General features: G+C 34.1%; 1 protein-coding gene across 6 annotated transcripts; it reads left to right on the top strand.

Moving 5' to 3' along the window:
- Window positions 1-17,069: 17,069 nt before the first annotated feature.
- On the top strand, window positions 17,070-69,007 carry LOC147826694 (serum response factor-binding protein 1-like). 6 transcript variants are annotated; one of them, XM_087180428.1, is made up of 8 exons: window positions 17,070-17,242; window positions 28,072-28,160; window positions 29,090-29,162; window positions 52,967-53,038; window positions 59,670-59,751; window positions 60,554-61,259; window positions 62,658-62,695; window positions 63,151-69,007. In XM_087180428.1, the coding sequence occupies exons 2-8, from the start codon at window positions 28,081-28,083 to the stop codon at window positions 63,333-63,335; spliced, it is 1,236 nt and encodes a 411-aa protein (XP_087036554.1). In that variant the 5' UTR covers window positions 17,070-17,242; window positions 28,072-28,080; the 3' UTR covers window positions 63,336-69,007. The 6 variants fall into 6 exon arrangements, with proteins under 6 accessions (XP_087036554.1, XP_087036557.1, XP_087036556.1 ...); XM_087180427.1 differs by having other exon boundaries at window positions 17,103-17,308; XM_087180429.1 differs by lacking the exon at window positions 17,070-17,242 and adding an exon at window positions 17,400-17,631.
- The last annotated feature ends 3,082 nt before the right edge of the window (window positions 69,008-72,089 follow it).

The raw sequence follows: 72,089 nt of genomic DNA, 5'->3' as shown, positions 1-72,089 counted from the left end.
AGCAGAGAAAAACCCAATTGAAAAAGAGAACTATAGGCCAATCTCACTAATGAACATAGATGCAAAAATCCTTACTAAGATATTGGCAAATAGAATGCAGAAGATCATACACCCTGACCAAATAGTATTCATCCCAGGGATGCCGGGATGGTTCAACACACACAAATCAATCAGTGTAATACACTATATCAATAGAGCCAAGGACAAAAACCAGATGATCATCTCAATAGATGCAGAATAAGCATTTGACAAAATCCAACATACATTTATGACAAAAACTCTACAAACCTGAAATAGACGGTCTCTACCTCAATCTGATAAAAGCCATCTACGAAAATGTAACAGCCAATATCATACTAAATGGTCTAAAACTGAAATCCTTCACACTAAAATCAGGAACAAGACAAGTATGTCCATTATCACCACTCCTGTTCAATATAGTTTTGGAAACATTAGCCATGGCAATTAGAAAAGAGAGAGAAAAGGACTAAAAATAGGAAATGAAAAAGTCCAATTGTCATTATTTGCAGATGACATGATATTCTATATAGAAGACCCCAAGAACTCCACGAAAAGTCTCCTAGACTTAAAAACCAAATTCAGTAAAGTATCTGGACACAAGGTCAACACACAAAAATCAATAGCTTTCCTTTGCACTAACGACAGACTCACTGAGAGAGAAATAGGGCAAACAATTCCTTTCACAATAGCATCCAAAAAATTGAAATACCCAGGAATCAACCTAACAAAAAAAAAAAACAAACAAAAAAATGAAGACCTCTTCTCTGAAAGCAATGGCACTCTGAAAAGAGAGATCGAAGATGATATAAGAAAATGGAAAGACATCCCTTGCTCCTGGGTAGGAAGGATCAACATAGTGAAAATGGCCATACTTCCAAAACTGATATATAGATTCAACGCAATCCCGATTGAAATCCCAGCAGCATACTTCATGGACCTTGAGAAAACAATCCAAAAATTCATTTGGAACAAGAAGAGACCCAAAAAAGCAAAAGCAATTCTAGGTAACAAAGACATGGCAGGGGGTATCACTACCCCCAGCTTGAAATTATACTACAAATCTACTGTGATAAAAACAGCATGGTACTGGCAAAGAAACAGACCTGATGACCAGTGGAACAGAAGATGCAGAAACAACACCAGACACACTCAGCCACCTCGTCTTCAACAATAGAGCCAAACACCCTCATTGGAGGAAAGATAGCTTCTTTAATAAATGGTTCTGGAAAAATTGGGTTTCAACTTGCCAAAGACTAAAACTAGACCTATACCTCTCACCATGCATCAAACTAAAATCTAAATGGATTAAAGATCCAAATATTAAGACAGAAACACTAAACCAGCTGGAAGAGAGTTTAGGAAGAACTCCTGAAGACATTGGTGTAGGGAAAGATTTTATGAACAAAACCTCAGTTGCCCGTGAACTAGCACAAACAATCAACAAGTGGGATCTCTTCTTATTAAAAAGCTTCTGCACAGCAAGAGAAACCACCAGCAGAGTGTAGAGACAACCCACAATGTGGGAAAAAATTTTCACCTGCTGTCCTTCAGACAAAGGTCTATTATCTCGAATCTATGAAGAACTTAAAAAAATCAGACCTCCCAAATTTAAAGACCCAATCCGAAAACGGGCATCTGAAATGAACAGACATTTCTCAGACAAAGAAGTAGAAATAGCAAATAAACATATGAAAAAATGTTCAACATCACTGGTCATTCGAGAGATGCAAATGAAAACAAGGCTGAGATTGCACCTCACCCCAGAAAGAATGGCTGCTATCAAGAAATCAGCCAATTACAAATGCTGGCAGGCTGTGGGGAAAGAGGAACCCTGCTCCACTGCTGGTGGGAATGTAGACTGGTGTAACCACTGTGGAAATCAGCATGGAGTTACCTTAAAGAACTAGGACTGGAAGTCCCATTTAACCTAGCTATTCCCCTGCTGGGTATCTTCCCCAAAGAATTAAAAGAATCATACCCAGTGATATATGCACACCCATATTCATAGCAGCACAGTTTGTAATATCTAAAACTTGGAAACAACCCAAATGCCCATCAACTGGAGACTGAATAAAGAAAATGTCGGGTTTTTTTTTTTAATAAAATGGAGTACTACTCAGCCATAAAATATGAGAAATTAGAGACATTTATTGGTAAATGAATGCACATTGAGGCCATGCTCTCAAGTGAAATAAATAGGACACACGTGTAAATACCAAATAGTTTCTCTAGTGTGAGAAACTGAAAGTGTAAATAAGGACTAAAAGATATAATAGATAATGTGAAATAGGAAGAAAAGGTGCAAAGGGGAAGGGGAAGTGGGAGGGGTAGGGGAAAGGAAAGAAGGGAATGGAATTAATATGAGAAAATGAAAAAATGGAAACAAAGTCTTTGTAAATAGGAGGGATGGAGGGGTTGAAGGCAGGGCAGGGGAAGGGGTAAAAAATAAGACCCAAGAGAGATTATGTAAAGGTGCAAATTTCCAATGATGAATATCATTATATTGTATACCTATAATGTACCAATAAAATAAAATTTTAAAAAAAGAATGTCAGTATTAAAGAAATCCTTAAGAGAAAACAGATTCAGACTGTAACAAAGTATAGAGGAAATTGTAAGGTCAGATCAAGGCGTGACTGAGACCACCGAGGCAGCAGGCAAAGTCTAAGCAACATGCAATGAGTTTATTGCCATCTCGTTGTAGATGCCAAGAGCGAGAAGGATGTTGGCACTGAGAGGAGGGTGCTTGTGGTTATATGGTTCATTTTATGTAGGAAGGAGCCACTGGTCAAGAAGGTGGGAAATTTTAGAGTCCCCTGGGTGATGATCCTGGAGCTGGCTGATAAACAGGGCAGTGGTGAAATCAACAGGACAGCTGCCGACTTCTTGTAATCTCTGTGTTCCTGTAGATGCAGGTAGCAGTCTGCTTTGGCAGGGGTCTGGCTTGGGGGACCTGTCAGAAATGAAGGCCAAGGTCCAAAGTTCTAAAAGTGTAACAAGTTCCATTAGCAATAACAGTGACACTTAAGCCAGTGACTTCACCAGACAGTGAAATCTATTTTATCTTCAGAAGACAGTGACATGTGTGGAAGCTCCTTCAGTTTATCATTTTTGATTTCTCACACAAGTTTCTCCATGTTTAACTCAGGCTCAGACTCCAGCTCTTCAAGTAGCAGCAACAACAGCATAAATAGCAGCTCTAAGGGTAAGTCACCGAAGAAGAAATAGAATTGATTCATCCACACTGGATCAATGGACTGAAAGTATCAATATAATTCTCAAAAAAAAGAATTGAGAAAACGTTAAAGCCAAAAAGGTTCTGTAGTCAAAATTTCCCGAGTTCAAAAGTTACTAAATGTTTTATATTGTGAGAGCATACAGAGTAATATTAATAATACATTATATATGAACACTTTATTTCAAGGTTAAATTTTGTTTTATATTTTTTATCAGTAGTAACACTGTATCTGTAGAACTTGATGAAACCCAATAAATCTGTTTTGTCATGAAAATTATCTTTTTTCCCTGCAGAAAAATGCCATATTTTTGTGTAAAGAGTATCAGACATGCTTTCAGGATAATTTATCAGCATATCTAGCAATGATTGTCTAATTCTTTTGCTATGTATTATGTGCAACTTAATACATTGTACTATAAATTGAAGTTTTGTTAATAAGTATACTCTCCTTTTATGCTTAAGATCAGGAAATTATTAACATCTTGTTCTAAATAAAACATTCACAGAAACTATAAATATGTGTATCTGTTTAATCTCACAGGCTTTATGTTGCTGTATTATGTCATTCCTTTTCTTCTGGTTCCTTAAATTTGTAGTTACCCTTTAATTAAGGAAGAAATTATAATGGGAGCTAAAAGACAGAAATTGCCAAGGAGTGTAACCTTGATATCTTTTGATAAATTCGGTATATCATAAAAGAAAGCAGGCATGCAGAAGGCATAAATAAAAGTGATATAAATGTCTGTTTACATGTATGTTATAAAAGGTACAATTCAAAGGAAAAAATAAAGTAAGGCAAAGACAGCTAGTTTTTACAGAAAATTAAAGCAATGAGAGTTACTATTTTAAAAGATTTTTAAAAATTTTTATAAAGATTGTATTGTGTCATTTTTGCAATCTCATCATGACGGATTATAAGATAACTCTTTGTATTGCAAAAATAGAATGATTTGGATTGATTTGGTATGTTTACATAGTATATACATGGTTGAAATCTAACATGAAATGTTAAAAAAGAAATACAGTGGACGCTCAAGTTATGATGGCCTGACCTTTGAACAACTTGGGTTAATTAGGTTAATGGAAGATTCACCTGCTTCTTGTTATCTATAGCATGTACCCAGGTAAACTCCAGATTTCAGCTTACAACCAATTTGAGTTACAACCAGCCTTCTGGAGGTGATTGCGTTCATAAAACAAGGATCCACTGAATTGCACATTATTTCCTAAAAGCAAACTATTCTGGTTTGTATTAGGTCATTTGGTGTAAGATCACATTATTTGATGATGTCTTTAAACATTTTGGAAAGAGGTGTCATTTGTGGAAAAATCTTTTTTTTTTTTTTTTTTTTTTGTACCAGGGATCAAACTCAGGACCTTGCACTTGCGAGGCAGGTGGTGGAACCACTAAGCTAAATCCCTGGCTGAAAAAAATCGTGATATGTGTAGAACATGGTGCTACATGCCTATAATCCTAGCAATCTGGAGGATGAGGCAGGAGGGTCCTTGTGAGTTCGATACCAGCATGGACTACAAAGCAAGACCTTATCTCAAAAACCTAAAACAAAAATCTTGACATGTGTTAGATAAGTTTCTAAAAATATGAATATGTATTTTTTATATTTTATTAGAATGTACAGTAAAATACTTTGAAAAAATGAGCTTCTATTTAAATGTCAAACATATTTATGCTGTGAGTTTTAGGAGCCTGTGATTATCTGTAAGTTTTTCAAAGTGGTCTGTTTTCATAAATGTAAGTAAAACCTCAAAACATAAGGTTCTATATGGAATGTATCAACTGAGAAATAATAAATTATTAATTCAACACCAAAACAGGTCAAGAGTTATTGAGATTTCACAGCACTCAATAATAACATTATCATCTTTGTTTTCTGCTCCAAATTTCTGGAATTTCATCAAAAAGTAATCTTCATTTATGAATGTTTACAAGAGGACATAACTAGATCGTTCAATTCCTCTTCACTAATAGTGAATAAAGAAGTTTATTAATTTTAATGTTGCTGTTTCAGTCACATGAAGTAATACACAGTTGCTAAGAAAAATCAAACAAGAATAAAATTTGGCAGTGATTATAAATTCATTCAAAAAATTTCCAAAAATTGTGATTCTTTCTATTTCTTTGGTTTTTTCAGGATGTATACTAGAGGGTTTGAATGATTCAGTAGTCAAATATATTCCCTCTAAAACATTTCCATCAGAAAGTACATCATGAATTTCCAAAATATTGGTTAAACTAAAGATAATTTGCTTCATTGGCAAGAACAGAAGGAAAATGGCTGAATGAGGGTATGCTTGGACATTATTAGATCCATTGCTTTAGAATATGTCCATTCTTGGTGAAAACAACTGAGCCATTCAAATATTTCTCTCTTTATTAAAGTTTTATTTTTATTGATACATGTGGGTAGTCCATAAGAGATTACGTTACTTGTGGGGAATTAGTACATGTACATAACACATCTTAATTCTTTTTATATCCCCTTCCTCCCCACGTCCTCCATCTCTTGGTTCCCTTCCCTTTTGCAAAAGACCTCTTTAATATCTATTTTTATTTTATTCTTTATTCATATTTTTGAATTTTTCAGAGAAGAGAAACCATCAAACTTATGCTTGAGTGTCTGATTTATTTCACTTTTGATCTCACGGTACATCCATTTTCCTACAAATAACTTGTTTATCTTTATGGCAGAGCAGTACTCCATTATGTGTAAATACCACATTTTATTCATGCATTTATCTGTTGATGGACATATAAACCACTTCTAAGATTTAGCTATTATGAATTGTACTGCTATAAATGTGGGTATTCATGTATTACTGTAATATAATTGTCTTTAATTCCATCAGGAAGATACAGAGAAGAATAGCTGTGTTGAATGGAAATTGTACATTAAGATTTTTGTGAAATTTTCAGATTGATTTCCATAGTGGTTGTACTAGCTTACATCTCCATGAATAATAAAGAACCAAATTAATAATTTGGTTATTAATTCTAGGAAACTTTTGGTGAACAATGTGGGCCCTTTATCTCATTTCTCTGAAGACTCATCAGCATTTGTTATTATTTGATTTTTTTTTATGATAGCCATTCTTTCTGGAGAAAATGGAATTTTAGTTTGCATTTCTGTAATGGCCAGTGATGTTGAACATTTCTTCATGTGTTTATTGGCCATTTGTACTTCTGAGAAGTGTATATTCATTTCAGTTGCCAACTTTTTGATTGGGTTTTTTGGGGGGTGAGCAAAATTTTTGGAGTGCTGTATATATTTCCAGGTATTAGTTCTTTGAGGAATTGCTGGCAAGAATGTATTTCTCATTCTATAGGTTGTCTCTTCACTCTCTTGGCTGTTTCCTTTGTTGTGCAGAAGCTTTTTAATTTGAAAGGATCTGATTTGTCAATTCTTGATGCTATTTCTTGTGCAATTCAGCTTTTGTTTGGAAATTCCTTGCCTAGGCATATTACTTCAAGAATTCTATCTATCTTATCTTTCAGTAAGTTAAGTGTTTCTGTTGTAGTATTTACATCTTTGCATCATTTTGATTTTAGTTTAGTATATGGTGAGGGATATGGATCTGTAGTCAATCTTCTGCATGTGTATAGTCAGTTTTCCCAGCACCATTTGTTAAAGCAGCTATCTTCCATCCATTGTATGTGTGGCCCATTTGTCAAAGATCAGATATGTGAATGCACCAGGGATTGTTTATGTACCCTGTATTATGTTCCATTTATCTACATGTCTATTTTTGTACCATTAAAATGTTATTTTTATCACTAGAACTTTGTAATATAACTGAAGTCTGAGATTGTGCTGCATCCTGTTTTATTTTTGTTGCCCAGGATTGCATTTGCGATTCTGGGCCTCTTCTGGGTCTCTTCTGGTTCCACATGAATTTTAAGATTGTTTTCTATAGTTCTATGAAAATACTAGTGGTATATTGATTGGGATTATGTTAAATCTGTATATCAGATTGTAAGTTAGTCTTCTCATTGCTGAGACAAAATACCCAACACTCAAAGTTAAGGGAAGAAAGGTTTATCTGGCTCACAGTTTGTAGAACTTTCAGCCCATAGTTGGCTGGCTCCAAGAAAAGGTGGCATGGCAGACAAAGATCGCAGAGGAGAAATAGTTCATGGTGGGCAGAAGGTAGCAAAGCAAGTAAGAGGGGAAACAAGTCTCTTTCTGTCCCTTATATTGTATCCAGGCTACCAGGATTAGGGCAAAACCAATTCATGGGTTGATTTCATAATCACCCACCCTTAATACTAGCATCTTTAATCCTAGCATTGCACTATGAATCAATCATACACTCTACATTCAGCCACCTCTAAAAAAGCCCCACCTATGACTGCATGAGGCTTTGGGGAACATCTAGACACAAGTCATAACAACCATTTTGACAATATTGATTCTGTCTATCCAAGAACAGCAGATATCTGTCCATTTTCTCCTGTCTTCTTCAATCTCTTTTTTTCAGAATACAGTAGTTTTTGATATAGAGGTCTTTTACTCCCTTGATTGTTGGTTTCTAAATATTTTTTTCTTGATGCTATTACAAATGATATTATTTTCATTTCTTTTATGTTGAGTTTATTATTGATATATGGAAACACTATTGATTTTTAAGTGTTGATTTTGCATTCTGCTACATTACTAAATTTGGTTATTAATTCTAGGATAGTTTTGGTGAAATTTGTGGGGTCCTCTAAGTAGAAGCTCCTGTCATCTGCAAGTAATGATAATTTGAATTCTTCCTTTCCTTTATACATGCCTTTTATTTCTTTCTCTTGCTTGATGGCTCTGGCTAATGTTTCAAGTACTATAACGAATAGGAGTGGTATTGGTGGGCAGTCTTATCTTGTTCATAATTTCAGAGGGAAAACTTTCAACTTTTCCCCATTTAATATTCCCATTTAATTGGCAGTAGATTTCTCAAAAATGACTCATTAATCTGAGATAAAGTCATTTTATATGTTTTCTTGAGGTGTGTTGTTGTTCATGAAAGGATATTAGAGTTTGTTAAAAGCCTTCTGCATCTATTAAAACGATGAGATTTTTGTTCTTGCTTCTGTTTATATGATATATTACCTTTATTGATTTGCATATGTTGAACTACCTTTCATCCCTGAGAGGAAGCCTACTTGTTCATATTTTATGCTCATTTTGTTAATTTGTTTCATTCCATTTGTTACCTTGTTGAGGATTTTTGTTTTAGTAATTTTTTCTCTGATCTTAATAATTTCCTTCTTTGTACTTGCTTTAGATTTGGTTTGTTCTTGTTTTTATAGGACCTTGAGGTAGACTATTAGGTTATTTCGGCTTGCTCTGCTTTTGTGATATGGGCATTCATAGCTATAAACTTACTTCTTAGGACTGATTTCATTGGGTCCCATGAGTTCTGGTATATGGTACTGGCATTATCATTTGATTTTAGGAACTAATTTATTCTTGATTTCTTTCTGTAAATCACTGATTATTGAAGAATGTAATTTTCTTGTATTTGCATATTTTCTGTATTTTTCTGCCATTGACTTTGACATTTGACTTTCATTGTGCTATTATCTGATAATATGCCATGGATAATTGTGATTCTTTTGCATTTACTTAAGCATGCTTTATGGGCTTGTATGTGGTCTATTTTGGAGAAGTTATATGTGCTTCTGAGAAGAATGTGTAATCTGCCTTTTTTTTTAGAACACTGTGGATATTTATTACATCCATTTGTTCAAAGGTTTTGTTCAATTCTGACATTTCTTTGTTGATTTTGTCTACTTGATGTATTTGTGACAGTAGAATATTGCACTCCCCCATAATTCTGTTGATATTTATCTTATTTTTTATGTCCAGTAGTGTTTGTTTTAAGAACTTGGGTGCACCACAGTTTGGTGTGTATCTATTTTTAGTTGTTATCTCTTCCTGTTGAATTGTTCCCTGAACCAATATGTAGTAATATTTTTTGCCTCTTTTGATCAGTTTAGGCTTGAAGTTTACTTCATCCATAAACAGGATAGCTCCTTCTGCTTGTTTTTGGATTCCTGTTGAATGGAATATTGTTTTCCATCTTTTGATTTTTAGTGTATGAATTTCTTTTCACATGAAAAATATATCTTGCATATAGCACTTGTTATGTATTATTTCTTGATGCATTCTCCCAATGTGTGTCCTTTGATTATGGATTTGAGACAGTGCACATTGGAAGTTATTACTTAAAGGTTCTGACTTATTCCTGCTATTGCATTATTTTCCTATTGTTGAGTAACCCCCCCCCCCGCCCACGCCCTTCTGCTTAACTGTTCACCCTTTCTCGTGTATCCTTTCTATTAGACTTTTTGGCATTGTTGGCATCACCTTGAAAATTCTTTGAAGAGCTAATATGGTGGTCATGAATTTCTTAAGCTGCTGTTTGTCATGGAAACACCTTATTTCTCCATCAATTTTGAAAAATAGTTTTGCAGGACACATCAGTGTGTGTTGGAAACCGTTCTCATTTAAGGGTTGAAACACTTCAACCCAAGGTCTCCTGGCCTTTAAGCTTCCTATTGAGAAGTTTGTTGTAATTCTAATGGGTTTACTGTTATAAGTAATTCATTGCTTTTCTTGAATAGCTTTTAAAATTCTGTCCTCATGTTGGACTTCTGGTATTTTGACAACGATGTGTCAAGGAGAAGTATTTTTTCTGATTGTGTATATTTGAGGTTGTACATGCCTCATTTACCTGTATGTTAGAGTCCCCATATTTGGAAAGTTTTTGCTATTACTTCTTAAAACAGCATTTTAAAGCCATCTGTGCTGTCTTGTGATACTTCATAATTTCAATTAACCTTATTCTTCTTTGTGTCATCTAGCAGTTGTTCGGTTCTTTTTCATGTTCTTTTGTTGTTTTTAAAGTATCTCTGAGTATTTAGTTACTGACATCAGCCGTGTTTCAGTTCTGACACTCTCTTCACACAGGTCACTTTTGCTGCTCATAATTTCAATAGAATTTTTAATATCCTGGATTTCTGTTTGGTACCTTTTCATAGACTCTGATTTTTGCTACACTGCTCACTCATGTTTTGTATCATTGGGTTTAGCTCAGCTAGCTTTTTATCAGTGTCTTCTATAAACTGACTGATCTTATTGTATTATTAAGACCATTATCTGTTTAGTTATATCTTCTTTGACCTCACCAAGCACCTTTTTGATCTGCTTTTTTATCTCCTTTTATCATCTCAAATAATTCAGCTATGTGGCTTTTGATTTCCTCCCCCATGGTGCCCCAAGGCTCAGTTTTAGGGAAGTCGGGAGTTTTTGGAGGCATTCTTTTGTCTTATCTTCTTATGTTTCTATTTTTAGGGGGGCAGGCTGAGGTTTGTAGGTCAATTATAGTGGAAAGATTCTGTTACTTATGTGGAGATCTCTTTATTTCGTGTCTATTTTTCCGTGATTTACTCTGGGAATGTCCAACTATATGCCATTGCCTCTCTCCCAAGATCCCACAACCTCTCTTAATTTGGGAGATGAGAATGCAATGTGCTACTTAAAAGCTTATACAGTGGTATGTTGGTTCACTAACACTTTCATTTGCAAACAATTTGGTTCACAACATGAAGTATTTGGCAAAATTTTGTCTGCAAACTCTGCATTGGGTGACAAACATGACTGTGTCCATCTTTCCCACACAAACACAAATGTAGCTATCTTTTCCAAAATCATAGAACAAATTAAGCGTGTAAACTGAGGTACCACTGTATCTATGTTATTAAAACTTATTGGTGAAATTGAGTAAATGCTTAGAACATAAATTGAAAAATATCTCTAGGGAAGAATTTTATCAATGGCTTTTTTAGAATTTGTAATACATTTGTGAAAATAAAAGCGAAAGTCAGGACTATATTGATTTTAAATTCTTTACAGAGGTCTTTTCCCTCTCTTATTCCCCACATCTGGAGCTGGCCTCTCCTTCCGCCCAGTCTTCAGTATTTCACTGCAGTATGTAGCTGGTTGTTGTAAAGATGTTCATTAATAATGAGTTTTTAACTTCAGTACTACACTGATCGTTGGGCTAGATAATTCATTGTTAAATGACTAATATCTGTAGCAGACATCCTTGCACAGTATTAGCGGGCTGTAAGTGGCACAAGCTTTTTGTCTCTCCATAATTGGCTATTTTATATTAGGGGTCTGACCAAAGGTTTATGTGACTCAAATGGGCATGTTAGGTAGCAGAGTCCGGCAAGCATAGCTCCTTTGAAAAATGCCTGTCACCAAGACTTAAGTCCTAGTCTATGAAGTGGCTGGGACTCACCTAGTCAATTTCCAGCCAAGGTCAGCTCCACTCCAACTAAATTCTCTCCCTCTGAATTAACTATTTGTTCTATTTAGCAACATATGTGAGTGCCTCCCCTTTTATACTTCTGCTAGCGATACTTGTTATCACCAGGTGTTCTGCTCCCTCCTTTCCACGCTTGCTATGAATAAACACTGGATGTCCTTGGTACCTTTTGTCATTGCTGCCCAGAGAAGCTTAGATCAGCCCCAAGACCCATCTCTTTAAGTTTCTGTGTCTGTGTCTTCTGACCTTGTCAGCTTGTGTCATATTGTCTCACAGGAAATGAAGACCCGCTGCAGGGTCTTCAATAATGTTCCCTATAAATATCTACCTGCCTAAAGTTGGGTGTGAAAAGCCTGGTATGAAGTATTCACTAACTAGCAAAGTTCTAGACTAGACAATGATATATGCAAGCAAACATTAGGAAAGGGTCACTGGCTCAGTCAAAATTTTCATGTGACTCAATCTTGGCAAAGAAGTCAGGATAATCTTGTACCTACAGCACTCTAAAATCCAGTTCAGTACCTAGAAGGTCACTGGTGCCCTTGAAAATCAGAGTTTCAGTGAGGTTAACAAAGAAAGTCATCAAAGTCCAGTGCATTAGTGGCTAAAAAGTGATGAAGCAGAGACCGTGTTTGACTATTATAACCTGGACAGAGAAACAGAATGTCTTTCTCTATCTCTATTCACTACCAGAAAATCAGCATTGAATTTCTTCAAAGAGAGATGAAGAGACCTGCCTCTCTCTTGGTTTTGATGAATAAGTAAACTTGCTATAAATTCCTTGTTTTTTGATGGTCTTGTTCAATTAAAAATGTTTTCTCAGTACAGGCATTTTCACCACTCACTTTAACTTCTCTCAAATTTCCATCTTTATGATTAAATGTGGCAAAATATCCACTAAAAATCACTTCATCATTATCTCAGGGTAGTCACACAAGCCTATAGTCAAAGCTACTCAAGAAAGTGAGGATGGAGGATCACTGGCATCCAGGACAGACATCAAGGACAAACAGCAACATAGATCTATCTCAAGAAAAACAAACAAAACAAAGCAAAAACGCTACTCCACTTTTTAAAAATCCAATAACTTAAAAGAATTATTAGTTTTAGGAGAGTGTTTGAGAAATGTTTAAAAAATTTAAAATTTTAAATAATGATCTTGAAAACTTCAAGAGTTTATGAAAAATACTTTACAGTTTTTATTCTATTTATGAAATAGAGTGAATTTTACTATTTGCTCTTATTTCATTTCCTGTGCTAGGAATTTTCTCCTTTTTCTACAGCTTCCTATTGGAGACTTATCCTTCCTTCAAAAGTGAACTCAAATCAAACCTCTTCTAGAAATCCTCTAGTCAAATTGCTCTCTCACTCACTTGTAATACTCCATTGTAACTTTATAGTATTCTAGCACTTAACACAATCATTTTGATACAGTTATTAAACAATGTCTTTATCATTTTTGTATTTCTTACTGAACTGAGCCAGAGTAACAGAAAAATTCATTGCATTATTCTTGATTGTGGATCAAATGGTTGTAAGTTAAATTACAAATACAGTTCAAGTGCCAAGGGCTACAAAGGACATGTTTTTAAAAAACGACAGGATTCTCAATAACTTCTCTGTCACATTCATTCAAGAAAAAGGTGTAGTGGGCTGGGGATTTAGCTCAGTGGTGCTGCTGCCTGTCTCACAAGCACAAGGTCCTGAGTTCGATTCCCTGTACCAAAATAAAAAAGATGTACATCTTCTTAGCAAAAGGTCCATAATTTTCCAATAGCTATAACAGGAATAGAATATAAGTAGAGAAAATATCTTCAAATGAAAAACAATATGATCAAAGAAATTTAAAAGGTAAATAAGAAACTTCAGCAACCATTTCTAGCTCCTCCGAAAAACCCTCTGGGAAAATAAAACTATCTAAATTTGACTAAACTATTCATTATAACAATACCATGTATTTCAAATGGTCAAATGTTAAATCTATTCACATTAAAGAACAAGCTAGGCATAGACAATAACATTACTTAACACTGTTTTTGGAAGTTCTATTGAAAATAAGAATAAAATAGATTAAAATGTTATAAAGCCAGAAAGAGATAATCATCTTTCTGGTAATATGACTGCATACTTAGAAAAATCTTTCCTCTCAAAAAAATACTTGGAAAAGTGATTGGATAAAGTCAGTTTGTGACTATACTGACAATAAACCAGATAAAATAAAAAGAAATGAGAGACTATATACCATTCACAATTGTTACAAAACCATGGCAGTATATTAAAATTTTATTTGATACAAAAGTTAATATGAACACATGGCAAAAAAAAAAAAAAGTAGATAGGAAACCATGGTAGAAATTCTTTACACTGACGCTTTCACAGAAATGTTTACCCTCTTTTGGAGAAAAAAGATTCTTAGGACACCAAGCCCAGTCTACAAGGAAATATAATAAAATCAACACTAAGGAAAACCTAGAAGGGCTCAGACTCCTCTGAGCCCGCTGGGGCTTGCCGGTGTAATAAAAGACTTCTCTCCATCTCTTCAACTGACCATCGGATTCTCGAGTCTTCAAAGAATGAGAGCTGAGACCCAGAGCTGCCACACTGAGCTGTAAGGCTCAGCTGTGCCTTCCGAGCTGTGGCACTTGGCTGCAACACTGAGTTGTAACACCTGGCTATAGCACAGAGCTGCTCCACTCTGCCACAACATTTAGGGGCTCGTCCAAGATTTGAACCTGGGACCTCGCGCATGGCATGCCCGCCCCCCCATTTCCCAGAAACTGTTTTCTGCACAGTTCTACTCAACTGTCAGTGAAACCACTGAGACTGCTGTGCAGGGGCGCAGACAGCCAGGATCTGGGCACCTGACAGAAGTGCGTGGCTCTATCCGGGCAGCACTCGCTGCGCTGAGCTATAATTCATCTTTTTCCAAAAAGTAAATAGGGAAATAGCCTGCTTATTGATTCACGTAGTCTTGATCAAATATTCAGTATATGCTGTGTGTGTGTGTGTTTTTGTAATAGTTATCTCATTACACAACAAAAGAAATTGAAGCTATCCAGAGAAAGATAAAATTGGAGAATAAAAGATTGAAACACCTTTGCAGTGAATTAGAAGAGAAATATGAAGCCTCAGAGCTGCAACTGAAACAGCTATGGACCAGCTACAGAAATCAGCTGCAGCAGAAAGAGGTGGAAATCAGCCTTCTTAAAGCAAGACAGAGCACGCTCCAGGATGAGCTACTGAAACTGCAGGCAGCTGCTCAGTCGGTGCCCGCGGGGGCTGGCGGTGCACCCACAACCACTGTGTCGTCTTCTGCCAGTTATGGGCTCCCTCATCGTGCTGCAGCTGTCTACAATGACAGCATGGACATTGGCAACCTAGTTTCATCACAACAGCAAATAAACAGATTGTCAAACGAAGTCTCAAGGCTTGAATCTGAGGTTGGTCATTGGAGGCCTATTGCCCAGGCCCTGGGAACGCACAGCCCTGATCAAGCCGAGATCTGCTTGAGATCAGCCCGAGATCAAGCTGGTGTGTCATCAAGAAACTCGTAGAGGTCCGGAAACCAAGAGCTTGACAACCATCAAAACGAGATCGCAGTACTGCAGGATTTGCATGAAAACAAACTGGCGGAAATAAGACGTCAGCATTGAGAGGAAATCGCCAAGCTAGAAGACCAGCAGCTGCACTTCGGAGAAAACACGTTAACTGATCTTAACAAAAAGGCCAGGAAAAATCGCCTTCTAAAAAGAAAGTATAATAAAGTATTAGAAATCATTGCCACTAAAAAAGCAGCCCTCACTAAGCTGCAGGAAAAAAAGATGAAACTGTCCACTAGATGTGAAAGTAGTGGTCAGGATATGTTTAGACAAACTGTTCAGAATTTATCACGCATCATTCAGAAAAAGACATTGAAATGGATGCCCTGTGGCAGAAGTCAGACTTTATTGCCAATTTTACAGATGTCCGGCACTGGGTACGGAGTTGGAGGTGTTAACAGTGCCCAGGTGCAGGAGCTTCTGGAGGAACGCGGCAAGTTACAGCAGCAAGTAAAGAAAATGGAAGAGAGGAAACAGCAGGTGATGACCACAGTGGGGAACCTGCAACGCGAGTCTGCCCAGCAGCAGGAGGAACTGCATCAGCTTCAGGCACAAGTTTTGGTGGACAGCGATGCTCACGCGAAGTTAGAAGTGGACTACGCTGCCCTGATTGAAAGTCACAAGGAGCGTGAAAGCCAAGTCAAAACTTTGCTGCAGGAATTAATCCAAGTGCAGCACAGCCTCGTCAGCTCTGAGATACAAAGAGTCTTCTCTCAGGAAAGCTCGAAAGTCTTGCTCCCTCTCTCTCACCTGCCTTCCTGAGAGCAAGGGCATCTGCTGTAAGCAGTGAGTCTTCCCAGTTGCTTCAACTGGAGACAAAAAAGCAGAGAAAACTATTTCGGGAAAAAGATGCAACGTGGGAACTCCCCAGGAAAACAAATTGTCTGATTGGATTGCTGCCACCTCAGAGCAAGAAAGGAGAGAATGAGAACAAATCAATGCACAAGTTAAGCAGGTAAAAGAGAAACGGAAAAAGTTCTACAGAACTTACTTGAGGACAAATACCTCTTAATCCAAGCCAAAAGGCATGAATTACTCTCTTCAAATGAAAATCTCATTAACACAGTGAATGAAAATGAGCTTTTGAGGCAGGAAGTAACAAAGCTGAAGGAGAGAATGTTAACTTTAGAAATGGACGTTGCCAAAGTAAAAATGGAAAAGGAAGGACTAGTGGAAACATCCAGAGTAAAGGAAACCAAGCATTACAAGAGACCAACATGAAGTTTTCTATGATACTTCAAGAAAAAGAATCAGAATGCAGTTCCCTGAAGGGGAAGGCTCTTGGCTTTGAAAGAAAAAGAGTAGCTGCGTAATGAAGACCTCGGAGGAGCTGCACGGTGGACGACCGGGTGGCTCAGGGGAAGGAGAAGGGAGAAAACACCATGCATACTGAATCGGCACGCTGTGCCTGACAGCGTGCGGCAGAAGCGAAGGAAGGTACGAGACATAAATCCATTCCGGTTTCCCGCTCTGCAGCCGTGCCTGTTAGTAACCCACCTGGACTGGCTTCCGGTGGGCCTGGCCACCTTTTGAAACATATCACATGTCCTACCACGTGTACACCTTTGCCAGTGTCACCTAGAGCAGTGCTGGAGTTGTACCAAACACCTTAAAACAATAGTTCTCCAGGCAGATGTTAAGCACTTTAAAGAAACCATCAACACCGTGAGCACATACTTTATCACAAAGTGGCCTTTCAGAAAAAGTTCTGTATTTGTTTGCAGTTGTAATTTGCCTTAGTTTAATAAATATATTCTTAGTCGTTTTAGAAAGAAAAAAAAAACCCTAAACGTTTCAACTGACGCATCAGCGAACGCAACATCCTCAAGGTTACGCACCCAAGCCTAGTTTCCATAGAAACGCACAATTCTGTTACGTCCACTTCTGCGCCGGAAGTTTCTCTACCTCAGTTCCGACTTCCCCTCCATTTAAACACCATACTTTTTAATTTAGGCTACAGCGCTAGCAGAAGGCGGGTGAGTTTTGGCCTGAAGAAGCCGCCGTCGAGGGGCGTGGCGATGCAGCCGCAATAGAAACGCATCGCGTGCAGGTAGCTGCGGATCGGCTTCCTTGATGTACAATGGCTCCGCCGGTAATTCTCAATCTCAATAACGAGGTGAGCGCCCAGGCGCGGACCCTATCTAGCTCCTCTTGGAAAGTCTCAAAACCAGCTCCTTTCAGTCTTTCCGACAGGCACGTGACCGGGGCGGGGTCGAGGGTAGAGGACCCGGGAAGGGGCTGGAGAATCTTCTTGATGGGCCCTTGCGGGTTTCCGGCAACTCACTACCATTAACTCCCCTTCGCCATGTCTGGGAAACTGACGCAGGAGACCTGTCTCTGGCCCTTAGGCTCCCAAACGTTTGTCTTGTGAGACTGAACAACAGTTACTCCATTTTGTAATAGAGCCCCAACTTGTCTGCTTCTGTTACGGATCACCAGGTAGACATCGAGTTCCAGGGATGTGCTTGTTGTTTTGCCAGGAAGGTCTGTTGTGTGCCTAGTGTTCCGTCACGCTTGCCCAACTGCGTATCTGAATATGTTATCTTAAGGACAATCTGTAAAAGGTCTGTTTTATCTCTCCTCCGCTTTTGTATTTCTGCTTGCCAACTTCTCCTACAACCCCCTATAAAAACAGCCTTGGACTCTGAGCCAGTTGCCTCTCTAAGCTACTTCGCTTTGGGAGTGCCGTCTGGCCAGACTAATAAAGGTCTGTTTTACTTTCCAACTTGTCCAGTGTGTTCCTTCCTGGGTGTTCTTCGCTACAGTCAGCTCCTCGGAGCGTTTGGTAAGGCCCTTGGTCTTACAGTCTGAGAGACTTGAAAATGTCAGTTTATCTCTGTATCCAAAGTCCTTTAACATGAAGCTCAGGATACTACCTTCCTCATAAGGTTGTGAGAAATTAGCTAAGTGTATAGTGCCTGACCCTTAATAAACTCAGTACAAGTTACCTGCCTTTTATTCGTTGTCAAAATTAAAGGACGGGATTAAGAATTGTAACTTGTCCTAAGAATTGCTGATGTTGAATGAGTCCCTGTGCGGTTAATGCTTCGTTTCTTTTTCCACTTAAACTGCCTCATTTCTCTGCTTCCTTTTGTAACAAAACTTCAACAAAGAACTGTTTATATTCGCTATTTGTAGTTTTTCTTCTCTAAATCGTTTTAAAAATCCAGCCTTATATAACATTTGCTCTCACCACCACCTCTACTAAATAAATGTCACCAGGCTACTGTCTGCCACTTAGCCTTTCCAGCATGTGCTTCTCTTCAGTAAAGCAGTAGGATATCTGAAGTCTTAAAGTAAGGATCAAATGAGGACCTCACTGCTGCATACGGCAAAAGAATTTCTTCTTCTTTACCTTCTTTAGCCTTTGAATATGTGTTATGTTCAAGTCACTGTTCAGAATAAACAGTTGGGTAAGGTATACCTTATATTTTTTAGTAACTTATTGTCAGGAAGGAAAGTTTAAGCAGTACCCTCCTATGATAAGAAATAACTTATAAAGAGTGCCCCCCGCAATAGCTATTAGTGCAGAAAAGTTTCCAAAGAAGGCAAGGTCAAATAAATGATATTTGTCCTTGATCTTTGAAAAATCTCTTACAGGAATTGCAGGCAGGGACTCAATAAAAATAGGATAGCATTCCAAGTAGAGTGACCAGTATAAGCAAGGAAGAGATGGTGGTAGGAAACTCTTTGGATGGTATAGCATAGCACTTGTAGTATGAGGTGGAAAATAAATATAGTAGTGCCTTACTGTTATGTTGAGTCTGGATTTCAGTAGTCAGTGCAGTACAGAATATATTGGAGAGGGGAACTGAAAATTTTAGAATTTATTCCTAAACATACATTATTTCTAACCATACATTGTGCCAGAAAACAATCAGTGGGTTATTTTCCATTATGTTACCTATGATACATAAAAGATCATAAATCAGAGAGATGTCCTTGGGAATTAACGGGAAACACTTGTTAGCTTCATGTTGAATTTTGACTTTGATTGGAGTGATGACAGGAAGTCACTTATAAAATACGTTTTTCCAGTTAGCTAACATCCAGGATTCTTCAAAACAGCTAAAGTTTGACCTTTATAGGAAATTTGTTAACTTACCTTATTCTGTTGTCTGTTCCTTGAATAATCAGATGCTTTCTATTCTGGGAACATGTATTTCTGTTTTCCTTTGTTTATATACCTATCCCCACAACATATATGCTTTATAAATGTTTGCCAGATGACTGAATTAATTTATCAAAACAGTATATACATTTCACACTAAAATCTATTGTCTTAATATGAAATGGGTTTAAAAAAACAAAAGAATGGAGTTGACATTATGTAAAATTAATGAGAAAAACTACAAAGAAAAATATAGTCATTTGTAAATATCTATATAAAAATTGAAAAAAATGCCAAAAAAAGAAAAAGGACGACTAAATAGAAGATAAAACAAATATGACAGATAAATGGCTAACATGTGTTGTTACAATAAAATACCTCCTGGAAATTGAGAGAAACTGTCAGAAAAAAAATAAGTGAAAGATAAGTATCAACTACTTCTCCAAAAAGGAAATATATCCTAAAAAGAATTTAAATTCAGTATTTCAGATCTTTTTGCCACTGTTACCCTAGTTCAAATTATATTGCCAAACAGAGCTCCTGTACTACTGTCTCCCAGCTACTTAAATTGACTCTTCTCAGACTTTAATTTGCTCTCCATACTGCTGCTGGAGTACAGTACTCTTCAAAACATCTAATCATATCACTGCATTTTTAGAACCCTCTAAGCTACTTTTGGTAAAGACTAATTTAAACAAGGGCAGTCCCTTCCAACTAGCTTTAAATTTTTTGCTCATCATATCCCTAATACCTATTTGTTTAATTGGTCCTTAATATCTTAGACTATTTCTCACCTGGGTTTCAGTGGCCTTATAACTGCCTGAACTTACGTATAATTTGTGCTTGTTGGCTCTATGGAAAATAGACTGTGTTTCACCAAAATTTCCCAGTTTGTAAATCTCTGTGGGATTGACCTTGAGGTATTTGTAATCATAGCTGTGGTTTATTGTCTAGGAATTCTTGTTTCATAACTTTTATAGTTTTAATTTTATTTTAGGGCCGGAGATTTAGCTCAGTGATTCTGCCGCCTGCCTCACAAGTGCAAGGTTCCAAGTTCAGTCCCTCGTACCAAAAAAATTTACATTTTAAATGTTTTTTTTAAAAAAGTTAGATGGTAGTCTAATTTTATATTAAATTTCCCAGAATGTTTTTTGTGATTTTTCTGTGTCTTCTATTCTTAATAATTATGAAAGACCATTCCATGTCTTCTACTCTTAATAATTCTATTCTTATAGGAAAAAATTTTCCAAGGATAGGGACTAATTTATAAAATACTTCCTAACTCTGGGTTGTGAAAATATATTTATTCTTATGAAGTAAAATTTTTCCTTTACTGTTTTAAAAAATAAACCATCACTTTTTACTTCATCTTATGATTATTGAATGCTTTATCTTCCTCAGAATTTTCTGTGAATTTTAAGTAAAAAATTTAACTGTTTTGTTATAGTAACTTCCCAAACTTCTAGCATAGTCCTTGACTGCAGGTAATAAGTAAGTAAATACTGGAAAATGAAAATATGGTTAGCACAACATTTGTCAGTAATATTCAGATGAAAGAGGAAAATCTCCTAAATATTGATTTTTTCCCCCCTCCTTTTGCATTAAAGCTAAAGAAAGAAGAATGTACAATTGAAACAACAGTGCTCTAACATTTAGTGAGTTAAGAATTTGCAAAACACCTGGATTTATTGTAGTCATGTTTCTTTGCCAGCAGTGATGGTTAAAATTTGAATTACAGGATAGTGATTTGATGGAGTACTTTGATTCCATAGAAGGGCTGTAAGTCTTTGTAGAAAACTAGAATATTATTCTGTGATAGAAAATTACCAGTAAGCCCATTAGAAAATTGCCTATCATTTCTTATAAGAGAGTACATTAGTCCTCCCTTATCCTTGGTTTTACTTTCTGTCATTTCAGATACCTGAGGTCAAGTGCAATTCTGAATATATTAAATGGAAAATTTCAGAAATAAACAATTTATGAAATTTTAAATTGCTCACCATTCTGAGCATAGCGATGTGCAGCCCAGGTTGGGAATTATCCCTTAGGCCTGGATATCTCTACATCTTACGTTCTGTCACCCATTAGTCCTGCAGCCCTTTGTGTTGACTGTTACCAATATCACAGTGCTTGTGTTCAAATAACCCCTATTTACTAATGGCCATAAGTGCAAACTTTTATTATAGTATGTGGTTATAATTATTCTATTTTAAATAGTTGATTTTGTCAATCTTTGTGTCTAATTTTTTAATCAGTATAAATAAAAATTTATCATAGGCAGATGTGTAAAAAACCGCAATACATACAGAGTTTGGTGCCATCTATAGTTTCACCACCATCTATAGTTTCATCCAGTGCTAGTCTTGGAATATATATTACTTGAATAAGGGAGTACTGTGGTAAAGGTAGAAACAAGAATACGAGAAAACAAAATGATTTTCCTCCATGTACTGTAAAAGGTAAAGATGTCAAGAAACATGTTGTATGTGTTTATGAAGTTACAAAACTCATTCATAATTGGATGCATAGTACTTTTTGATAGTTTATTCTGAAATAGTAAATTAGAAAAACCAGCTTGTCATCGGTTGTTAACTGTTCTGGTAAGTTGGCTAGGTGGCACCATACGCTCAATAATAGTTGTTAGGTAATTACTAAGCATTCTAGATGTTTTAAATTGTAGCTCAGGAGAAATAAGATTTGTAATTCAACCGTAAGTTATCTAAATGATTAAATTAGGATCCTCTGTATAAAACTGTAATTTTGTTGACTATGAAATACTTCAAACACACGGAAAATAATATAACAAATATGCTTGTATCTACTTCCTATGTTTAGCAGTTACCAAATGTTTTGTCATATTTTTATTCCAATCACTTTCCTTTCCACCTTAGGAGTTATTATTTTTCTAGTGTTTTCTCATCTGTAGGTTTCATAATTTTGAAACATGTATCTACACCTATAGCACAGTATTGTTGTGTATATTTTAAATTTTTCAGTGTGGTGTTATATTGTTTAATGTAATGTACATAGTATTCTGTAACTTTTTCACCAAACATTTTAGGATTTATCCGTGGTAATGCATGCAGAGCCTCTGTATTTATTTATTTAAAGTTCTACGTTCTGCATTTATTTGTTTAAAATACTCATTTTGTATGCTTTATATATGCCTTATATGTATATGCTTTATATCAATAAGAAATCATTTGTATACTGTATTGTTGGATGTATATTTATTTTCTAAATAGATTCCTAGAAGTAGGATTTTTGCCAAATGCTGCCAAATTTTCCTCCTGAAAGAGTATACAATTTGCATTTCTAGCAGCAAAGAAGCACTGAGAGTGCCTTTTTCCTCACAGCTTTAGGATCAGAATATGTTGTCATATTTTTTATTGTATTTGCCGATTACACAGGTCAATGGTGCTGAACCTGAGGCACATGGTGCAGCAGGCTATTTGTGTTGTTGGAAGCTCTAAAAATTTCACCATCACTATTATAGGTGAATGAATAATCCGAAGTTCTAATGTATTTTGAGTGTTACATGTATACGCAGATTTTCCTGATGACCATGATTTTTTGTTACAGGTTAACCCAGGTATGTAGCAAAGTCACTATATGGCCAGCATTTGTTAATTGACTGGCTAGCAGCTGACCAGGCAAGAGTCAATTCAAAGGACTTAATTTTGTGTGTGGTTCAAAGTCAGCTGTCAGCTTTGTATATCAGAAACTTGCTGTCATTGTCACTCAGAATAGCTCATTCTCTCAAAAGCAAATTCCCATTAACATAAACTTATACTTGCATTGTAAAACACATTATTTTCCTGTCTACTGATCATCATCAGCTCCTCTGAAAGTAGGTTTAGTGCATGATTCACTCTTGGGCTATGATACATTGTTCCACAGAATTTAGTTTTCTTGGGAAAGATTAGATTATACAAGTCTTGGAGCTGGAGAACTCTTTCTTAGGAATTTGTCTGAGTTGGATACTGCCAGCTTTTGGTTCTTTGTAATTTCCATTCCTGTGTCTGAGTTGACTCTTTTTAAATCTGCTCACGTGATCATTTTCCAGTAGGTGTCTTCGGTTTTCCCTTTATTTGTGATCATGCTTTTGGTTTTGTTTACCCAAGAAGTGATCCAGGTTTCCCTGACTGTATTCAGAATTTACTGGCTTATCTCTGGGTAGGCTGTTGACATCTTTCTCTCAGCACCTACAGTCTCTGTTATAGTTTTAACTGTTACAGTTTCAAGTCTTTCTCTTTTGATCTCATGAAATGCATTCCTTTCCTGTTTGGAGTCCCTCAACTAAGTTTATTGGTCTTAATTATGATCACATAAAAATTTTTCTGTGAATTTCTGTCTTCAAACTCTTTCCACTTTTCTTTCATTTTGTTCCTTCTCTGTCAGATATTATGCCTGTTTTGTCCTTGCTCATTTTATTTCTCTTTCCTTCCCAAACGATATTGTACTCTTTCCACAGTCCTAGCAATGATAATTCTGATTGCTTTTGGTTAGAAAATTTGCCAAAGTGTATTGATTTCATGCACTGCCTTGGCTTCCTGGTAATATTGGGTGTTTGGGACCTGTCTGTTGACCTTTGGGTTGTCTGTCAACCAACTTCATAATTCCTGGGTGACAAATGAATCACAACATTTAAAACTCTAACTAAAGTTACTAGTCATCAGTTTTGCAAAAAATAAAAAAATAAAAAAGCTGTTTGGAGGGAGCAAATGTGAGAAAAAATGTTTATTTCCATTTTTATGTGAAGTGAATATGCTTCTTTATACACTAAACTTTTCAAATTTTTCTACTGCTTCTTTACAAATACTGACAAAATTAAACTAGAAAAGCATTTTTTGGTATTGTATAAAACTAAGTTATGAAGCATTCTTTTTGCTTTTAGAATTCTCTTATGCAGTAATGGCAAACATAATACTTCTCATACTGAATTTTTAGAATTAGAGCCTAATTGTTCCATAGTTAGAATGTAACCAAGGACTTAATATGCCTAGTGCAATTTATCAGTTTTGTTGTTAGTAGTTAGAAATGGTATATTGTAATCTGTTGTACCTGCAAAGTTCAGCAGTTAGAAACATTTATTACCCTATTTTAATGCATAATCAATCACTTAGTCATTTATGCTATGAATTAACTTATAAATGTATTATAAGCCCATTATAGTTATTTTTGTCACTTAAACCTTATCTAAAACACTTTTCATTTATGCATCTTAATGATTTTTTTCCTAAATATATTTAACTTTGAAACAAATTCCAGAGATGTTGATGTATCTAATGGGAAGAAAACCCTGATTATTTGTGTTCTTTTGGTACCGGGGATTGAACTCCGGTCCTTGCGCTTGCACAGCAGGCGGCGAAACGGCTGAGCTAAATCCCCGGCCCTGTGTTCTTTTAATATGCATTTGATTTGGAACAGTGAATTGACAAGTAAGTATTGCTACATTTTGGGTTATGTATTTAACAAATATTCCTTGAGCACATATTTATGCATCATTGCATTTTCAGTTTTAAGATGCAGTGTTGTGTAAAACCAGATACTTTTATGGAATTTATAACCTGTGGAGGGCATGTTAAATATAATAAGATTAAAAGAAAAATATTAAGAGTCATGATAAGTACCAGAGGACTAGGTATTCTTAAGTGTTTATAATGAAGAATTTCTGACCCTCTCAAAGAAGCTAGCAATCACTTTCCTGACTAAAACTAGAATTTCTGTTCAGTGCAGCTATTCTTCTAGGTGTCTTCCTGAAAGAGTTAAAGACATCATAGCAAAGTAATATATGCATACCCATGTTTATAGCAGCACAGTTCATAATAGCTAAATCTTGGGAGTGGCCTGTATGTCTGCAACAGATAGATGAGTGAATAAAGAAAATGTATTTCTACAAAATGGACGACTATTTTGCTATAAAGAATAAACAGGTCATTTGTAGGAAACTGGATGCACTTAGAATCCATAATGTTAAGTGAAATAAATGAGACAAGCATAAGTATTGCATGATTTCTCTTATATGAGAAACTCAAAATATAAATAAACAAAATAAAAGATAATAGGAGATAGAGACCTAGATCTTTTGCAAAAAGGTAGGAAACCAAAAGATGGAGGCCAGGGGAAGAGGAGGAGATGAAAAGAGAATTAAAATGTGTGATGTACATGTACCTACTCCCCAAGAAAAATATCATCATTATGTATTGAAAATATGTACTAATAAAAAAGTTAAAACTGAAAAAAGAAAATGACAGTGTAGCCAAAGTCAGGATCAATAAATGTTAAGCTAACCAAGAAAGATAGAACTTACCTACACAAGGGAAGGGTAAATGTAAAGGTTTTGTAATAAATGAGCAAAATGAGAACAAGGCCATCCTAAAAGAAGGAAAACTACTGAGGAGAGTTAAAGCTGTGACATTATATCTCTCTGTTAGAAAGTTTTAGTCTGACTACATTGTGGATAATTTGGGAGGGGCAAGAATGGGTACACAGAAACCAGTTGACAGTATAAGCTAAAAATGCTGAGAAGTCAGATTGTACAATTTGAAAGACAGGAGATAAAATTAACAAGACTTAGTGGTAGATTCATTGTGAGGGATTTAAGGAAAATACTTGTAATAACCCCAAATTTTATAATTAATAGGGTTCTCATCTCTGAAATATGAAACACAAAAGCCAGAAAGATCCAGAGTAAACAACATGAGTTCAAGTGTAAATTTGTGATGATTTTCTTTTCTTTTTGTTACATGTGTGTATGTGTGTGAATGTTTGCAACCCACAATGGTTACATTTGTTTTAGGGAATTGATATGTGTATCTAACATATCTTGATCATTTTCCATCCCTGACACCCTCTCCCTCCTATTGCTCTCCTTCCCTATCTCTAAAAACTCTCTTTTTGAGGTGATTTTGAGCATACTCAAAAAGAAATATCAAGCAACCACTCTCACATTTATGTCTGGAGTTACATGGAGAGATCTGAGGTAAAGATAAAATATTTTGAGTCATGTTTGTTTAGGTGGCAAATTAAACCAAAATGTACACATAAGGTCACTGAAGTTTAAAAAGTATATTGTAGGGCCGGGGATTTAGCTCAGTGGCACCATGCCTGCCTTGCAAGTGCAATCTCCTGAGTTTAATCCCCAGCACCCCCCCCAAAAAAAGAAAAGTATATTGTGGAAAAGAAGAATTGGCATAGGACTGCCCTTTAACTCACTAAAATTTTATAGCTGGACATAAGTGAATGAGTCTTATTAACTAGAGGGTCAGGCCAAGATACTGGCAAAGGTTGATCGTGTACCTAAACTGGAGAAAGGGAGGAAGATTAAAATGAGGACTATGTTGAATATTAAGTACTAGGGTTAGCGGACTGTTGGTTACAGTGAAGACAAAGATGGTTGTCGTGGGTGGAGTTGAACAGCAAGCTAATAAAAATTGTGTTTACACTGTAGAACATTTGTGTTAATGGTTTTAGAAATGGAATACTTTGATGACTTTGAAATGAGTAACTGAGGTAATGACTTTTAGGTCATTAGAAAAGAAAAAGTCAAAAAGTAAGGATATAATATCGGGCACATTATTCAAATGGACATTTAAACCACCTAAAATGATGGGAAGACAAGATGAAAAAATTTTAAGTTGGTTGATAGTATCTTCAATAAAAGGGAGTTGGCCAGGGATGGGGATAACATTAATGGAAAAGTTAGAGAAGGTGATATGGCTAAATTTGGAAGCCCTGAAGAGACAGAATTATGATTGTTATTTGGCAAAAAGAATTTGAGGGATTGTGTGTACCAAGAACTCTTGCAGGGTTTAAATACTGTGTCACAAGGCTTGTGACAACTCTAGGAGCTCACAGTCTAGAGAAAGACAAACCCATGAACAATTTGTATGATGAGATAGATGCTTAAAAATAGAACCTACAAAGTATAGTGAGGATTCCAGGGATGGAATGACTATTTCTAAGTGAAGAAACATTGATGATTTCACAGGAAAAATTATATTGCACCTCAATTTTATGTAGTTCTTAAAATACAAAAGGGGGAGAAGAACATTCCAAGTGGAATTATGAGACGTCTCACTCCTAACTATGATAGATAAAACATTAACTCCGTAATAACATGTCATACTGAATACCAGACCATTATAGTATGTAACTCTTTATGGTTAGAATTGTTCCATGTCTTGACCTGTCCTTCAGTTTTTTCGTTCTTAAGAGTGTAACATTGTTCTCTAATGGGATGATACAAAGGTTATATGTGTGTGTAGGCATGTGCTCACACATACATAATAAGCATTTGTGTTTGTGGAGTTTCTTTTAAAATTATGCTTAAAATAATTTATTACTAACAATGAGCAAGGAGTGCTTTATAAGTAAATAAAATGAAATCACTTTTATCCATTTCCTTTTGTTAATTCCTGTGTTCATTTAATAATTCCTATCATCATATGTGATCTCAGGCAATTTATAGTTATGTTCCAAGCTCAACAAAATATAAGTATAAAATACTAAAATATTAATTATTAAGAATGTCATGACTTTTTGTCAGGACTGTTTTAAAAAACTTGTTTCTTTTGAGCCCTCAAACACATTTTTAGACTGTTGATTTATTCCTTCACTGTTTATAGAAGAACTTTGATTTCCTCAAACTAGGAATGTGGTAGATAAAAATTTGGTGAAAGTAGTAAACCAAGTATATATCAAAACTCAGAATTAATTGTATTTGTTCTGAGTTGTATCTTTAATTTTGGGTTTCTTTCCTAAAGGTTGTGAAGATGAGAAAAGAAGTGAAGAGAATACGAGTTTTGGTCATCAGAAAACTTGTCAGGAGTGTTGGCAGGCTGAAGTCAAAAAAGTCAGTCGCTTTAAGTAATCATCCTATGACTAATAAAATGTCAAGAAATGTTCTTACTTAAAATATTCAAAATTTGAGGGTGGGATGTGGAGAAATAATTGACTGTCTTGTTCAGTACTTTGTTTTATACATAGAGATGATGTGAGTGATATAGAATGTGCTGTGTCAGCATGTCCTTATATGGTTTGGACTGTCTTTGCCTAAGACATAGTGAATTCTTCTATTTTTTTTTTAATCCTGCATTTAGTTTTTTCAGAATACGTTAAGATGGCAATAACAATTTTAAGTCAAGTAATATCTTAAGTCAGTTGTGAAGATTTTATATTATTTTTTCTTGAATTACTATTTGAAATTTGAAACCTTTGGTATCCTGTGGCATGTTTAATCAGTTTATTGTGTACCATGAAATTTTTTTTTAAAGTATTTTATGTTTCAGTATTAACGGTGTCAGTAAAAAAGGACTTAAAATTCTTGTGGTTTAAGCCTGAATATTTACAAAGCCTTAAATGTGTTTTGTTTCTGGTTAATTTTCTTTTCTAATAAATATTCCAGAAATCGCTCCTCTCTCTAATCAGATATTTAACACTAATTCTAGAGAACAAGTTTTCGTTTAATAAACATATCTAATCCTTAATTATAGTTTTTGAAGCATAGATTACATTAAATACAATGTAATACAATTGATTAATTGAGTGATTAAAAAGTGTTACTAACCTTACTGTTAAGGGGCTGGAGAAGGCAAACAATCAATCACTGATATAATACCAAGACAGTGCTTATTTACTAGTTTCAAGCACTTGGGTTTATTTATGAAATTGAGGTTTGTATTAAGGTGGGGAAAGAAGGGGAAGTATAATAGGCTAAAAGCTTTTCATTATGATTTAACTAAAATTAATGCTTCACTTGGTTATATATTATTTTTTTTGCAGAGGTTCTGAAGATGCACTGTTAAAAAACCAAAGACGGGCGCAACGATTGCTTGAAGAAATCCATGCCATGAAGGTAAGGATTTGTGTGCCAATGCGCATGTATGTGTGTTTCTGTCACTCCTGTCAAACTCCATTTTGTGTATGCATGGTATTACCTATATGAATATTTATGAGATAAGTCTTATTTATATGAGTCTGTGAACAACGTGGCATGTTAAGAAAATTGTAATATGTTGAAACTTGTGTTTTCCCATTTTTTTACTGGATTTGTTAAAGTATTAGACTAATTTGAGTCAAAACTGCCAAACAAAACTCATCTATGTTCAATAATGCCTCATGCCCAAGGATTTTATTTTTACTGTAACGTTAGAGATGTAACCTGAATGAAGTTCAAGAATTAAAGTGTTCATGTTATTTGGGAATGTGGATGGTGATTTTGGTGGCTGACATCATGCTTTGTCTATTGCCAACTCAATAAATTTTTATGGGGTAGTGTCAGCATTTTATTCAGTGCTGTAGTAACTTAAAATAAAATTAGTGTTGGACCAACATGATCATAGTTTCGTTTTTTTCATCCAGACTTTTCACTAGTTTAATTTTTAGGTCTCACTCCTCTTGCTTTATGGAAACTTTCATTTACCAAATGACATACCATTATATGTCTGGGAGATGGTTTTATTGTAGAATTTAAAAACAACATTTGCTACCAGCGATTATCTTAATTGTAGGGTAATTTTGCTTGTATGTTTGACTTTTATAATTTGGTGTATCTTCCATGTGTTGAGTTAGATAAAAGAGAAAGAGAATTCTCTTAACAGTATTTTAATTGAGGGAGATTATGAAAGCTCTTCACCCTGTCTTCCTTTTAAAAAAAGGGTAAAGTGTTGAATGATAGTCTTGTCCCAGTTAATCTGAACACAGGCATTGGACATGAGTCTTATGTATGAGGTGTGTCAATTTTTTGAATTAGCATTCCCCATAGTACTGCAAAATTCATGAAATCCATTTGATCTATTTTTATAATTTATAATTTCTTTTTATCCAGTTTTTCAGAAAAAATTAACAAATAATACCCTGTGTTTTTGTGTGTCAGATACACTTATGAGAAGAAAAAAATCTTTAGAGATTTTTACTTTGAAGATAGCACTAAAATAGGAACTTATGATTTATCTTTTTCATTTACTTTCTCTTAACCAAAGTCTTTACTAAATTACACCACATACCTAAATTTTTTTCTGAATAGTAATTTTTATGGTCCTAAATTATTCATAGGCTTTGGGGTTCTATATAATTGCTGATTTTGTTTTATATGGAAAAACTACTCTCTCTCTCTCTCTCTCTCTCTCTCTCTCTATATCTATATATATATGAGGGGGAGGTTCTTATATACAGTGTATGAAGAGTTGACAACAAATAATCTTTGGAATAGTTCTATTTTGTAACTCCTAATAATTTTATTTAGTTTATTTTAGTTTTTCTGTCTGTTCTAACTGTAAGTCTTGTTTTCTGTTATTCTTAAACCTCATTATCTGAGAGAAATCAGGCCTAGTGATAAAGGTTGCTATGTAACTATCATAGTTTGTTTTTCATTCTTTTTTTCTCTGTTACTATAAAAAACCACTGTGGAATTGTTGCTTTGTAGAAAGCCAAAATACATGGCCTTTATATTTCTTTAATTCATAAAATGTATAGTATGTGTATTCCTTGAATTTGTGGCAGGGGTTCAGTATGTCTGGGTTAGTCAGTCTGACTTCAGCTTATTTAAAATACCTTTCAGACACTAGGTTAAATTTAACATATTAAAAACAGAACAAAAAGAGTACTAGAAAGACTATGTGTGTGCTTCCCTTGAATGTCAAATTTCATTTTTACTTATAGTGCTTTAACAGAATTGGTCTTTTCTAAAAGAAACAAATACATTTAGCATTTTTCTTAATTGAAAGGTCATTTGTAAAGGAAGTATTTTTCATATGTAAGGGAGCATCAAAGAAATAGTCACTAAATAGTAGATCCACAGTCTCAATTAAATTTGAAGGAAAACGTCTATTCATTTTTTTAGGGGAGTTTTTTTCTTGGCTCATATACCACTAGATTTTTATAGTCTTATTTATGATATACTATCCTATATTGGTTTCTCTGATAATAGGGTATTTCATTTCAAGATGACATCCTCATGAAGAAAACCCAAGGTATTTTTAGAAATGTGTGTATGTGCTTTTTGGTTGGTTTTTTTTTTTCTGTTGAAGGGGGTAAAAACAGCCTGACCTTTATGATACCATAGAATCATAGGTTCTAATTTTATAGGATATAATCTTTGACTCTCTACTCTTTGATACCTTTCCTAATAGTATTTATAATTTTAACTTTGATACCAGTGAAATAGTTTCTTTAAGAGTTGAAGTAGGTTATCAAGTCTTACAAATCTCTAAGTTATTTAACTGGGGAAGGAGATAGTAATTTAAAGAATACATTGACATTACTCAAAATGTGCGAGAAATCCTCTCCTCGGTAATAAAGTAGCATTTATTGAGCATTTCCTGTTCACTATCTCATGCAGTAGATATCATTATTATCTGTGTCTTACAGAATGAGAAACTGAAGCTTAGAAACATGCCCAAGGTTGAATAATTGTTAAGTAGTGGACTCCAGAACTGACTGTAGAGCTTGCAATGTTACTTTACAGCACTCCTTTCCGTTGGTAAAATGCAGACTTACTGAAAAATACCTAGAACCACTCCCAAAGAGTGGATGAGTTTTATAACATGGTACCCTCTAGGAAAAATAAATAAATAAAAAGCAAGACCCAGAGCTCTGCACCGTGATCCAAACCCTGTAATTCCTCCCAGCCAGGCATACACAGTTACCTATGTCTGTGTCCTCCATCCCCGTCATTACTTCTCCTTGTGCTGAGGACTGTGATCTGGACTCACATATTCTTCTGTGCAACTTTTCCCTGCTAGTTTACTTATTTTAAAACTTTCTGTTTTCTTCGTTTACTTTTATATGCCACGTCGATTATTGAAACCATCTTTTGAATACATATCAGCTTTTCAGGTCACCCTATCTCATTTTGTTTCAAAGGAGTTGTTATTAGTGTATCATAAATAGGAAAAACAATATTGATATGATCTGTAGAGATTTTATGTAAAAATCAAATAAAATGATACATCATAATAGTGTAGTAACTATCATATCATTTGAACCTCAACACAATACTGTAAAGTAGGCAGAATCCTATTTCAAAGGACGTTTTCAGAGATGTTGTAGGTTGCATACCCACATTAGGTTGGAGGTTTATTATATACATATTTAGAATTTTTGATATTTTGAGTTATGTAGGCTAATTAAACAAATTATTGAGTTTTTTCTATGAGTACTTAAATTGTTGTGTAGGATAAAAATGCATTATTACATCGTATATTATGTTTAGTATGTGTCAAATTAACATTTAGTTCACTTATACTGCTAAAGTAATCAAATTAAAAGTAGTATTAATCTTGCACTATAATTATTTTGACAGTTTTATCTTTTATTTGTGAATCATTACAAAATATCATATTACCAAATCAGGATTGCATCTGAGAGATGCAATAGATTTAGGCTAATAGATTTAAGGATGTATAAGTAAGCAGAAGGCACAGATAAAGCAGTGGGACATCTGGCACTCTGATTCTAGTTTTCCTTTCCACATTCTCTGGCCTAGAGTCTCCAAAGTAAGTAAGATTGATTATTACCTCATAGCAGGAAGTATTTAAATTTTGAAATGTCTTCATTCCCTTCCCTAATATTGTATAGCTTACATGATACCTTCTACTATGTCATTATACCCACAGATTTGGGGTTTATCATAAGCATCCTTATCAAGGGCATGATACTAAGATCATTGTTCAAATAAGGATTTTACTCCTAACAAAGGGAATTAGCTTATCTACAAAGAGAACCACTTGTAAGCATATAAATATTTATACTTTTCCCTCTAAATTTTTGGAAAGTATTTTGAACCAATAGAAAAATGAGAATATTACAGTCTAAAAATAAAAAATACATTGTATCCTATCCATGTTTGTTCTTTTTATTTGCACCTCTGACTTGGTCATGTGGTTTAAATGTTGTCTGTGAGATTTCTGCATCTACAAGTTACTTTGTCCTGTTTCCAGTTATTAAGTAATCTGTCAAATACTACTGAAACTATATGAATATTCTTTAGTCTCTCAAAACCCAGTGATAGATGATATAGTTGAATCCATTAAAACATTTTATTGTTTCTATTTCTCTGTGGGGATTATCTGTTTCTCTAAGATTTTTATTCATTGAGAGGATTTTTCTTGTTAAATATCATTAAGGAAAGTTATAATAGCCATTTTTGTCTTTGGAGAAGAAAAATATCTTTTATTCTTGATATACTGGATAAATTTGCACTGTAGTCTGGCATTAGGAAGATTTAAGTTGTACCGATTGGATTTCATTATATTCCTCCCTAAACGGTGATTTTAGCAGTTCATTTTCTTGGCTAGCCTTTAAATTCAAACTATGTTTCTTGGTCAGTAGCACCAGTCTGTTTAGATCTTTTGTCTTTTGTCAAACTGCTTAACATCTGTCTCTGTGTGAGTGGGTTAGGTCCCTTCTCTCTCCTTTCTGGGTAACCTTGTTCTCTGAGGTGATAAGGTATCCTGGCTTCATTTTTCCAAAGCCACCTCTACCATTTTCCTGAGTTATGAAGATTACACCACCTTAGATGAAGCTCTGAAAAGTTGGTGACTACTTGTATAATTTTCTGTCTGTTTCATGCCATATAAGTTTGGACTTCTCATCAGAATCTGTTTGCTTTTATTTAGTCCAATTCTTTCAGATTAGAGCTTTTGGTAGTAGGGCCTGGTCTTATGAATGTTTTCAGGATTGAGGAAGACCACTTAATCAAGTTTTCTGTTAGTCTCTTAGTTGAGAGATTAACAGTCTAATGTTTAAATTTTAGGGAGTTGAAGTTTTATGTAAAAGATTAATAAAGTGCAGCCAATGAAAGAGAAAGAACCCGTGAGGGTAGGAAGCCAAGTGAAGAAACTATTTCAAGAATGAAATGGTGAGTGCCTGGGCTACATAGTGAGTTCAGGCCCAGCCTGAACTATAAGGGGAGACCTCAAAAAAAAAAAAAAAAAAAAAGAGAATGAAGTGGTGAGCTAGGTATTGTTTTCAAAATAAACAGTATTATTTTATTCAAAATACAAACTCACTAGATGTTGGTTAATGATAAATTTGTCAAGTTGAAGTTTCTTCCAGCACAGGCTGGTTTACAGAACTGTACTAATACAACAAAATGGTTTTTATTCTTAATCATGTATCCTAAACATGTGAAGCATGCCTTTCTTCACTTGCCCTCCAAATGCGGTTTCTAATCTATAAAAGTATTTTAACTAAAGTTTTGGGTCCAAAATTGTTTTAGAATTGTATTTTCTTCCTCTGAGTCAGGGACCTGGAAACTATGGTCTAAATAGGGAATAAGTTAAGTGTTTCTCTGCCTCATGTTTATTCCCAATACTCCTTCAGCATACTCACATTGTAGCCTATTTTGGCTACGGAATCTGTAGCAATCAGTGCTATTATCTCTAAGTCCCTTTCATAATTCTGCACTTATTGATTATTTTTTTCTTGTCTGCATTGTAGAAACCAAGTAAATATTGAAACCTGTTGGTAACTTTGAAGATCTTCAATAAATACTTTTCACTCTGGACAATATTATCACTGAGAACAAGACAAATACACATTTCTCCAAAAAAAGTTTTTTGGTCCCTATCCAAATGAGAATGGCTTCACCTACATGAATATTTAACTTTTTTCATTTCTTTCTCCTCATCTCATCACATTTTCTCTTACTTTTATTTTTTTCTTCCTTGGCTTACTTTTCTCTTACTGTAGTTACTGGTAATATCTTTTCTAGTGTACACTTTTAAAATTGATCAATTATGTCATGGGTAATTTGGAAGTCTGATTCACTGTCATTGGTCATTAAAAGTGCTACACTCTTTCCAGACAGAGATTGATCAACATACATTAAAACTATTGACTGAGGATTTCTAATTTTAAAAATATGTGCTACAGAATGTATCTTCAGGTTCTTATTATTTCTTACATGGACTTGCTGTCCCTGATCTCACCCCTTCAAATCATGTTCTGCACTAAAATCCAGTGGCCCTCCCAAAATGCACATGTGATTGGGATTCTCTTCTACCTGGCATGCAAGACGTTTTGTTATCTTGGCTCTAGCTATCTCTCTACTGCCCCTATATACCCCACCTACCTTGTACTTTTTATTCAGCTATACTGAACCCATAGCAGTCTGTTTCATGCCATCTTTCTATCAGAACTTTTAAACTTAGCACATTTCTTCCTCATAATTAAGACTCACCTTCCTTCAACATCTACTTATGTTATTGCCAGTAGGACATTTTCCCTGGCACTACCACTCTGTCCCAGGATAATTCACCACCTCTTCTATGCAGCCTGTTATAACTCTGTTATTGTATAAGACTACTTTTATGCCATTTCTGTTACTTAGAACGTCTAAGATAATAGGTTGTTTTATTCAATTCATTTTTCCACCACCTAGTAGTTTGTTTGGTACACAGTAGCTGTCCCCTGGCTAGCTGGCTCAGTGACTTATGTTGGTATGCTTACAGTGTTGAGGTTCTTAATCTCTAGACATAAATGGAATACTACTGAACTGTTACTAAGAGCCTGTGACCAAACAGTTTTGGCTTTTGTTATTTTTAATGTTAAGTATCAGGCACAGAAGAATAAAAGGGCTCTTCATTTTAAGATCCCCTTAGCCAGTGCCCTAAGGCCATATAACTTCTAATTCAATGTTTGTAAAAGTGGAGCAAGATACCTTAGCTTAATAGCTCTCTGTACTCTACTTGTGACCTTTAAATGAATAAACAGTAAATTTTAGTGGTGTTTTAGAAGATCAGTATATACTGATCTCCTCACTCCCTTTCAACAAAATTTAAAAACAGGTCATCACACTGAAATCCCAGTTTGCTTCCTGCCTTGTGGCTTCTGCAGCTTGAAGTCAGTGTTTTGAATAGGTCACGTATCTCAAATGCTTAGCTGTGTTTCACTTTTAATGTAAGTGCTATCCATGCTTTGCTTTTGAACCTACCTACTCCTATTTGAAAACAAAGAGCTGCAGGACCTGTGGGCAAAAGTGATGAAAATGCTGCTATCATTTACTGAGTCATAGTATACCATAGTTTTTGAATAAATAACTGATTCTGGAATTGCTTCTTCTAAATAAACCTACTTTAAGGGCTACTGAGTATATAAAGAAGGTTTAGGAGCAGGAAGTAAGAAAGCAATGTCACATGAACTTTTTTGTTAATATTTTTATTTCAACCATTAGCACTAACTTGAACACATCTTACATTGTTAGATTTTTATTGTAATGGAAACTGTACTTTTGTGTTCTCTGTATGTTAGAAATGTCAGTGTATTAACATGTCAAAGAATTGATAGTTTGTGATAACAAATTGAATAGTGTTCCATTTTTTTCTTGTTTGAAAAATATTCCATTTCTCTACTTGTCATTAAATTGTGAAATAAAAATACTATAATTCCAAGGGAAATAATTGTTCTCATTAATTATACTTCTTAGCAATTTCTAATTAAATTGTATATTCTTTTTTATTCTCTTTCTTCTGTGAAGGATAACCAAACTCTACATGGTGTATCAGTTTTAAGTATGGGTAGAGTGAGGAGTGAAATGCTCATTTTTTTAATTACTGATTTCTGTTGACAGTATGTTGAAGTAGAAGTTGGAAGTTTTTATTATATTCTATTCATCCCAATCCAAGCATCACAGATTATTAATGGTCATAGATCTTCTTAGTCATAAAAATTTGTAAACATAAATGAAAATTTAAATACAAATGAGAGAGAATAGAGTTGTTGGAACCTAGAGAAAGGGTCAGTTAATTGAGTCTAATTTCTTACATGATTTTAGGAAGATTTCTCAGAGTCAGGGCACTAAGTTAGAACTTTAAGAATAATTATTAACTGTTTAGGAAAAGGCATTCTCGGTAAATAGAATACACCATAAATAAAGCATACAGATCTAGACCTATAAGTATATGACATGATTTGAAAATACTGCTGAGTATTAAAGCATATTGAATATTGTAACACACTGAACAAAATTTTTCTTCTTTTAAAAATATATTTCCCTTTCTTTTTTCTATCTTGATGCTTTGTATACTAATGTAGCCTAAGGCATACATATTGAAAAATATCATAGCTGTAGTACAGAATGAATGGAGAAATAAAGGGTTTAAGTAGTGGCTAAAACACTAGATGAGATTACATTTTAAAGACTTTTAGAAAATGTGGACACAACAAAGAATTTTAAATAATCAGATGTTTTCTAGAACAATAAACCTGAAGGCATAGTGGACAGTATTTTGAAGGAGATTAGTAGCAATATATCTTTTACCATAGTAATTTTTTAAACATTCACCATATATTTTGATTTCATAGCTACATGGTTTGTATCCCTATTAATTCTTATTTTTAATGTGTTATCCTAAGAAGACTCATGAAAATAAAGTTGTTTTAAAGATTTTATTTTCTCTTTATAGAGTTTGTCACAGAACTGTCCTTTTAAAACTAGTGTTGAGATTGCAGTTCAAAAGCAATTAACTCTTCCCCCAAGGCCAGCCAGCCATTTTGTGAGAATGGAATCTCCAGAATGAAAAATATCTGTGTGTTCTATGTAGAATCTTCAAACTAAAGTAATGATTGGATCTCATTTTCTCTGCCCACCTCTTTGAATATGACCATAGAGATGAGTAATTTTCTGTACTAAGAGCAGTTTAGATGTTTTGATTTGGCATAAAAATGTGATCATGTTTATAATTGCTTGGGTTAAACAAACTATTTTGCCTCATTTTTTAAAAAACTTTCTACTCTAAGAGATAGGGTTATATGTTTTCAAAATTTCAGAACTTATTTTTATTAAGTAATTTGCTGTTTGTTTTCATATTATTTTTTAAAATAAAATGCAGATCTTGGACTATTGAATTGTATTAATATTTACATAATTTTTCCCCAATGAAATAGTAATTATTTTTTAAATCAATGATAATATTGTTGAAAATATGTTCAGTTTAGTTTTTAGTATGTGAAGATTCAACTTTTTACATGAAATTCAACTTGGAAGTAAAGTGAGACAGTAGTATTTGTAGACATTTAGTAATTTTTTTTACTGGCTGCCAGCAAAAACCTGACACCAATATAATTTCCTAGTAGTAAACTTACTTTGTTTTAGTATATCACTGTCCTATTCAAGAACTTAAATTAGCTTCCTTTTGCATGCCAGATTGAGTCTAGGGCCAGGGATTTATCTCAGTGGTTCTGCCGCCTGCCTTGCAAGTGCAAGGACCCGAGTTCGATCCCTGGTACCAAAAAAAAAAAAAAAAATACAGATTGAGCTAATTTTTCATGAGTCTTGAAGGCTTTCTCACTATTTACCTCTCTGTCTTCACCAGCTTTCTCTCTGCTCCTCATTTCTGTCTACATACTATAGTCAACATTATCCCTTACACCACTTACTGTATTCTTGTTTTTAAGTTTCTATAGTTTTGTGTAATAACAAGGCAACATTTACTACCACTTCACATAAAACCAGAGTGAATCATTGTCACAGTTTTTGCCAGTCTCTAGAACAGTGAGTTTGTTAGGGAATATGGGGGTACATGCTTGAGGATTTATGCCAGGGGGTGTATAACATAATGGTAAGGAGTTTGTGGAATGTAAAAAAACTTCTCTGGTAAATTGGACATCTTTGCATTGTTCTCACCTTTGAGAGCTACTGTACTAAGAAGAAATTACCCTGCTTACCTCATCTATACGGTGCTTTGGTAGTTAGTTTTTAATAGTCTATTATTAATTCATCTTCCTTGGGTTACTTGCATGCCATTTCAAAAATTAAACTCTGTTTTAGTTGTCTTACTATAAAGTGGCTTGTGTTCTGCACATAGAAAACAACGTGTTGCAAATATTAATGTTTACATCTATAGATTTTTAAAGGGTTTATAGCAAAATACCTTTTAATCAAAATACAGATAAATCTCCCTCTAAAGTTGTTTGTGAATATTTTAGTTTCTTTTTCTTGTCTTCCATATAATAATAATGCTTGAAATTTTGCTATTAGCTTATCTTTATTTCATGTTTAAATTTTGAATTTCAAATATCAATTTTACTGAAGTAAAATCAACAATGTTGACTTTCAAGATGTAGAAGGATGTCATTATAAAAGCAAAGAGTAAAGCCACTTGTTTCACATTTCCTGAAATTTTGAACATCTGTACTGATACTCCTTTTGTATCATTAATTGTGTCCCCTAGAATCTATTTCTTCATCTTAAAACTAAAAATAATTCCTATTTGATTTTGTTTTTATGGAGACTAAACAAAGTATGTAATATCGGTGTTTCTAGCATAGCACTCTGGATAAACTTCTTAAGAATTTGAATTTCTGTCATCTTACTCTATTTAAATGGCATAGATGAAATAATAAGATGGCCATTGTCTTCAGTGCCATTGTGGAGAGTTATAATAAAATATTCAGTAACCTGTAATAAACCAGTAATCAGTAATAAAGTATTCAGGTCCAGAAAGGAGATCTTTTGGGGATCTACTGTATGAAACAATCTGTCATCACTGTCCAGGTTGCATTGTAACTTTAGGCCAGAAACGGAGATATTTGGTAAGTAGTATATACTTTGTTTTTTTCCTTCAATTCTTTTATTGGTACATTTTAGGTGTACACTACATTTACATTTATCATTGGGTGTTTGTACCTGTACCTGATGTATCTTGGTTCTTATTTTTTTCCCCATTCCCTGCCCTCTCTTCACCCCCTCCACCCTTCCCTATTTACAAAGACTTTGTTTCCATTTTTTCCTTTTCTTATAATTTTTCCTTTCCCTTCTTTCCTTTCCCCGTCCCCTCCCACTTCCTCTACCGCTTTGGACCTTTTCTTCCTATTTCTAATTATCAATTATTGATTTTAATCATTTTAATCCTTATTTACACTTTCAGTTTCTCACACCAGAGAAATTATTCGGTATTTACACATGTGTGTCCTGTGTATTTCACTTAAGAGTATGGCCTCAATGTGGATCCATTAAGCTATAAATGTCTCTAGTTTGTCATTCTTTATGGCTGAGTAGTACTCCATTTTATTAAAAAACCACATCTTCTTTATCCAGTGTCCAGTTGATGGGCACTTGGGCTGTTTCCAGGCTTTACTTAGTATATACTTTAATAAATAAACTTTTAGTTGATATTATTTACTCTTTTACTTTGCAAGAAAAGACCATACACTCTTAAATCATGACCACATCACTTTGCTTCACTGTAACAGAAATATGTTAGGTCTATACTTTGTGTGTACCATAATCCATGCTACTTTATGCAGAAATATTAGAAATTAATATTCTACCGGCCCTTGGGAAGTTTGTAATCTAAAGAGAGAAATGGATACATGAACATAGACCTTCAGTAAAGTGTTTTAAAAAATGAAGGGCATGTAGCACTGGTTCAGGATCCAAGCAAGGCTTCCTGTAGCAGGAAGCTGAGTCTTAAAAGGTAAGTGAAACTTCACAAATTATAGAGCAGAATATGTACTTAAATGAATGTTGTTTTATTTTGTTTGGTTCTTAGTTTTCAAATCTTTAAAAAGGGTATAAAGGAAGTTATCTATAGAACCAAGAAATAACAAAGTTTTTATATTATCTTACTAATTTCCCTATATAAAAGTCTATTAAGTGTGATAGTATTAGGATTCAAATCTCGGTACAGATGAACATAAAGATTAGCTGTGGGGGAATTAATGACATGTTTATTAAAAATTGTTTCTGCCATAATTCCTGAATAGCAGCAGTATTTATTGTCAGGTCTCCTTTATGCTATCTGAATATTGAGATAGCTGAGATACTCATTGTAGCAACTTATAATATCTAACACGGAAAAATAACTTCATTTTCCATTCTTATAACAAATCAACATGATCAATATTAATCATATAGAAATGATATGCTATGGAAAAAATAAAGCAGAGCAGAAAGGTTTAGGAAGGATGATATAAAATAGATAGCTGGAGATACTAAGTCTGGAGTTCAGAGGAGAGAGAGAGATGTTTGGTAGTTCATAAATACATGATATATAAAGTCATGAGACTGGATAAAATCACTAACATGGTAATGAATAATACTGAAGAGTACCAACAGCAGAGTCCTAATCCATTCTTAAGTTAGAAGAACTAGCAAAAGTCACTAAGAGAAAAAAACAGTCACTAAGAATAACCAAGAGTCTGGGTACTCTCAGTGGAATAATGAAAGTATATCAAGGAGAAAGAGAGAATAACATCAGATGTTATTTAATAGGCCAAGAAGGGACGAGTCAGATACTGCTGCTTTATTGAGAAGAATACTGAGACTTAAATTTAGCAATTTGGAGAATGTTGGTGACTTAATGAGATTGCTGGAGTAATAATTTGAGTCTAAAGCCTGTGGAGTAGGTGTAAGAGAAAATAGAGAGCATTTGGAGATGTTAACAAGTGTTGTGGTTAGGGTGGCCATATGACCAAATTCCTTGGGACTCTTCTTGCATTCACTTTTTGTTCCAGCACATTTATTAATGTCTTATTTGATACTCAGATGAGTCCTTGTTTGAACATCAAATTATGTGGTCAACGTGGTTATGATCCTTTGCTGTCATTATTCCTTCTCACGCCAAAATTCAACTAGTGGTTGTCCCTTTAAGCCAACTTGCACAACCTTTTTGAGTCTGTTCTGAACCCCACTAGTCTTTTTTGGTACAGGAAATTAACGGTAGGATGTATAATTTTCCTGCTTCGTTTTAGTGGTATTTGGAAACCAAAGTTTGAAGTGGGTGGGTAGGTTTTGATTGAAAGGAAAAGAAGCGAGAAAGGTAGGTATCCAGTTAATGGAAAGCATTCTAAAGACAAAAAATAAAAAGGAAAGTTACCAAAGATGATGTGGTAGGAAAATAGAAAATTTATTCAGTTTTGAAAATTTATTCAAAACAGCATGGATTGATTATAAGATTCCTAGAAGAAAAGTATTACAACAGTAGAGCAAAAAGATATATTATGACAGACAATCAAAGATTTTTTTAATGTCATTCTGAAGATCTTTGATTTCTTTCTGTATTCGGGACAGTGACATAATAGGCCTTGGAGTTACTGGTCCTGCAGACAGGAAAACCAGGTTATTATAATCCATACAATCCATAAGGAAGTCCTAAGCCTAGGAGTAGTAATACAGGGATGGTATAGGAGATGAAATAGAGCTTCCAAATGATACAAAGGAAATATTATAATTCCCAATCTGTTAGATGTCTGATACACTGAATTTGTGTCCTCTAAAATCAACGAATGGATTCTAGGAACAACAGAGGTTAAGAGTAGGAAATGTTTATTGAGAAGATAGTTCCTGAGAGGCAGGAGGAGTCCCAAATAGGTAGCCAAGGACCCCACTTTTCAGAGTAAGTTTTATAGAGCAAAAACCACATGGTTAAAGCATAAGATTACAATTATAGTCACTTAGGTAATAGAAATTCAGTGGGGGAACAAGTCACGTAACAAATGTATATGAAAAGAACAAAAAGGTTTTCTAGGAAATGATGGGTCTGGTGACTGATGTCTCTTTATACTTCATTAGGCCAGGTGTTAGCACTTACCTTGTCCTTTGGGGAAGTATGCAGGCCTAGTCATTTCATCTTGATCTTGAGGCCTGGCTCTCACAGATGTGTCCCTGGCCACAGTTGTAATGTGTTTTCATCTTGTGCTCTGACTCTGTCAAGGGCCCAGCCCTATCTGACTGCCTATAATATTTTTACTTAACTTAGCTGTCTTTAATAGTATGACAATGTCACAGAATCATAATAAAGGGGCTCTGAAGGGTCAGATGACTCAGAGCTGAGCAGCAGAGGATGGAGATGCCATTGGCTGCATTAAAGAACATAGGAATAGGGGTAGGAGGAAGACAGTGATATTTTATCTGGAAAAACACCTTCCCAGTGTAATGGTAGAGTCTAGCTTTATTTCAAGGTTACTGTAGTAAAATGTATTTAAGAAAGCGCAGAACAGTATTTAGAAAATTAATTTTTTATTGTCACTGAAGGGTAACCATAATGAGAATTCCTATCTGTAGAAAAGCATGAAGATTGGGATATCAATACCACTCTCATGAGTTATTTCAGATTCTTTATTTCAGAGAAATACATTATTTGGTTCATTTCCACATATACCAAAAATCTAGCATTCATATTTTTCCTGGCATTTTTTAATTTCTTTTCTCAGCCTAAACATCACATTCCATCTGTTGCATGCAAAAGTCTCTTGTATTCTATTAAGTTAAAAGCCCAACCACAATGAAATCTTCTTGGAATTAAAAAAGTTAGCATGGTTAACTACCTTGCAGTAACTTTTTATGTTATCCTAATCTTCTTCCTCATGGTCTGATACAAATAGTTTGATTACAAACAAACTTTTCCTGCTGAAGCAGAACCAACGCTCCACTGGCTTAATAGTTCTAAGTATCTTAGATTGTTCAAACAAATATCTGGAGAGAAAAACAAGGTTATATCCAAATAAACAAAATTTAGATTACCTAATTTTAATTAAATTTGTGATTTTGCATATTAGCAAGCAGTAGCTAATAGCACAGTGTGGAATAAGGGAACTGAAGTTTTTCTGATAGATCTAGTTTTTAATTGTGACAATCATTAGTGTAGAAAGCTTGAATTATGTTAATTTAATTAGGAAGGACTTAAGACGTCTAATTTATTACTGACAACAGGATACGGCAAAAAGCAATATATGAGAATTCTTGTCCTAGCCCTCCTGAGATACTTTGAAAAGAGTCTCTTAAACTTTCTGTGGTAATGATTCTTTTCTGTAAAATGAATGTATCCTGAGTTCCCAAGACCACTTTGAGGCCTAGTAATTCATTAGTGGAATCTACAACAAAGGCTGTTAAACTCACAATTATGGTTTAACATTATATAAGAATACAGATTGAAATCAGCAAAGGGGGAAGCTCGTGAAAAACCAGGCATAAGTTTCCAGAGGTCCTCTACTGTGGAGTCGCAGGGACACACTCCCACTAGTGATGTGACAGCAGGTACAAGGCATTCCCATTCAGACCCAGAGGTTTTAACTGGGGACAAGTCACATCAGTGTGAATTTTCTACACAACTAATTTGAAGTACTCTGACTCCAGCTTCTGAAAGCAAAGACACATTCACATTAAGTCTCACTGTTAACATGAACCCTCTGATCATAAGTACCCTGTAGCCCACATTCTCAGAGGTCATTTTCCAGGAGCTGGCCAAGGGTCACTCCTGAAGAGAGGCCTTTCTCAGTAGATGTGTGCTGAGTTTGAGCAACTCACACCTGGAAAGTTAACTCTTTCCCACACAGTAAGTGTGGAATTATATCCTAGCTGAACCCTCTTGTACTCCTTTGTTTTGTGAGTGGATTAGTAACTTCAGCTGCATACCCACTAAAATATATAATTGTTTATTTTAGTTTTCAGATAGATTAAAAACCCCAATATTTGAAAGCTTAAATAACAGAACCAAATTACACTGTTGTTAGAAGCCTCTAAGTATCTCTTATCTTTCAGAGTTCTCTATTCTGTAACAAAATCAGGGATTTTTCAGTTTTATCCATAGAGCTTGAGAAATCTTACTTGCTTTCCACTACTCATGTAGGAAACCATTCATTTATAATGGAGTTGATGTATTGTGAAGTAAGGTAATAGCCTCAACTCATAGGAAACTGTTTGTCATCTCAGGCCTTCTTTCAAAGTTGAAAATTAACTTCAGTTCTTGAAAAATCAATTCCCATTATCTTCCCTACACTTTGGATTACTAATTCAGTGGCTCCTACTGAACTTTGCTATTAATTTGAAGAGTAATTTATGTATTCTTAAAACATTAAATGAAATAAATTTTCTGGCCAAATTATAACCTATCCTTGAAACTTAAATTTAATCCTAAAATAATGAAAGTAGTTACCTAAAACTTCTTCCGAAAAAATGTAAATATACATTTCAGTAAAAAAAAAACAACAAAAAAACCCCACCAAAAATCAATTTGTAAATCCTGGCAATCTAGTATGAACTTCCCAGCTAGACTCTAGGCAAACTCCCAAGAATTCAGAATGGCTTTTCAATCCTATCTCCCCCCCTTCTTCTTTTCGTGGTATTGGGGATTGAACCCAGGGTCTTTACCTTAAGCTATATCCCCAACCCTTTTTATTTTCCTTTTGAGACATGGTCTCACTAAGTCACTAAGTTGCCTATCCTGGTCTCGAACTTGTGATCATCCTGCCTCAGGTTCCCAGCATGCTGGGATCATAGGTGTGCACAACCATGCTTGGCTATCTTTTTATCTTTTGAAGGGAATGCTATAAGAGCTCATCAAAAAATATGGTGTACATTTAAATTAAAAAGAATTATTATAGCAAAAAGACACATTGCCATTAATCCCTCACAAAATACTCCCACTGAAAGTAGTGGGAATGATGGGGTGTGTTTGAAGTGAGGAGGAGTCCTCCTCTCAGAGCGATTATTGGCAGTGTGTCTTTGACTGTAATAATTATATTTTAATTTAAATATTTACCATAGTTTTTGATCATATCTCATATTACCATTTAGGGTCCCCTCTCCTTTCATGATAACAGGTCAAAAGGAGCCTTATTCTGAAAGGCAGTATCTGATCTCTTAATGAAAGTAGAGTGGAGGAGAAATAACTTTATATCATGTATTGCAGTTTTTCTTGTCTAAAAAACTTAGTTCCTCGCTATATGCTTAGAATAGCACTGACACAAATTCCAGTTGCACAACAGCATTCCTATTTATGCATGTTAACTAAACTCACTTCTTGAATTTTACATAATCTGTATCTTAGGAGATAGCATTTTCTTTTATTTACACATATGGTTATATTTAAAGCTATAAGTGAATTCTTCCAAAATACTGAAATATGAGTGGTATAATAAGGACAGTTTAAGCCATCCAAAGGAATGTACTGAGTTTTAAGATAGATACTTCTTACTGAGAAATATTCGTAGTATTACTTACATTACATAGTACTTATCAAAAAAATGGTATAATTAAAATATGAGGATTGGTAGAAGATAGAAAGTATATTCATTTATTTCCTAGTGCTGCTAAGACAAACTACTATGAAGTTGATGGCTTAATACAACACGATTTTATTATCTTCAAATTCTGTAGTATAAAACTTTTAATCAGTGTGTCCCAGAAGACACCCTTCTTCAAGGCTAGCAGCATAATGGCTTTCTTCTCTCCTTCATTTTCCTCTCTAACTTGTGGTTTCTCATCTTGTCTAACTCAAACCTTTCCTCTTCCCTCTTATAAGGAGCCCTGCAACTATATTGGGCTTACCTGGATAAAACAGGATAATTTTTCTCAACATCCTAATTATATCAGCAAAGTTTTATTTGACATGTAAGATAACACTTAAAGCCTCTGCTGTTGAGAACATGGGTTACTTTGAAGAATTCAGCCCCGCACATAGATGCTTGTGTTCTGAAAATAGATGTTGTAACTCTAGTTCATGTTTGCCTGTCAGACTACAAAAGCTGCTGTCCACAAAGACAGGTGGTTTTCTCTTCCTCAATACAGGAAGATACTTGCCACTTAAAAGCCTGTTTAAAAAAATATACTTCTAAAATATTTCTTTAGTTTTGATTACATGGATTTAACTTGTTAAATTTAATTTCTACCATGTATCTGGAACTTCATTTTTCTAAAAAGAAGAAAAAATATGTGAGTGTTTTTAAAATGCTGATGTTCTGGCACCTACACTTATTATGAGCAATAAATTGTCCTCTGTCTCTGAGCCAGGACTCTTTTTTTACCGACACTCATGAAACTACCAGTTTAACATGGTAGCTTGCGAGTAGGGTAAAATAACAGACTATGAAGATCTTGACATTGGGTATTGCAAAACATTATTTCCAGTATCCATACTGTATTATAAAAATACAATATTTTACGTATTTATGGAATTTAGTATGAAAATTTGACACATGTATACAGTGTATAATGATCAAATCAGGATAATTAGTATTCCTTCACATGTATATATCGTTTTTATGTGTTGGAAGCCTTGAACTGTTCTATTTTTCTTTCAATATATGATAGATCTTAGTGCTATAGAACACTAGAACTAATTGACCATAGTGCAGTGATATTGTAAATCAATTGCAAAAGAAACCACAAGAAAAAAAAAAGAAACCACAAGAACTTAATAATGACACCATCCTGAACAACCAGTGGGTCACAGATGAAATTAAAGAAGAAATTATACAGTTTCTACAATTAAACAATAATGCCAATACAAATACTGGAACTTATGAGATGCAATTAAAGCAGTTCTACAAGAGAAATTTATAGCAGAGAATACCCATATCAGAAAGAGAGCTCAAATAAACAAATAAATGTTGAACCTAAAGCTTCTAGAAAAAAGAAGAGCAAGTCAAGCCTAAAGCTCATACAAGGAAGGAAATTAAAATGATCACAGCAGAAAGTAATGCAATGGAGACTAAGAAAACAATACAAAGAATCAGTGAATTGAAGAGTTGGTTCTTGGAAAGATTAAATAAAATTGACAAACCCTTAGCCAGGTTTATCCCCCCAAAAAGGAAGAAAACACTCAAGTCCATGCAATTAGGAATGAAAAGGGTGAAGTCACAACAGATCCTGCAAAAATCTAGATCAATACCTACTTTGGGAACCTGTATTCTTAATAAGATGGAAAACAGAAGAAATGTACAGATTCCTAGATACATATGAGTTACCAAAGCTGAATCAAGAAGATATAAAAACTCTATAAATAAATCAGTATCAGTCAGTGAAATTGAAGATGTAATTAAAGTCCTACCAACAAAGCCCAAGCTCTGATGAATTCACTCCTGAACTCTACAAGAAATTTAGAGAAGACCTAATGCCGCTACTTCTCAAATTCTTTCGTGAAAATTGAAAGGGAAGCAATACTCCCAAATTCATTCCTAGAAGTAAGCATTACCAAAACTAGAAAAGGATCCAACCCAAAAAGAGAACTACAAGCCAATCTCCCTAATGAACATAGGCACAAAAATCCTCAATAAGATACTGGCAAACAGAATGCACCAAATCACCAAGAAAATTATATACCAGAACCAAGTAGGATTCATCCCAGGGACACAGGGATGGTTCAATATATGCAAATCAATAATTGTAATACACCACATTAACAGAGCTAAGGACAAAAGCCACATGATCATCTCAGTAGATGTAGAAAAAGTGTTTGACAAAGTCCAATAGCCATTCATGATAAAAAAAAAAAAAACGCTATAGAAAATTGGAATAGATGGTCTTTATATCAGTCTGAAAAAGGCATCTATGACAAACCAACAGCTAACATACTGAACAGACAAAGCTGAAAGCTTTCACTCTAGAATCAGGAACAAGACAAGGACATCCACGGTCACCACTCCTATTCAATATAGTTCTGGAAACACTAGCCAGAGCAGTTAGAAAAGAGAAAGAAATAAAAGGAATAAGAATAGGAAAGGAAAAAGTTGAATTATCATTATTTGCAGATGACATGATACTCTACATAGAAGACCCCAAAAGCTCCACCAAAAGACTCCTAGATTTAATAACCAAATTCAGTAGTGTAGCTGGATACAAAGTAAACACTCAAAAATCAGTAGCATTCCTGTTCACAAATAACAAACTCACTGAGAAATTATAGAAATCACACCTTTCACAGTAGCATACAAAAAAATGAAATACCTAGGAATCAATCTAATGAAGGAAGTAAAAAACCTCTACTCTGAAAACTACAGTGCTCTGAAGAAGGAAATCAAAGAAGATAATCAGAAAATGGAACGATATCCCTTGTTCTTGGGTAGGAAGAACAAATATGAAGAAAATGGCCATACTTCCAAAATTGTTTGTTTGTTTGTTTTGGTTCCAGGGATTGAACTCGGGTCCTTGTGCTTGTGCAGCAGGCGGTGAAACCACTGAGCTGAATCCCCAACCCCTATACTTCCAAAGTTGTTACACAGATTTAATGCCATCCCAATCAAAATTCCAATAGCCTGTCTCACAGAATTAGAGAAAAGAATTCTAAAATTTAAAAAAAAGAAAAAAAGAATTCTAAAATTTAAACCAGAAGAGACCTAAAATAGCAAAAACAGTTCTGAGCAACAAAGGCAAGGCAGGGGGCATCACAATCCCTGACTTCAAATTATACTACAGAGAAGTTAAGATAAAAACAACATGGTACTGGCAAAAATAAATAAATAAATAACCTGAGGATCAATGGAACAGATTAGAAGGAACTACTTCAAACATGCTCAGCCGCCTTATCTTTGACAAAGGAGCCAAACACCTTCACTGGAAGAAAGATAGCCTCTTTAATAAATGGTGCTGGGAAAACTGGGTTTCCACATGCCAGAGATTAAAACTAGACCCATATCTCTCACCGTGCACTAAATTGAAATGGATCAAAGATCTGAATATTAAAACAAATATTAAATTTGCTGGAAGATAAAATAGGTAGAAGGGCCGGGGATTTAGCTCACCTGTTCCGCCACCTGCCTCACAAGCACAAGGACCTGAGTTCGATCCCCAGTACCAAAAAAAAATAGAACTGTTGACGACATAGGTGTAGGCAAAATCTTTATGAACAAAACCCCAGTTACACAGGAAATATTACAAAGAATCAACAACTGGGATCTGATGTCATTAAAAAGCCTTTGTACAGCAAGAGAAACCAACAGAGTGAAGAGACAACCCCCAGTGTGGTGAAAAAAATTTTTTTCTAGCTGTTCCTCAAACAAAGGACTAATATCTAGGATACATAAAGAACTCAGAAACATCAGACCCTTCCCCCAGATTTAAAAACTCAATCAAAAAATGGACATCTGAAACAAATAGACACTTCTCAGATGAAGTAGAAACCGGAAATAAATACATGAAAAATGTTCAACATCACCAGTCATTCGAGAGATGCAAATTAGAACAACGCTGAGATTCCATCTCCACAAAAAATGGCTCTTATCAAGAAATCAATAACAAATGCTTATTGGGATGTGGGGTAAAGCAATCCTTCTCTCCTGTTGGTGGGAGTGCAGACTGGTGCAACCACTGTGGAAATCAGTATGGAGATACCTCCAAAAAAAAAAAAAAATTAACCTAGAGGTTCCATTTGACCCAGCTGTTTCTCTTAGTATCTTCCCAAAAGAATTAAAAGCATCATACCACAGCAATATATCTGCACCCATGTTTATAGCCACACAGTTTATAATAGCTAAATCTTGGAAACAGCCTTAAATGCCCAACTGATGAATGGATAAAGAAGATGTAGGTTTTTTTATACAATGGAGTACTACTTAGCCATAAAGAAGGATAAACTTGAGATATTTATAGCTAAATGGATGCACCTTGAGACCATACTCTTAAGTGAAATAAATCAGACACATATGTAAATACTGTATTGTTTCTCTGGTGTGAGAAACCGAAAGTAAAAATAAGGACCAAAATGTATAATGAATAATGTGAAATGGGAAGAAAATGTTCAAACAGGAAGGGGAACTGGGGGCAGGAGCAAAGGAAAAGAAATAAAATGAGGACAGAACAGAAACAAAGCTTCTGTAAAGGAAGGAAAGAGGGGTTGAAGGGAGGAAAGGGGAATAGGAAAAAAGAAGATATATCATTTACAGGTACAAATTCCCTATGATGAATGTGATTATTATGTATACCTAAAATTACCAATAAACTTAATGAATTTTTTAAAAAGGGCATAGCAGAAGGGCCTGCATGGCAGAAAACTCTTCATGTTATGGCAGTCCGCAGCAGCAGAGAGATAAAGCAGCCTGGGTAGGAGAGATACCCTTCCAGGCTCCCTGCCTCACTGACAACACCCCACCTCCTAACTGAAAGTTAGCTATAGGGGCTCATGGTCCAGTCCTCTTGCAAAAGCCCCACTTATGAGTACATGAGGCTTTTGATGGATATCTAGATCCAAACCATAACAGTAACTATGCTAGTAATGTCTTGGTAAGTAATTTTTCAGGTTTGAACTTTCTCAAACTGGGAGTAGTGTGTCAAAGTCTCCTATTAACAGTGTTTATAATAGTGTTTATATTTTTCTTTTTCTGTTGTTTTTTTCTTTATATAATTAATTGCTATATTTTATTTAATGCATTGGCAGTATTGTCAGAAATCTTAACTTTTCTTCTTTGCATGACACAGCTTTATCATATCTGCTTTTTAATGAATCCAATTTGATTAGTAAATCTTTGCCCACCACTTTGTTTTTAGCCTTTTGAAATAGCCACGTTCTTATGTATCTCTTATATACTTTACACCGTAGAGTTGGGTTTTACTCTTTATCCAAGTTAAAGATCTTTTTCTCCTAAGAGATAGGTTAAACTAATTTACATTCAGTTATATTTCTGATGTTTATACTCTCATATTTTCTAATTATTGAGTATTCTGTGTTATAGTTACTGCTTATTTCTTTGCTAGATGTGTCATCATTGCAATTTTCAAAAAATTTCTTTTGATATGTAGAACTGTATGTTTTGTATAATGGCTACTGTTGTACTTGTAACACTTAGTGACCTTTTCTATTTTTTATGTAGTCTTGCATGTTCTAATCTATTTTGTTTATTGCACTGTTACATTTTATTTTTGATTGAAGTATAAATGGAAATGGAAGCAATGTATTAAAAAGAGCATGCAAGAAGAATATATAAGGTTATAATGCCGTAACTTGGACTCTGCCACCAGGTCCCTCACTGTTGTGTATGCCACAGTGCTTGGGTTGTTTCTTATGGAAACTACCTTCCTAGGCCATCCCTTGATTCCTTCCCGTATGACTTTCCTGTGGAAGCCACCATGCCAAGCTCAGGTGGTGACCAGCTGCTTCTTCCTTCCATTTTTTATGTCAGACTGGAGTACCAGTGTATAAGGAAATTCAGTGGTGCTTGAATAGCCTGCCTGATTGTTCGGTGAAGTCTGGCACTCGTTTTATTTCTTAAGAGGGCATCAAAGAGAGATACTATAACCCATCAAGTTAAATTGTTTATTTTAAAAAATTGTTGCACACCCTGGGAATGGGGCAGGAGGAAGTGTTCCTCCTAGATCTAGTGTGATTGTCCACTTTTCAGTGATATCCTTTGACTCCTGTCTATTTGTTCTACCTTCCTCTAACTCTTCTTTTCAATTAGTTTTTTCTCTTCAATCCAAACATGTAGCATTTACCTATGTACATTCTTCTATACCCATACACTTATTTTAGCTCTAGCTCTACAAATACAAGCCAGCAGTCCTTTTATCAAAGTTATTTGCTGTTGACTAAAGTCCCTCCTCTAGAATATTCCTCTGGAGAAGTACACATGAGTAATATTCCCTAAATTCTTTGACGTTCAGAACTTTTCCTGTAGATTTGATGTTTAAATCCACAGCCTAGACTTGATATTTAAAGAGCTGCTTGGGCATAAAGTCCTTGGTTTACAGTTGATTATGTATTGGAGTTCCTTGAAAATCTTTGTACTTGATTTGTACACATTCTTAGAAAAATTAGCACTTAAAACTATTTTGTTACGGCTTTCTCAGTAGCATGGAAATTTCTATGTGTTATTCCTTTTAAAAAATTAAGATTTTAATTAGTATCAAGTTTCGTAAAGCAAGTCCTGGAAAGGAATTTAACTTACAATGACAGCTAAAATTAGACTCATAACTAAAAGTTTTGTGGGGGTTTTTTTCTTTCATAGGAATTGAAACCTGATATAGTAACTAAATCTGCTCTTGGTGATGATATCAACTTTGAAAAGATCTGCAAAAAGGTATATCTGCAATAGACTGTATTTAATTTTGAAAAGCTTTTTACATATATTCCTTACTTTTTTACTTTTTTGTTTTTCTGGTACCGGGGATCGAATTCAGGACCTTATGCTTGCGAGGCAGGTGGCACCACTGAGCTAAATCCCTGGCCCTATTCCTTACTTTTTTCCCGTCACCTTTTTCATTAAAGAGAAGACTTATCAAGAAGCCACTTACTATTAGTATATGACTTTCCCTCACTGAGCTTTAGAATTGCCACTGAAAATATTTTTATGATAATTTATAAATTTTTCTTTGCTGTGATATTGAACTTAATACAGTATTTCATATTTTATATGTCTTTAAAATTATTTTTACTCTTTTTAATTAAGAATCTACTCTTATCCTTTCCAGATTTTCATTAAGTTCCTCATTTAATTTCTGCTTTACCTTGTCAGAGATTTGTTTTAACTCCTTTTTTATAATTGAGCGAAATAGAGATCAAAAAAGAATGAACTCCACTGCTTAACGCTGTTAACTATCTCATGGCACAGTCAGTACTGTTATCTAGATCTTCTGCTCTAGACTTGGCACTGCTGTTTCTTCCTTGTTTCCCCTTTTTTCTTTTCTTTGTAACTCCCGCAACAAGACAGTTCCCGGTCAGAACACTGATTTTTCTCTGTGCTTTTATGTTTTTGGTTTCACTGGTTTTTGCTCTAATTTACATTTCTTTCTCCTGTCAATCTTTATATGAATATTTTTGATGAGCACCACGTACCATGCATCGTACCAGGAATTAAATATTACCTTAAAACTAAGTAAAATCTAGATGCATTTGGGTAGCTTAAACTTTCCTTGTCACACCAGTCAACTTAGGTATTTTAGGTCATTTATTTCCCTAGCCTTACATGCAACCAATATATGCAATTAAGAGGGTGTACTATATCCTAAGACATGGTATATGTAACTACTCTTTTCCATTATGGGGAGTATATTCTTTTTCCCTTCTCATCTCTTTCTAACTATTTTTATTTGATATTTTCTTAGTATATTATATATTTGTAATTTCTTAAGTTCTTGAAGCATTGTGGTCTCTCCACGGCTTCACAGTATTAAAAGGATAGATTTTTAAAACCTGCTCTTATTAGAGTTAGCTACTGCTTGCCTAGCATTCATTATAAGTAAATGGAGTTGAATATTACTTCCACTTTTTCATTTTTCTATTTTTTTGTATGACTTCTTCCTTAGTTGACTGTAGGATATGCACATTCTGTGTTCTGAGGCCAATAAATTTAGGAATTGATCTACTCTTGGAAGTAGGATCCAAAGACAGTGTAATTGGGATTTAATGCAAGTTTTGTCTGAAGATAAATAACACTGTCCCCTAAAAATAGACCTGACAACTTTGATGAAATTGAACTTCAGTAGGGCTCTCCTTTCAAGAAGAAGAGAGGGGCCAGGGATTTAGCTCAGTGGTTCCACCGTCTGCCTCGCAAGCGCAAGGTCCTGAGTTTGATCCCTTGTACCAAAAAAAAAAAAAAAAAAAAAGAAGAAGAAGAGAAATAATACCCATACCATAAAGCAAATTCTTTCTCCAGTTGATTGAGAAAAAGTTAGCTTGTATTATTAAAATCTCTATAGCCTCGCCGCCTGCTGCACAAGCGCAAGGACCCGAGTTCGATCTCCGGTACTGAAAAAAAAAAAATCTCTATAGCCTTTAAATGACTGGTTTTATTATTTATGTTTATTTACCTTGCCCCTCATAGAGATATTTACATATAACATCTTGCGTGTGTTTATCAAATTAAATTTCCTATAAGCTTTATTTCTGTATCAAACTACATTCATATATCCTAGCTCTCGGTATTTTTTAATATTTCATCCAATGTAGAAAAATTTAGTAGGTACAATATAAGAAAGTATAGATCTTTTTCCCTTCTGTGGAAAAAACTTCATCTGTTTTCAGGAAGTAATTTAAAATATCTTAGTTGAGTTTATATATGATAATAATTAAGTCTTGAAAAATTTTATTACCTCCAAAATATCCATGCAGAGTTTGCCACAGTTCTTCTGGTCCAGCCAAATGGACCATTTCCACTTATCTTGCTGAATATTTTGGATAAATGCAATTGTTAATTCTTGCAGTATAACTTTAGATAAAACCCAGAAGTGAAATAAAGCCCGATTAATTTTAAAAGTACCAATATTAGCATTCTACTTCTGCCAGTTCATTTAGAGTCATTTTAGGCAAGATTTCAAAGAACTAATACTGCACATTAAGAGTATTTTTGGGTTTTAGGTTTTTGGGCTGGTGCGTATGTGTGTGTGTGTGTTTAGACTGTGGTTTACATTCAGGGTTACATTTTGAAAATTCTTTGCAAAATGAACATTAAATGCATTTGTGATAACAATAAACACCCATATGCCAAAATAAAATTTTTCCATTAAAAGACAGTCTGTTTTCTATGTTTTCATTTGAAGCTGGAGGTATGTGAAAACCACAGTTTCCTGAGAATTTTCCATGGCAAACATTGGGTCAATTTTAAGTAAGGAAAGCTGTGGTTTCTTTCATACTTCCCAATATTGTGAACGCTTGTTCATGCAGGTGTAAAAGCTGTTTGTTCCTAGAGACTACTTAGTAGCTTTTAAGGTTCAAAATAAATTTATTTAAATTTAAGATGTATCACTCTAATTGTATTCCTTGTATAGCTCCATAACGTTTTCTCTCTTAAATGAAATTTATCACATTTTGCCTTGCGCAAATCATTTGTGTATTTGTCTTAGCCTTTTATTTATTTGGTATTATTTTTATAATATATATTAGTTTTATTCATCTTGAAGAATATACATATATATCACATCTTATCAATCTTATAAAAAGAACTGTACTTTCTTACATTGTGCCTACCGAATTTTTCTATATTGGATGAAATATTAAAAAATACTGAGCTAGGATATATGAATAGTTTTATACAGAAATAAAATAGCAAATTTAATTTGATAAGATGTGAATATATCACATCTTGATCATTTTTACTTCCCTCCGCCCTAGCCCTGTTATCACCTACCATTTCCAAAACTCCTTTCCTATCTCCACAGAGTCTGCCTTCCCATTTCCTGTCATCTCTCTTTTATTTTGCTCTTTAAAGTATTTATATTTTGGGTTTCCCATGTAGGAGAAACCATGTGATGTTTAATCTTCTGTGTCTGATTTATATCATTTATGTAAGTTCTCAAGATGTGTCCATTTTCCTACAATGGCTGAGTAGCACTCCGTTGGATATGTTCCACGTTTTCTTTATCCATTCATCTGTTGGTGGGCATATATACTACAACTAAAATTTAGCTGTAATGAATTGTGATACTATAAACATGGGTATGAATGTATCATTTTTAAATGATTTTTTTTTACTCTTTCTGGAAGATATTCCAGATATGATTTTGATATTTATTGTTGTTTTGATTGACATTTCTATTGTGGCCAAAAATGCTAAATATTTTTTCATGTACTTATTGGCCATTTGTACTTCTTCTTTTGAAAAGCATCTGTACATTTCAGTTATTCAATTTTGATTGCATCTTTTATTTCTGGGGTCTAATTTTTAAATTAGAATGCATCGAGAGCCTCAATAAATTGCAGTTCTATCTTCATATGTAAGATGATGCCTTTACATGATAGGGGGTTAGTAAATTTAAAGAGCATGTATGTTAGGTAAGAAAAGGGACAGGAGAGAAATAAGGAGGAAAAAAGAAAGGGAAGTCTCTTGTAGTACTGTTTGCTCTTATTATTCTTGTGAGTTCTGCACTTAGCTTAACAGAGCTGGTGAGAAAGATGTAGGCACTATGTAATGCAGCAAAGACCCAAATTTTGCCAAAACAAGGATTCAGCCCACTTGCTTCACAAGCTTATTTATGTTAATGTTTGTTTTTATTTCCCTCCAAAGAATTTTGAAGAAGGCTTTACAGAATTTGTAATGTAAAAGAAGCATTTAGAGTTGAGTAATAAGTGAAAGTTAAGTGGCTAGAATGTAATTTAGGAACATCTGACTAAATTCAGAAACTGATCTTGATCCTAACTAGCTAAATAATTAGAAATCAAGTCTGGATTGTCAGTCTTTTTTGATAGATAAAACCTTTGACCTGTATCACCCTTAGCCCTTGTCAAAATTTAAATTTAAAAAGTTAACTGCAGGATTTTCTACAAATAAAATTCTTAAGAATAAAATTAAAATTGCTTTCTTAAGAAAAAAATTAATGAAAAGTTTAAAATGTTAAATTTGTTTCTTAAAATTAAAGACTTAAATGTTAAATTTTACCTTTTTACTCAGGAAGAATTTTAAAAGGTTATTTAAATAATTGCTATAATTTAAAATTGATATTCTAAAGACCTAAAAAATTGATATTCTAAGACTTAAAAAAACAAACACATTGAGAAATGCATGTTACATTTTGTATGGTCTTTTAAGAATGTAAAATTTAATTCTTAATATTTACAAAGCATTTATGTACATATGTGAGTAAGTTCTTACATTTGTACTGTTTTTCCCCATTAGGATATTTTTCTATTCTCCAGATTATAAGCAACTCAGACTTGAAAATCAGTAATAGGCCGTCAGGAACAAATATGAATTAAACAAAAATAGCTAGCAGCTAAATATAAGGAACTTTGAAGAGCAGATATATATGAAATACATATATATATTGTAATTACCTCTGATGTTTGTGAATGCCTTGATTAGATAATTTTCATTTCAGTGAAAGCTTCAATTATTATAACAAATTCTTATATAAACTATAACTTGTAATAATTTATTACACTGTTATAGTAATAGTATTATAATTGGTACTTGAGCATAACTTTTTCCTTCTATGTTGACAATTTTTATACACTCCTAGTAAGTGATTGATACTATTCTTGTTATTGGTTGTGTTCTCACTATCTGCCAAGATTCCTGTTTAGTAAAGGGAAAAGCCTTGTTTCCTAAGAGCTTGCATTTCAACTAGTGTTCCTTTGGCACTAGCTTCATTACTTTCACACAGATTACTTACCATCTCTGGCTGTTGTTTTTCCCCATTTCAGTAGCAAGGAACTTTTCCAAGTCAAATGTTTTGATAATGTATTTTAGTCTCCCCTCAGTCATTGCATCAGATAAAAATGATAGAGCTCATTCTGTGAAGTTAATACTAATTTTGCCCAAAAAGTTAGTTTCATAAACCTTGCCCTACTAAACAAGAGTTTTATCCTTCATCTATTTTGTATTTTTTACATTTTGATATAAAGGGGAATAGTTCATTTTCTAAGATGCTTGGCCATGGTGTATGGTAGCCAAAAAAATTTCCGATTTGACACCAAAGGAAAAATTATTTAAAGAGCAGATAAGAGTAGGAAGCAGGGAGATAGACTTTGTGGAGATGGGAAGGAGATCTAAGAGGGAAGATGAGAGGAAAGAGAGAGAAAGGGGAAGTAAAGAGGATTAAGATGCGATATATACATATATATATACACACACATACATAATCAGCCCCTGTGCTGATTGTATTTATTATATATTCCAAATATACTAACAATTTTTTTTTAATTAGAAGCACTAATTTTAATGAGAAGCACTCTTTGAACACAAATGCCATTATGGTGCAAAGTAGATATAGTACATAACAACCAGATAACATTTTTGTTAGATTCCCAGTTAAATGAATAAGAACCTCTACCTGTTGTTCTTAAACAGAATTATATTCCTACTGAAGTAATTTAATTAAGTAGTTTAATTATGTGTTATAACACATAATGTAAACTGGACTTTGGATTTATAGCTATTCAAAACTTGCCCAGAGACACAAAATATATTACAGGAAGTCATATGCCCAAACTTCAGGCTTCATCCTTTTCCTGATGAATAAGCCACATTTCTAAGAAATGTAAAACCTCAGAATATGTTTCATATCTCCTTAAAAGCAGCTATCCCATCAACAAAATACTTATTAATAATTCTCCACAAAAAGTTTCAACATAAAACCACAGTTGTAGAGTAAGAACAGATTAGAAGATGTTCATTTATTGTATTTATACATAATTTTAGAATTATAGTACCATGCTATAGCCTTTTTTTTTTTACAGCCTTTTTAATAGAATTTACTGAAATGAGGTTACTAAATCCCAGATATTCTGAGGCATCTTCTAAGGCAGGAAATCTTGACAATAAAATGATTAATAAAATAGTTTTTACTCAGAGTCAACACTAGACATTCACGTATTTCCATTGCTCTTCTAAAACTAAGAAGCAGGGATTTAGAAGTAACAGTAGATGTGTTTTTGAACAATAGTGTAAGAATACTTTTTAATCAAAATCTGTTTGGCATTTTTGAAATTTCTTATCTAAAACAGATGAGATTAACCTATGTAATGAGAATAGTTAACCACATTTATCTGTTTTACACATAGAGATGTTCCTATATTGCAGATTACCTTTGAAGTGAATATGTAGTAACTGCAAGCAGGAAAAAGAAACTGTGAGAATCAGTTAAGGATAAACAGCTTCTGCAAAGTAGTATCTTCTTGTCTCTTGTAACCTGAAAGGCAGTTTCTTGAGGAGTGCATAACATTTGTCAGCACTAGTTGTTTTGATATCATTGTGTTTTTATTTTTTCACTTTGTAGCCAGATTCTTCTGCAACTGAAAGGGCAATTGCCCGACTAGCCGAACATCCTCTTCTAAAGAAAAAAATAGGTATACTAAAAGGTACGAATTAATTGACTTTTAAGTCATATACCTAGAGCATTTGTGTAGATGGTTTTCAATAAATGAGGGTTCATTGATTTTAAATATTTTCTCGTTCTTTCAATTCTTTAGACTATTTTGTATTATAAACATAAAGTTCTTTCAACTGTTAATACATGAGAAAGTCCCTGCAAATATGAAGTGTCTGATGTCTGAAGAAAAACTAAATCCATATTTTTTCTTAAATTTTAGTATGTTAACACATATTGTATAATATATAAAATAAATTTTGTATGTGATTTATACATGATCAAGTCAAATACAAGGTAAATTTATATTGATATAATTCATTACTTTTGATTCTGCCAGTGTCACATTTATTTAAATATACAATATAAAATATAATACAGAATTGAGTGCTATTATTACAGATTATTTTTATGTCTGAAACTATTTTTTTTTGGTACTGGGGATCAAACTCGGGACCTTGCACTTGCAAGGCAGGTGGCAGAACAACCAAGCTAAATCCCCAGCCCATGAAAGCATATTTTGTAATATCCAATACATTATTGCCACTGATACTAAAGATACCATTTTACTTTATTTATATTCAGTGACATTTTTACTATTCTCCCTAATTCTAACACATGAATAAAGGGAGAGTTCTTTTTACTTGGCAGCTTAAAAATAGGTATATTTGAACATGTTTTAATTTAAATTCCAACTACTCTCTTAAAACTTTCCAATAATTAAGAAATACTATACTGAAACTCATATTTATATGTTTCAGTGCTTAAACAAGTCATGTACTATTTTCTTGCAGCTGCTGTCCAAGCCTTTAAAGATGCAAGACAAAATACTACTGAAGTTAATACTACAGAAGGAAATCATTCTAAGGACACTTTGTATTCAGATGATGAAGAAAGTAAGTCACAGCATGAAAGAACTAAGACCACTGAGCAGAAATTGAAAGAAGCCAAAACACAGGCAAAGAAACCAATAAATAATTCAAAAGAAAAAATGGCCACAATGGAACATGGACCGAAAGCAGTGAACATTCCAAATTCTCTATCAAAGCTTTTAGAAAACAATTCTGTAGTTACCCCTCAGTTCCAGAAGACACCTGCTGACCCACACATGAGAACATTAAATAAAAAGAAAGGGTCTGATAACTTGCTTGGTGATGACAGTGATGGCGAGGAAGAATTATTTGAAGAAGAAAAGGAATATTTTGATGATAGCACAGAAGAAAGGTTCTACCAACAGTCTTCCATGTCTGAAGACAGTGATAGTGGTGATGACTTCTTCATTGGAAAAGCCAGACGGACACGAAAAAAGGAAAGTGGTTGCCGTACTTCAGCTAAGGAACAAAAACCTCTCCACCAAGTGTTACCCAAAGAAGATATCCGTGAAACTAACTGGGATTGCGATGTAAAAAATAGAAATGACAAAAACAAGTCAAGTACAGAAGCCGGGAAGTTAGAATCAGTATTTTTTCACTCTTTATCTGGATCTAAAAGTTCTAGAAGGTAATTTTTCATTCTGAAATAATTATTAGTTCTTATCGTTTTTAAAGGTAAGAAATAGCTACATATTTTCAACAGGGAGGCAGGAAACTATTTCCGATGGATAGTTACGGTTTGTACCTCATCCTATTCTTAGACTTGGCCTTTCCAAATTTATGGTGAGATAACATATACAAAATACACATATGCGGGCCGGGGATTTAGCTCAGTGGTTTCACCGCCTGCTGCGCAAGCGCAAGGACCCAAGTTTGATCCCCGGTACCAAAAAAAAAATACACATATGGCAATGCCACATTTCTCCCTAGTTCATCATAAAATGAGATGTTACAGCCAAATGCCTGGCTAACTTGTTTTATTTCTTCAGTGAGCAAAGTTTTGAAACTCTGAGTTAATTTTAGATGAAGAACTTTTTGTGGGGGGGGTACTGGGGATTGAACTCAGGACCTTGTGTTTGCCAGGAAGAAGGCACCCCTGAACCCAGGCCCCCGAAGAACTTTTAAAAAAATGTTTTACATGTCTATTTAAACATTTTTCTTGATAACCCAGGACCATTATTGCAAACATCAATTTTATTGTGTATCATTTTACTAGATAATCCTGTTTCAGTACATAATACTGCTTGTCTTAACACTGAGTTCCTCCAGGCTGCTTTATATTTGGTAATATTGCTGTCTTCCTCCCTGCCGTTAACCACCACTTGTCATAACAATTCTGTTATAAACCTGTAAGCTTAATTTCATTTAATATTCTATGCTGAGTGAGGCTATCTTCATATTTTGGAGTAAACATCATGGTTAGATAATTTCTTCAATAACAACTATTTTCTCCAGTAAACTGTTTTCTATGTATGGGTCAGAGATATTCTTTTATGGAATAAGAAATCTGGTAGAGATATTATCTAAAGTAAGAGTACAGAAAAAAACACAACCACCTTTGGAACCTTAAAAGTAATTACAATATTTAAACCTAATTCTGCCTTAATAGACTATAGTATTTCCTTATTTGAAATTAACATACCACTAACCCTTCTATCAAAATGTAAATCTTAGTTTTTGTTTTATATGTCTCATTTTCCCTAAAAGAAGACTTGTGAAATTCTTCATCTAAATAGTCCCTTAGAGCCGGAACAAGATAACCAAAAGAGAACAGTTTTTTCAGTTATGAACAGAAGTGCCTGTAAGAGTGGAAAAGGAAATAGTCCCTGTGTATCTGTTGTAATATTAAAATCTAACAAATCTTTGATGTAGCTAAAATGTAGGTTCTTTTATTAATTTTTGGTTGGATGAGGGAGCTTAATAATTCTGTGCATGAGTTTTATTATCTATTTTCTGTTATTTTCCTAGATTCAGAGAATTTATTTTATCTTTTTAAAAATCATAATGATGGTTTTTTTTCTTTTAGGGAGCATAGAGAACAAGCTCCAAAAAGCAAAATCTCAGGTATGTATGAATGGCTACTGGACATCCTTGTACAATGAGCAATGGTTTAGCAAACTAGCAAGTTGAAACATTAAAAATGGCTTAATAGTTTGGATGAATTTGTACCCACAGAAATTAAAACAAAAGATCATATAATTATCAGTATAATTTAAAATTTGTATTGGTTCTTTTATTTGGCGAGACTCTTTCTTAATGTCAGTATAATTAAAACATCAGCATAGCATTTGTCAGGAGGCCTTCAATAAACCTGTGTTTATAAGGGATGGAAAGCCTGTGTCCCAAAATTTATTGATCATTTGTAAAATTTTAATTTCAGACTTCTCTGTTGGATTTCAATTTTAAATTTAGTATTTAAAATAAAATTTCTTCCTTTAATAACTTCGGTGAAGATGATATCTGTTTCTTTTACATACTGTTTTGGTATAGTTTTTATTATTTTTCCTTTCTCTTCATAGATTTTCCAGAAAATGAACCTCCAATTAAGAACCAGTTTAAAAACAGCACACAAAGAGGACTTAAAAATACAAAACAGCCATTAAACACGCCTCTTCATCCTTCATGGGAAGCAAGCAGAAAACGAAAAGAACAGCAGTCTAAAATTGCTGTGTTTCAGGGGAAAAAAATTAAATTTGATGACTGATTAGTACCTCTTTTTGTGAATTACCTATCTCAAATAGATTATTTCTTTTTTTTTCTAATCTATTATTTTAAATTGTATTTTTTATTCTCTCTGGAGGGCTTATAGAATGCTTGCTTTTTATTTTTTTAGATGAGTTTGTGATTATAGAGGCCTTTTATAAATTGAGTGCCTACTTAAATTTATTTTAATGGTATGCCCCAAGTTACTACTTTCTTAAGAGATTTTGGAGATTGTAGCAATCAATCTAAGGTTTTCTCATTTGGGCTTATTGTGAACTATATTTTCCTAGTTCAGCTTTGAAATATCAAACTATAGTTAAAATAATGATAGATAAGGGCCGGGGATTTAGCTCAGTGGTTCTACCACCTGCCTAGAATGCGCAAGGTCCTGAGTTCGATCCCCGGTAACAAAAGAAATGATAGATATACATGAAATCATAATTATTTTAAATAGATCACCTTTGTTGTAATTTATTGTTAGCAAACAAAAAACAGTAACTTTTATTCTGGGTGTACAGATAATATTATGTAAGTAAATATTTTTATTTTAGTTTTGATTATTTGTGTTCACATACATTTTCACTATCCTAAAATAGTTTTTCAGAACAATGTTTGGTTTCTTAATTATATTTCAGTCATTTAGGCAAATTGTTTAAATGTACAAACACAGCCAAAAATCGGTTTTGCATTTTACTGTATAGAAGTATTTCCATGAAATCAAGAATGTGTAATATCTAGTTATTTGACCATTTAGTCTCATAGAAACATTTTTTGAAGAGCTGTAGGTTGTAATTTGCAGAACAAATTCTAGAAAGGGGTGGAATTGAAAGCCTTTCCACTGATGGCTGAGCAGAAAAGTTATGAGCTTACTCCTAAGGGCTGCTTTATATTTTACAGTACTGTTACTTAAAAGGAAAACAAGATTTTAAACTTAACTTGAAATGTTTTATTTTTTACTACTCTGTAAGATCTGAAAGGTTATTGATTAAACAATGCTAACTAAATTCCATGTTTACTGTGTCAGTACTGCTCATGGAAGGGAAGATCATCTGGTTAGCCTGAATATAGAAGTCACCTCTATCTTTTTTAAGAGTTTAAAAATTTAGATAACTAGAATGGAATTTAAGAGAATATGCAGAAAGAAAATTATTTTGTTTTGCTGAGTGTAGGTTGTTTTTACTTTTTTTCTTTTAAATTATTATTTTGATATAATTTCACAGTGACCAAAAAAAAAAAGTGAAAGATACAGATATAATACGAGTGACATGGAACCTAGAGTTGTGATTCATAGCTCTGTATCCAAAAAATTGAAAACGTGTTCACATTACAACTTGAATATGAATGTACATAGCCTAATAGTTAAAGAGAAGAAACAACCAAATGTCCAAATGAGGTCATTTTTATGCTTAATATGTTTTAATGCCCTTAGTTCCCTATTTAGAATTTAGAATCTAGAATTAGCCACTTTTAATGAAATCCTTAAACTTTCCTTTATTGCCTAAATACCAGTTAATGACTTTATTCTACTTTCCTCTATTTCCCTTCTTATTTTTAGTTGTTACTTTTACTTATTAGAACATATAACATAACAGCATTGTTATATTATACATTATCTTTCTACCTGTCCCTATTTTAATCTTAGATTTTCAATTAAGTATATCAAGTACTAAATTTCTAAAGTTTCCCCAGTCTTTTGTTCAGATTGTTTATTTTCTAACAGATTCCTCAAAAAAAAAAACTCATAGAATTTTTTGAGCTCTTGTTATTTAAATTTTTTTCTGTGGTTTTGATTCTTACAGAATTGTGACTGGATCTTGTAATTGTGGCTTTTTCAGTGATCCTCCCACTCTTTGTGGCAGCAAACCCTTCATTGTTGGTGAATCCTTTTTGGGATTCTTTTTGTATGTTTGTTTGCTTTCTACTTATCAATCTTTGTTTTTGTTTTTTGTGGGTTTTTTTTTTTTTTTAGCTTCATGTTTGCAGTACATGCAGTTTACAGCCATCTTGGGGAGTGGGTACGTGAGGTTGTTTCTTTTTTAATCCCCTTCCCTTTTCCTCTCACCTCCCTCACTCCTCTAAATCCCCCTTCCCCATTTTCATTCTTGTTGATAGTATTAGTCTTAACTCATGTTTATGACATATAGTGTTCATATTCTTGAGGTTATTAGGTTTCTTCTGTACATAGCATAACTTTATTCTACTTATCCCCCTTCCCCTTATATGTTACCGTATAATTATGGAAATGTCCCTGGACCTTTTCTGGCTATCTCTTTACCTCACCTAATATTACACTTAAATTATCATGACTTTATATTTTACTTAGATAACTAGTAGCCTGACTTACTCATAAATCTTTATCCCCCAAATTTTCCTTTTCTTTATAAATAAATTTTAAAATCAGCCTATCAAATTTTACTTTAGGACTGGGGATTTAGCTCAGTGGTTCCCCCGCCTGCCTCACAAGCGCAAAGTCCCAAGTTTGATCCCGGGTACCAAAAAAACAAAACAAATTTTACTTTAAAATTATGTTGGGTGCTATTTTTGACTACTCTTAGAAATTATTTATAACCTGGGAATTTGTTTTTCAAATGTGTTCTCTTTGTTGTTCTCCAGTTAGTTGTATAGAAAAACTGGGTCTGCTTCTGTGAATGGGCCTAAGTTATAGAATTATAGAACAGTGTTTAGAGGAACAGATTCAGTAGCCTAAAGATGATATCACCCTACAGAAATTAAGTAGTCCTAAATTGGATACTGGAATGATGTTTGTGCTTTGAACATGTGTTTCTCTTCAAGGGAGAACTTGTTTTGAAAGAAAGTCCTTCTCCATGTTATTTTCAGGATAAAATTAAAAGGATGTTTTTCAGTAAAGCCAGCCAAAACTTGGAGGGTCGATGAAGGGAGGAGAGTTATTTGTGTTTATTTTTAAACCAAACATGGCATGAATACTCAGTAGTTAGCTTAGCTCCATCATGGACAGAAGTTCATAACCTTCACATATACTACCAGTAAATAGTTTAGCTCATGTCTGAAATAGGTGTGAGTTCTGATTTTTTAAATTATAGGCACCACCTTTGATAAAGAAAAGGTTAAATATCCTTAATACTATTAAGGACTTATAACCAATATAATTGCAACATTAATATACCTAGAATTTACTTTCTTTGAGTACTTGAATTTATTTTGTACACTTCAATAACCAAAGACTCCCTCCCCAAATTGAGCAGGTCTTTGATCAAATACCAACTGATTATTGTTCCCTGTTCCCTTTACTTTTCTTCCATGGTATTATTTAGCTGACATAAGTTTATATTGTTGTTAGCCTCCTTTACCTAAAGTACAACCTTTGGAAGTGCATGAAATTTGTTTCCTTCTCTGCCATATCCCCTCTTTGAACAGTATAACTTACATAGTTAGGTATTTTCTTATTGAATGTTCTACAGATATTTGGATAAATACGGATATACACAAATGCTTACAGTTTATCAATGATTCATGTGGTCAAGTGGATATAGCTACCAGTTAGAAGTATACTATAGTGATACATGTGAGAAATAAGGTGACCTGGACTTGGATGTTAGCAGTTGACAATGAGAATAGGAGAGAAAGTAATGGGGATTTTATTATAAAGAAAATGATATGAAGTAATCCTCTAGGAAAAGTATAGTAGAGTGATTGAGATAAAGCAGTATGATTACTGGACAGCATTGGTAACCATTTGAGGTTTACTGTCATTAATTTACTGTGAAAACATTCAGTCCATCCATTTATATTTTTATTTCTCTGACCTTTTATGTAGTTAAGGCTTTTGTTTTTATTTAAATTGGTTTGCAGGAGTTTTTCATATGTTAGAAGAATTAGCCTTTTGTTTACCATGATTTTGAAAGAATTTTCACTTTGTCATTTGTCTTTTGACGTTTTAATTTTTTTTCCAAACACTATATTTGATTTTGTCATGTTACATATGGTATTTGGTCTTTTATCCCCCACCTGGTTATTATTGTTAGTGTATTCGAAGGCTATGACCTTCTGCATGCTGATTATTTGCTGCTTCTAATTATTTCTCACACTGTTAGGTTCAGAATTTTGTCATTTAAAATATTAATAATTTACCTGTTCCTCTTATTTTATAACTCTTTCCCTTGCCTGATTCAAATCCTAGTACCACATAAAATACCTAGTAAAACATAAATAGCATGAAACTGTACTTTCTTGTGTGTGGTAAGAATGCTTTCAGTGAAATATCAAGTTGTTTTTTTTTTTCCATTAAGTTTATTGGTACATTTTAGGTATACAATACAGTTACATTCATCATTGGAATCTTGTGCCTTTATATGATGTATCTTGGTTCTTATTTTTTTCCCCATTCCCCTGCCATCCCTTCAGCCCCTCCACCCTTCCCTATTTACAAAGACTTTGTTTCCATTTTTTTCCTTTTCTCATATTTTTTTTCTCCCTTCTTTCCTTTCCCCTACTCCTCCCACTTCCCCTACTCCTTTAGACCTTTTTTTCCTATTTCAGAATAATAGCAAGTTTTACTAAATGCTTTTTAAGCATCTATAAATAGAGTCATGTGGTATTTTTTCTTTTTTTAAGATTTAATTAAATAATTAAAAAATCCATGCTTGGTGCATTTTGACAACTTTGTTTTTTCTATATTAATTTATCTGCTTAGATTGGCATCTGAACTCAATTTACATTTTTCTTAAAAGATAACCATTTCGTCTGTTACATACTTTTCGCTGCTAAATGATACAGTCTCTTCTAAATTGTATCTACAAATTGGAGTAATTTTACTTTTTTCTTATTTTGCATATATTATAATTTTTCTAGATTAATTAACAGTTTGCTTATGTGAGGTATACATTTTTTCTTTGGGTGCCCTTTCAGCCTTATCCCACAGATTTTGATAACATTGTAATTTCTAGGCTATTTTTTCTCTTTTCATACCTTTTGTTCAATTATACTTCTGATATTTTCCCAATTTTTCTTCTCTGCTAGTTTGTAATTTCCTTTCATAATTAACCCTTTAAATTTTAAAGTACAGATTTTCTTAAAATCTAAATCTCACTTGGATATTATAGAACAGCAGCTGTAGATATGTAACAAATGAGTGTGGCTATGTTTCAGTAACTTTTACCTGCAGATGATATAGGTGAGGGCCCGATTTAGCCTGTGCTCCATATCTGTTAACCCCTTCTTTAGACAGTATCTACTTACAGGCTTTTCTGAGTAATGATCAAATTAGTAGGTCTTCCTCTTAGCCCCCTGTATCCATGACTGAATATTAGTTGATAGTGTATTTCTTAGACTTCGATATTTGTATGGATTAATCTAAGTATAGATACATGGATACATTTGTATGCTTTAAATTATGCATTTTGTCTCCAGCTGTGAAAATATGAATAACAAATTTACCTCTTCCTTTCCTTTTCAATATTTGTTACTTATGGTATGTCTACTTTGTAAAGGCTTATAGCATTTACATTTTGTGCCATCACTCTAATTTGTGGGTCAAGTAACATGTTAAAGTTCACATTGTTGGCAAGCACTAAACACTAGGATGTGAATATGTGTAGCCTATATCATTGACAACAATATTGTACCATCATTGTCTTATCCTGTGCAGGCTGCTATTAACAAATCCCATACATTAAATGGTTTATAAATATCAAACATTTATTTCTCATGCCTCTGGAGGCCAAGAAGTCCAATTTCAAGGTACTAGCACATTCAGAGTCACAGATTTTGCCTTCTCATAAAGTTCTCACATCGTTGAAGGAAAACGTAAGCTCCCTTGGTCCTCTTTTACAAGAGCACTAATCCCATTCATGATGGCTCCACCTAATCCCCTCCCAAAGTCCCTAACTTTTCATACACATTGGATGCTAGGATTTCAACATACGTATTTTGGGAAGGAACACATTCACATCACAGCAGACATAATTTTCTGAAAATAGGATTGATAATTAAAACCTAAAGATTATGACCCAGTCATTTATGAATATAGATGTGAACAAACAATACAGATTTCGTACATTAATAAAAGTGCCCAGCTGTATCATGGGTAGTTACATTTTAATAAATCTGATTACATCATTCTGGTAAAACCAGTAAAATGATATTTATTAATCCCAGTAACACACCAAGAGACATTTTGAAATTGACCCAGGTCAAAAAAAGCAGTTAAAAATCGGGGAAAAAAAGGATGATTTCTCAACATGAAAACAGGTATCTTAGACCAATAGCCAATATTGTGTTTAATGGACACATAATAGAAGTTAAAAATATAACAAAGATGGCTTCCACAACCATTTCCCATTAACATTGCTGTAAAAGTTGAAACCAGTTCAGTTAGGAATAAAACAAATATGATAGGTATAGCTAACTGGAAAGGAAGAAATAAAGTTAACAAAGACTGAGTCTAGTACTGCCTCATTTGTAGGTGATTCCTCACTGATTTTATTCAGTTCCAGTTTAACAAGGTTAGGTAGAGGTTTGGTTTTGTTTTGGATATGCCCTCATGTTCATGTATCCACGTTCCCTTCCTCCTTTCTTCAGGAGGACTCATAGATTACTAGGACCATTGAATGACAGCCTGCTTACAAATGAAAAATCAAGGAAACTTTCTCTCTTCCAGAACCCTGAAAGTTCTTGTCCTTCCTTTTTCTGTCCATTCTCCCTCTCTAGTGTGACTTTGCATTCTAATCTCCTTTTCTCTCCCTCCCTCCTTTCCTCTCTCCTTTTCTCCTTTCTTCCTTCCTGCTATTCCTCCCTCCCTCCTTCCTAAAATCAACTATGGGTATGCCTTCAAGAAATTGTTTGGCAATTTAGACCTAAGAGTTTGGTTTTGATTTTGCATCTATGTTCTTGAATGAATATGAACTGGTGATGAAAACAAAAATGGCCAACTAACAGTAAGTGAGAAAGAAGAAAGGATGGGATATGCCCAGAAAACAACAAAATAAATACGTAAGACCTAAGCCTGCTATATTTACAACCAGGATTCTATACATAACATAAAGAATTACTTGACAGGCACTTAAGAAATGTTAGCTACTAATTCTTGAGAACCTCCTCTGGGTACCAGTTAATCACTTTGAAGCATTATTAGTCTTTCATTCACTTTGAACATAATTAAAATTTTATGGTGAATAAATGTCATTTAATTTATCTAGCTTGGGACCTACAACTACCTTTTGTTTGGTGTTGGATACCATGTGGGGGAGTGTATTTTCCCAAAAGCACCAATTTCTTTTAAAAAGTAAGAAAACATTTGTGTTGGCCAAGAAACAGTTGTCTGTGGCAAGTCTAATAAGATGTGTATGTGGGAATCTGTAAGAAAAGAAACAAGCACCTTTAGCAATAGAGCTAAAGTTGCTATCTAGAGTCAAATGCTTTATTCCTGGGGAGACAGGTCTAAGGGAAATAGTTGTCTCTAGCTGAAAGTCAGCATGTACAAAACAGTAATGAAATGGTCATTGGGGCCAGATAAAAGAAGGCCTTGAATGTCAATTAGGGTTCTTGAAATTTAGTTTACAGGAAATTGAGGAACCAAATTTAAAATGAAAAAATTTGAGGAAGAAGAATGTTATGTAAAGCATGTAATATGACCACCTTGCCAAGTGTCCTTAGCTTTCTTGTCTTTCCGGTAACTAACCTCTTTGAAAATGTTCTAGGTCAAAATTTTCCCATGATATTTCAAATCAACAGATCACTTGTGTAAGGTTAAAATCATACTTGACCATCATGGTGGAAAAGTACACATACACACAACAAAAACAGCTCCAAAAACAACATTTTGGCTTTTCTTGTAAAAGCACAGCACCTTGAATGTCTTTCATAAGGTTCCAAAACTATCTCACATTACTAAAAGAGAGGGAAAGAGCCTATTATCAGGTTTTCATGTTAAATGTTATTTAATGAGTACATTTGTGAAAGAAACAAATAGTTCAGTTCAAATGGAAAAGCAAATGTGCCATTAGGTAATAATTTCAGTTCTTCAAAAATGTTCACTTGATTTTTGTAGTGGATTTAGCAGTAATCATTAATAATTTTAAGTGAGTTGGTGAAAGTAAAAGGTGGAATTTTAAAACACATGGCTCAGACTGATGGCAGTGAACCACTGATAACTCAGCATCACTAAAAGATAGCCAGCTAGTTCATGGGCTTTTTTCCTGTGATCCAGTTATGAAGAACATACTACTGCCAGCCAAGTCTTCTTGCTCCCCCTAATCAAACCTATATATGGTCAAGCCTTTAGATATTACCTTTTAAAATAATTATTAAGACATATTAATTGGACAATGTAATGGGATTCATTCATGCATATATCATACTTTGAAGGACAAGATTATTTTTTATATAGTAAGTACAAGGAACAGAGTGATGTGTTAAATGACAGCACAGGATACAATCAGCAAAATCCAGAATGCAGAACTATGTAAGACAGAATACCTAGTTTTTCTTCACATGAATAGCAAGAAAAAGAAAAACTGAAAAGGGAAATAATATTTTAGAGATTTAAAACAATCAAATTTAATATGTGGGCCTTGTTTGATCCTGATTTTTTAAATAAGGGAAAAATTATGATAAAATTGATGGAATTCAGGTGTTAGCTAGATATTTGATTCTATTAAGAAATGGTTAATTTTTAAATGAGACAGTAATGTGGTTTGTTAGATTTCTAATCTTTCAGAGATAACTATAAGGAATTAGATAAAATATACAATGTCATAGATGTGCTTTTTTTTTTTTT

The sequence above is a fragment of the Heterocephalus glaber genome, unplaced genomic scaffold (genome assembly GCF_053883595.1).
Source record: "Heterocephalus glaber isolate CG9 unplaced genomic scaffold, H.glaber_assembly_v1.0 deba00001462, whole genome shotgun sequence".
Classification (NCBI taxonomy): Eukaryota; Metazoa; Chordata; class Mammalia; order Rodentia; family Bathyergidae; genus Heterocephalus; species Heterocephalus glaber.
This window is presented reverse-complemented; position numbering and strand designations above follow the sequence as displayed.

Excerpts from the sequence above, each read along its gene's own strand:
- LOC147826694 (XM_087180427.1), top strand. The coding sequence starts at position 17,273 with ATGGCTCCGCCGGTAATTCTCAATCTCAATAACGAG. Across the intron at positions 29,163-52,966 it reads AAGAAATCCATGCCATGAAG|GAATTGAAACCTGATATAGT; the intron begins GTAAGGATTTGT and ends TTTCTTTCATAG. Across the intron at positions 62,696-63,150 it reads TCCAAAAAGCAAAATCTCAG|ATTTTCCAGAAAATGAACCT; the intron begins GTATGTATGAAT and ends TTCTCTTCATAG.